At 45.2% G+C, this 72,089-nt stretch overlaps 2 protein-coding genes and 1 long non-coding RNA gene across 4 annotated transcripts; all 3 read right to left on the bottom strand.

Annotated features, from left to right (window-relative positions):
• Window positions 1-18,352: 18,352 nt before the first annotated feature.
• Window positions 18,353-21,896, bottom strand: LOC127327819 (probable GABA transporter 2). The gene is made up of 4 exons (XM_051354618.2): window positions 21,206-21,896; window positions 19,840-19,937; window positions 19,385-19,571; window positions 18,353-19,207 (listed from the first exon to the last, which is right to left on the bottom strand). The coding sequence occupies exons 1-4, from the start codon at window positions 21,645-21,647 to the stop codon at window positions 18,450-18,452; spliced, it is 1,485 nt and encodes a 494-aa protein (XP_051210578.1). The 5' UTR covers window positions 21,648-21,896; the 3' UTR covers window positions 18,353-18,449.
• Window positions 21,897-23,196: 1,300 nt separating this feature from the next.
• Window positions 23,197-28,186, bottom strand: LOC127327817 (uncharacterized). 2 transcript variants are annotated; one of them, XM_051354616.2, is made up of 5 exons: window positions 28,007-28,186; window positions 25,864-27,925; window positions 24,857-24,917; window positions 24,555-24,778; window positions 23,197-23,938 (listed from the first exon to the last, which is right to left on the bottom strand). In XM_051354616.2, exons 2-5 carry the CDS (start codon window positions 27,852-27,854, stop codon window positions 23,884-23,886), a joined length of 2,331 nt encoding a protein of 776 aa, XP_051210576.1. In that variant the 5' UTR covers window positions 27,855-27,925; window positions 28,007-28,186; the 3' UTR covers window positions 23,197-23,883. The 2 variants fall into 2 exon arrangements, with proteins under 2 accessions (XP_051210576.1, XP_051210577.1); XM_051354617.2 differs by having other exon boundaries at window positions 25,864-27,889.
• A 10,108-nt stretch (window positions 28,187-38,294) lies between these two features.
• LOC127327852 (uncharacterized) lies at window positions 38,295-40,398 on the bottom strand. The gene is made up of 3 exons (XR_007868762.1): window positions 40,334-40,398; window positions 38,805-38,862; window positions 38,295-38,330 (listed from the first exon to the last, which is right to left on the bottom strand). It is a non-coding gene; the product is annotated as an uncharacterized lncRNA (long non-coding RNA).
• Between the last annotated feature and the right edge of the window lie 31,691 nt (window positions 40,399-72,089).

Genomic DNA, 72,089 nt, shown 5'->3' with positions numbered 1-72,089 from the left:
TCCCGTGAGCAATACATGATAAAGCACCGGAAGGCCAAGGTGTTATATCTTTACAAATGTAAACTAGATTATTGACTCTAGTGCAAGTGGGAGACTGTTGGAGATATGCCCTAGAGGCAATAATAAAGTGGTTATTATTTATATCTTTATGTCTATGATAAATGTTTATATATAATTGTATTAACCGAAACATTAGTACATGTGTGATATGTAGACAAACAAAGAGTCCCTAGTATGCCTCTTAACTAGCTTGTTGATTAATGGATGATTAGTTTCATAATCATGAACATTGGATGTTATTAATAACAAGGTTATATCATTGTATGAATGATGTAATGGACACACCCAATTAAGCGTAGCATAAGATCTCGTCATTAAGTTATTTGCTATAAGCTTTCGATACATAGTTACCTAGTCCTTATGACCATGAGATCATATAAATCACTTATACCGGAAAGGTACTTTGATTACACCAAACGCCACTGCGTAAATGGGTGGCTATAAAGGTGGGATTAAGTATCCGGAAAGTATGAGTTGAGGCATATGGATCAACAGTGGGATTTGTCCATCCCGATGACGGATAGATATACTCTGGGCCCTCTCGGTGGAATGTCGTCTAATGTCTTGCAAGCATATGAATGAGTTCATAAGAGACCACATACCACGGTACGAGTAAAGTGTACTTGTCAGGAGACGAGGTTGAACAAGGTATAGAGTGATACCGAAGATCAAACCTCGGACAAGTAAAATATCGCGAGACAAAGGGAATTGGTAATGTATGTGAATGGTTCATTCGATCACTAAAGTCATCGTTGAATATGTGGGAGCCATTATGGATCTCCAGATCCCGCTATTGGTTATTGGTCGGAGTGAGTACTCAACCATGTCCGCATAGTTCACGAACCGTAGGGTGACACACTTAAAGTTGGATGTTGAAATGGTAGTACTTGAATATGGAATGAAGTTCGAATATTTGTTCGGAGTCCCGGATGAGATCCCGGACATCACGAGGAGTTCCGGAATGGTCCGGAGAATAAGATTCATATATAGGATGTCATTTTATGTGAAATAAAATGTCGCGGAAGGTTCTATGGAAGGTTCTAGAAGGTTCTAGAAAAGTCCGGAAGAAACCACCAAGGAAGGTGGAGTCCACATGGGACTCCACCTCCATGGCCGGCCAGCCCTAGATGGGGTGGAGTCCCAAGTGGACTCCACCATAGGGGGCCGGCCACCCCCCCACATGGGAGGTGGAAATCCCACCCTTTGGTGGGAGTCCTAGTTGGGCTAGGTTTCCCCTCTTATGGAAGGTTTTGGTTCGGGTCTTATTCGAAGACTTGGACACCAACACTTGGGGATCCACCTATATAATGAGGGGCCAAGGGAGGGGGCCGGCCACCCCAAGACCATAGCTTGGCCGCCCCCCTTGAGTGGCCGGCCACCCCCTCCCAAACCCTAGCTTTGCTCCTCCACTTCATATTGCCCGCGTAGCTTAGCGAAGCTCCGCCGGACTTCTACACCGCCACCGACACCACGCCGTCGTGCTGTCGGATTCAAGAGGAGCTACTACTTCCGCTGCCCGCTGGAACGGGGAGGTGGACGTCGTCTTCATCAACAACCGAACGTGTGACCGAGTACGGAGGTGCTGCCCGTTCGTGGCGCCGGAACCGATCGTGATCAAGATCTTCTACGCGCTTTTGCAAGCGGCAAGTGATCGTCTACCGCAGCAACAAGAGCCTCATCTTGTAGGCTTTGGAATCTCTTCAAGGGTGAGACTCGATACCCCCTCGTTGCTACCGTCTTCTAGATTGCATCTTGGCTTGGATTGCGTGTTCGCCGTAGGAAATTTTTTGTTTTCTATGCAACGTTATCCTACATATCTGCAGTGACCTGATAGATTCGGCTCGGGGGGCACATGATCAGGCAGACAGACGCATAGGCAATGAAATATTAGGAGCCAATGGAAAATCGGCTAGTAAAAAAAAATGTAGCAAGTACAGCCGAAGTAGATGCATCGGTACTTCTCAAGTTCAACGAAACATTTGTCTCTGGGGGCCCTACCGAAGAAACGCGTCGAGGGCGTGAAGGGCGTCAACTCGGATGCGATCTACCTCAGCGATCTCAGCCTCGTCGTCCTCGTCTTTACCCGTCACCAGCTGGCTGCTCAGGGTACGAATTTCAGCCAGATCGGTCTTCAGATCGGCTGTGAGGCCTTTTGCTTCATCTTGAGAACGGGCAATAAGAGCTTCCTTTTCTTGGATGAGCTGCTTGGTCACCCTGACCCTCTCTTCAAGGCTCTCCAGCTCCTTGCGCAGGGCCTCGAGTTCGGCACGATTGGCAGAAGTGTCCGTCTTGGCGTCCAGAGCAGCCTTCTTCTCGTTGAGTCGTCGACAGTTTTCGGCAATATCGGCTCTCAGTGGAAGCTGGGTGTGGCGAAGAGTAATCCTTTGTCGAGCCGATTGCACCCTTGACTTAAAAACCGACAGGGTAACAGCGGGCCAGAGCTTCACTTGCAGTGTCATAGGGACATGGGGCTGGATATCCTCGAGGATGCCTTTGACTTCCTCGGAATTTTCAATCAGGGTCTCAGTTGAGGAAGAAAGCAAGTCTTTGAGAAGCTGGAGTGGACCATGGACCGTACTAGGACTCGGCTCTCCACTTGCCTTGGAAGAAGTTGGTTCGATGGATTCTGGATCGAACGTCAGCAAGCTCGAGAGATCACAACCCTGATAGGGCAAACAAAGTGAGTTTAGCATGCAATGAAGAAATTGATGAAGCCAAGGAGGAGGGGCATACCTCTCCCAGGGTAGGAGGAACAGCCGATGTAGTTACGATCGGCTTTTCTGTGGACTTGGATGGGTCGGCCACTTGGGCAGCCGCGATCGTCGAGGTGGCTAGGTCCAGGGTGGCGGACGGCATCGGTACCTCCTCAACATCTCCGCTAGAAGTTTCTTCGGTCTGCAGGAGGAAGTGATTAGCCGATCCAAATGACAACTGGTTAGCATGAAGTGTGACTAGGGAGATAATTACATTTGAGACCTCCTGGCTTGATGAAGAGGCTCGTGGGTTCTTACGAGCCCTTTTGACGCAGCGGCGCTTCGTGCGTGACCCCGATCTGGTCGGGGCTTGGGGAGCAGGAGGTTTAGGGATCGACCTTTTCTTAGAAGCCGGCGCTAGTGAAGCCGTCTGGCTTTGGGTGGTAGACCTCTCGGAATTGCCCGAGCTCGAGTCCCCCTGACTGGATTCTTCGGCCCCGCTGGAGGTTTCTTCGATGGAAGGCTGTAGGAAAGAATACGAGCGTATTGTAAAGGATTTGGAAAGTGAATAAACGTGGACAGGGCCTGAACCAACTTACACGCAAGCTTTCTTGTGCAGGAGCTTTACGTTTCAGGGTTTTCCTGGCAGCCACCTTCCTCACTGCCGTCCTCGCCTGAGTCGAGGCTCGGGGGGCAACTGGCCCCGGAGATGCTTTACTTTTGGGAGCCGATTTCGGTGAAATCGGCTGACTCTGCATTATGACTTTCTTCAGGGGTGGCGAGCTCTGGCAGAAGAGAACCACTGGTGCCGGAGGAAGGAATTCGAAAGGGGAACCGTCGGCTTGTGTGGGAGCCGGACCATCTTGTTGCTGACAAGAGATGGAGTCAGGTCACAAACAATCACCATAATGCTGTTACAAGAAATGTTTAAGTGATGGTACCTGGTCTGCAGGGATGTCATACTCGGCATCAAGTTCTCTCAGCAACGGTCCTAGAGCCCTCCTGAAAACGTGGGTCTTCCACATGGACCACCAAGTTTCGAAACCGTCGGTAGTGAAGGAGAAACGGAGGTCGCGGGGAATTGGAATGGCCAAAGCGTCAAAGAAGGTATAACACCTTTGAGCAGTAAGGATGTCAGGCAGTTCAGCTCTACTTGCTGTCAGGTGATGCAAGAAGAAGTGTGGAGGCACCTGTCCGAGACCAAGCTGTCGGGCTGCTACTACCGGTTGATAACACTAATAACCGGGCTTGATGATCCGGTTCGAGGTACTCATGCCAACAGGGAGGAAGCAAGGACGAATCATGATGGAGTGCAAATGCTGGGTGCTGGCGTCATCGGCAAAGTCATCCAATCGGAAAGAGACTGGGTTTTCAAAATTTGCCGATTCAGTATAAGGGTGGAACAGGGGGTTGTCCAAACCTTGGAAGAAAATCTTAAACCACCCTGCTGCTTCCTTAGGGATCAGCCTGCTGCCTGGGAGACCATACAGGGCTTGTCCATAGCTGGTGCATCGAATTTCCTTTCCATTAACATCTGGAAAGGTGCAGGTGGTCAGCGGTGGGAAGTCTGGGATTTGGTTTTGGAAGTATAGTTGGGCCCACAACTGAATAAACCACCAGGGGCCGCCAGTTTTGACTGTCTTTTGAGAGAACAGTTTGACAGACATCAGTTGAAGGGATCGATAGACCTCTCCAAGAAACAGTTTGCCTAGGCCGAGTTGGGTGCCTTTAGCAAGTTCATAGGCCAGGGAGAGGTAATTCTTGGTAGGGGCAAGTGATGGGCCACAGAATATGAAGTGCTCCAGCCAGAAGTTCAGGAAGGCTGTGTGTTCCCTCTCTGTCACGGGGCCTTTGTTTTTCATATAACGATTGAGATAGGCGCCCCAGCTGGTACACTCTTTTTTAGAGGAAAGAGTGAAAGGGACTTTTGGCAGTTTGAATGCAGAAGGGCTGGGGGATGCAATGTCTAGGCCTGTGATCATGGCCACATCCAGCAGAGTCGGTGTCATAGGGCCATGACCAAACATGAAGCAGTTCAGTGCATCAGACCAGAAGTAGCCGATGGTTTTCAGGATGTTCTCATTCTTCTCAAGAGGAGACAGTGATAATGACAAGGCATCGGCTATCCCTATGGTTTCCCAAGTGGCATAATGGGTTTTGGATACTCTATTGTACCATGCCACCCAACCCTCAGGAGGATTAGGCCAGGCTCGCAAGCAGTCGGCCCAGGAAGTCAGATCTAGTTCTGACTCACGAAGGGGATTCTGTTAGCTTCGCACGAAATTAACAGGGCGGGGCTCTCGGAAGAACGAGGACCGAGGCACATCGAATTTGCGAGAGAAGGATGTGGCAGAAGAATGTCTGAAATCTAAATTAATAGCGGAATGGAACATTAATCCAGGTGTTTGCCATTAATCCCATGTCAAGTCGAATGACGAGAGGAGGTTGAGGATTACCTTCAGACCAGAAGCCGTGGCGTCGGTGTTGGATGATTCCGCCATGGGATGCATTGAAGGAGTTGGGGGCGGCGCGGTTGAGATCTGTGATGTAGTCGGTCTTGAGTTGGAACTGCTCAGGCGGCGATTTGGGGATCTGAGTTTGCTTTCTCAGATGGAGGTTGCAAGTTACCGTTTGGAGGGGCGGCTAGGTCGACCTTACTCGTGTTTTTATGATAGAGACCGGTGCGATGCCATCGGCTCTTTTCGGAGATTATTTGACTTTGACGATCGGCGAAAAAGTTGACTGGAAATACTTCTTCATTAATAAAGGAGAGTTTTTACAATGAAGAGCCGATTGCTCAAGGAAAGAGGAACAAAAGAAGAGCCGATTGCTCGCATACTACGGATCCTATGTCACTAATCCTCGCCGCCCTCATCGTCGGCGTCGTAGCTGCCGCCGACGCTACTTCCGGAGAACTCCTCGTCGCCGCTGCCCCAACCTTCGACCGGAGCTTCTTCCTTCTCATCGTCATCATCGTCTTCACTGACTGCCCAAGCACGGAGGCGCTTCGCCGGCGGGTACCCAGCGGAGGAAGAGGAATTGTCTTCTGCTTCTTCTTCTTTTACCTCCTCGTCCTCCTCTTCCTCCCCATTATCAGAGGAAGTGGAGTTCCTCCATGAGTGGAGGTCATCCTCGCTTTCGCTCTTCAGTTCCCCTTCCCTGAGAAACTGGAGGTTGCCATCCTCGTCAGTCAGGGGCATGTCGCCATCTGACAGGAAGTCAAAATCCCACTCGGACTCCGACATCGGCTCGCTCAAGGAAGAAGATTGGAAAGAGAGGCCAGAGGAGATGGATGAAGAAGAAGGCATTGCTACAGGGGAAGAGGGTTTTTTGGTGCTGATAGCAAGACCCAAGGAGGGGAATGAAAAGCGAGTCAGTCGGCACAGTTAAATAAAGAGGAGCCTGATAGGGATTTAATGCCTTTGCAGTTTCCAAGGAAGTAGTGCTGAAGCTATCAAATTTTTCAGAAAGTTGAGAGGATAGGGCATTATGATTGAAGAATGCTGCGACGGTTCTGCTCTGCCATGGCATGACCCGACGAAGAAAAAACAGAGTGATTTTGGAATTATCAATTCCAAAACCAGGGGGGCATGTGTTATCACCGGAATTTGACCAAGTCAGAGGTGGGCCGCGATCAAGATGGGTTTTAAGATTATATACTGAAGAAATACGTGAATCGGCCTTATATGCGAAGTTGGGCTAGATTGCCCATGTATCTGTAATATAGTAGATCGCGTCTTAGATAGAGTTTCACCCGTGCACGGTTAGGTGCACGCCTAAATTAGAAAGTCCCCTGGACTATAAATATGTATCTAGGGTTTATGAAATAAACAACAACCAACGTTCAACCAACAAATCAATCTCGGCGCATCACCAACTCCTTCGTCTCGAGGGTTTCTACCGGTAAGCAACATGCTGCCTAGATCGCATCTTGCGATCTAGGCAGCACAAGCTTCATGTTGTTCATGCGTTGCTCGTACTGAAGCCTTTTTGATGGCGAGCAACGTAGTTATCATAGATGTGTTAGGGTTAGCATAGTTCTTCGTATAACATGCTATCGTAGTGCAACCCTTGCATATCTAGCCGCCCTTACACCTATCTTAGGTGTAGGGGCGGCACCCCGCTTGATCATTATTTAGTAGATCCGATCCGTTACGGTTGCTCCTTGTTCATCAAGGATTAGTTTAATATCTGCAATAGTTAGGCCTTACAAAGGGTTGGAGGATCCAGCGGCACGTAGGGTGTCGTCTGCTAGTCCTAGGCAGGATGTTCCGGGGATCAACCTCGTGTTGGTTTTTAGGCCCTATCTAGGATCGGCTTACGATCACCGTGCGTGGCCGCGAGGCCCAATCGTGAGTAGGATGATCCGATTATGCGGTGAAAACCCTAAATCGTCGTAGATCGCTTTAGCTTTATCTTGATCAAGCAGGACCACCATATATTCGTGCACCTTGTACGAATCATGGGTGGATCGGCTCCCCGAGCCGATTCACAGGATAACCTGAGAGCCGATCGAGGCTCGTATTTAATGTTTACGTGTATGCCATGCAGGAAACTAAGCGAGGCATCTCCATCACCTTCCTGACCAGGTATAGGTCAGGTGGCACGCCCTTGCATCAGCATCGGACGTGTGTACCAGAGGCTTTGCGGGCCGTCGCTCGGAGGGACCTCGGCCAGCCGCAGCCCTAGGTTGTTCCCGGCTCTACGGTGTTGCCCGTCGCTGCCCGCCGGTGGGTTTTGACAGCAACAAGTTCACACAAATGTTTGCTTCTTGAGGTGGAGAAAGATAGGTGAACTGACTCAACATAAAAGTAAAAGAATGGTCCTTCAAAGAGGAAAGCATCGATTGCTATATTTGTGCTAGAGCTTTTATTTTGAAAACATGAAACAATTTTGTCAACGGTAGTAATAAAGCATATGTATCATGTAAATTATATCTTACAAGTTGCAAGCCTCATGCATAGTATACTAATAGTGCCCGCACCTTGTCCTAATTAGCTTGGACTACCGGATCATCACAATGCACATGTTTTAACCAAGTGTCACAAAGGGGTACCTCTATGCCGCCTGTACAAAGGTCTAAGGAGAAAGCTCGCATTGGATTTCTCGCTATTGATTATTCTCAACTTAGACATCCATACCGGGACAACATAGACAACAGATAATGGACTCCTCTTTTATGCATAAGCATGTAACAACAATTAATAATTTTTCTCATATGAGATTGAGGATATTTGTCCAAAACTGAAACTTCCACCATGGATCATGGCTTTAGTTAGCGGCCCAATGTTCTTCTCTAACAATATGCATGCTTAATCATAAGGTGGTAGATCTCTCTTACTTCAGACAAGACGGACATGCATAGCAACTCACATGAAATTCAACAATGAATAGTTGATGGCGTCCCCAGTGAACATGATTATCGCACAACAAGCAACTTAATAAGAGATAAAGTGCATAATTACATATTCAATACCACAATAGTTTTTAAGCTATTTGTCCCATGAGCTATATATTGCAAAGGTGAATGATGGAATTTTAAAGGTAGCACTCAAGCAATTTACTTTGGAATGGCGGAAAATACCATGTAGTAGGTAGGTATGGTGGACACAAATGGCATAGTGGTTGGCTCAAGTATTTTGGATGCATGAGAAGTATTCCCTCTCGATACAAGGTTTAGGCTAGCAAGGCTTATTTGAAACAAACACAAGGATGAACCGGTGCAGCAAAACTCACATAAAAGACATATTGTAAATATTATAAGACTCGTTACCGTCTTCCTTGTTGTTCAAACTCAATACTAGAAATTATCTAGACCTTAGAGAAACCAAATATGCAAACCAAATTTTAGCATGCTCTATGTATTTCTTCATTAATGGGTGCAAAGCATATGATGCAAGAGCTTAAACATGAGCACAACAATTGCCAAGTATCACATTACCCAAGACATTAATAGCAATTACTACATGTATCATTTTCCAATTCCAACCATATAACAATTTAACGAAGAAGAAACTTCGCCATGAATACTATGAGTAGAAACCAAGGACATACTTGTCCATATGCTACAGCGGAGCGTGTCACTCTCCCACACAAGCATGATGTAATCCAATTTATTTAAACACAAACAAAAATAAGAAACATACAGACGCTCCAAGAAAAGCACATAAGATGTGACCGAATAAAAATATAGTTTCAAGAGAAGGAACCTGATAATTTGTCGATGAAGAAGGGGATGCCTTGGGCATCCCCAAGCTTAGACGCTTGAGTCTTCTTGATATATGCAGGGGTGAACCACCGGGGCATCCCCAAGCTTAGAGCTTTCACTCTTCTTGATCATAGTATATCATCCTCCTCTCTTGACCCTTGAAAACTTCCTTCACACCAAACTTCTCATAAACTTCATTAGAGGGGTTAGTACATAATCAAAAACTCACATGTTCAGAGGTGACACAATCATTCTTAACACTTCTGGACATTGCTCAAAGCTACTGGAAGGTAATGGAACAAAGAAATCCACCCAACACAGCGAAAGAAGCAATGCGAAATAAAATGCAGAATCTATCAAAACAGAACAGTCCGTAAAGACAAATTTCTAATAAATACTTCCGTTGCTCAAATAAGAAAACTCAAAACTAATGAAAGTTGCGTACATATCTGAGGAACACGCACGTAAATTGGCATATTTTTCTGATTTTTCTACAGTGAAAACAGCCCAGATTCGTGACAGATAGAAATCTGTTTCTGCGCAGAAATCCAAATCTAGTATCAACCTTCGATTAGAGGCTTCACTTGGCACAACAAAACACAAAACTAAGATAAGGAGAGGTTGCTACAGTAGTAAACAACTTCCAAGACACAAATATAAAACAAAATACTGCAGCAAAATAACTCATGGGTTATCTCCCAAGAAGTTCTTTCTTTATAGCCATTAAGATGGGCTCAGCAGTTTTAATGATGCACTCGCAAGAAATAGTATTTGAAGCAAAAGAGAGCATCAAGAGGCAAATTCAAAACACATTTAAGTCTAACATGCTTCCTATGCATAGGAATCTTGTAAATAAACAAGTTCATGAGGAGCAAAGTAACAAGCATAGGAATATAAAACAAGTGTAGCTTCAAAAATTTCAGCACATAGAGAGGTATTTTAGTAACATGAAAATTTCTACAACCATATTTTCCTCTCTCATAATAATTTTCAGTAGCATCATGAGCAAACTCAACAATATAACTATCGCATAAAGCATTCTTATCATGAGTCTCATGCATAAAATTATTACTACTCCCAACATAAGCATAATCAATTTTATTAGTTGTAGTGGGAGCAAATTCAACAAAGTAGCTATCATTATTATTCTAATCATCAAATATAGGAGGCATAGTATAATCACAATAACATTCACTCTCCATATTAGGTGGCACCAAAAGGCCACTATCATTATAATCATCATAAATAGGAGGCAAAGTATCATCAAAGTAAATTTGCTCCTCAATGCTTGGGGGACTAAAAAGATCATGAAAACCAGCTTCCCCAAGCTTAGAACTTTCTATATCATTATCAACAATGGTGTTCAAAGCGTTCATACTAATATTACTACCAGCATGCAAATAAGATTCCATAGGTTTTTTAATTTTCGCATCAAACAATCCATGTTTTAAATCAGGAAATAGCATAAGAAGCTCATTCTTGTCCATTATGCCAATCTAGTGTAAACAAGAAACAAAAAGTTGCAATTGCAGGATCTAAAGGAAATAGCTTCGAGGGCGGAAAATAGCTTGGTAGCCGAGGTCCGGAGTGTGAGTACCTTTTACCTTTCCTCCCCGGCAACGGCGCCAGAAAATAGCTTGATGTCTACTTCCCCCTCCTTTTCCTGTAGACAGTGTTGGGCCTCCAAGAGCAGAGGTTTGTAGAACAGCAGCAAGTTTTCCCTTAAGTGGATCACCCAAGGTTTATCGAACTCAGGGAGGAAGAGGTCAAAGATATCCCTCTCATGCAACCCTGCAACCACAAAGCAAGAAGTCTCTTGTGTCCCCAACACACCAAATAGGTGCACTAGTTCGGCGAAGAGATAGTGAAATACAGGTGGTATGAATAAGTATGAGCAGTAGCAACGGTGCCAGAAAATAGCTTGCTGGCGTGTAGTTGATGGTGGTAGTATTGCAGCAGTAGTAACACAGTGAAACAGTAAACAAGCAGTAGTAACACAGCAGTATTTAGGAACAAGGCCTAGGGATTACACTTTCACTAGTGGACACTCTCAACATTGATCACATAACAGAATAGATAAATGCATACTCTACACTCTTGTTGGATGATGAACGCATTGCGTAGGATTACACGAACCCTCAATGCCGGAGTTAACAAGCTCCACAATTTGTTCATATTTAAGTAACCTTATAGTGTAAGATAGATCAATACAACTAAACCAAGTACTAACATAGCATGCACACTGTCACCTTCATGCATATGTAGGAGGAATAGATCACATCAATATTATCATAGCAATAGTTAACTTCATAATCTACAGGAGATCATGATCATAGCATAAACCAAGTACTAACACGGTGCACACACTGTCACCTTTACACACGTGCAGGAGGAATAGAACTACTTTAATAACATTGCTAGAGTAGCACATAGATAAATTGTGATACAAACTCATATGAATCTCAATCATGTAAAGCAGCTCATGAGATTATTGTATTGAGGTACATGGGAGAGAGATGAACCACATAGCTACAGCGGAGCCCTCAGCCTCGGGGGTGGATTACTCCCTCCTCATCATGGAGGCAGCGATGGCGGTGAAGATGGCGGTGGAGACGGCGATGGAGATGGCTCCGGGGGCAATTCCCCGTCCCGGCAGGGTGCCGAAACAGAGTTCTGTCCCCCGAATTGGAGTTTCACGATGGCGGCGGCGCCCCTGGAGTCTTTCTGGAGTTTCGTCAATTGGTGTCGAAGTTTTAGGTCACGACGGCTTAAATAGGCGAAGAATCGGAGTCGGAGGGGCCACGGGCTGCCCAAACCATAGGGGGGCGCGGCCCCCCCCCCTGGCCGCGCCGGGGTGTGGTTTGGTGGCCCTGTCCCCCTTCTCTGGTGGTTCTCGTGTGTCCTGGATGCTTCCGGTGAAAATAGGAACTTGGGCGTTGATTTCGTCTGATTCCGAGAATATTTCGTTACTAGGATTTCTGAAACCAAAAACAGCAGAAAACAGCAACTGGCCTCTCAGCATCTCATCAATAGGTTAGTTCCGGAAAACGCATAAAAATGATATAAAGTGTGAACAAAACATGTTGGTATTGTCATAAAACAAGCATGGAACATCGGAAATTATAGATACGTTGGAGACGTATCAGTTGTATCTTCTCCAATGTGAAGATACTCGTCAGTGTAGTCCGCAGGTATGCCATAGGCGAGCACCCGCATTGCCGCCGATATCTTTTGGTACCCACTAAACCCCATGATACCGGCGGCGGATCTACGACGATTGAAATAATCTGAGGCGACTGCACAATCATTGACAATCTTCACGAACAAACTACGGCACATTCGGTACCTTCTCCGGAAGAGGCGTGGTGGGTATGTCGGTACCTCCGCGAAGTAGTCGTGCATCAATTGCTCGTGGCCGAGAGCGCGGTTCCGGTAGATGGTGACTCGCCCCATCTTCGACCCTTTCCTCTGATCCATCAGCTTCTTGCGGTCTTCAAACTCTTGCACGTCGATGAGGAGGCTCACCATCTCGACATCGTCGTCTTGAAGCAACTCCTCAATATCCGAATCATCCGACGATGACCAACCGGAATCATCGGACAATGACGCCGTATCATCGGTGTCCATCTACATAATACAACACAAACTAATATATGAGTTTCCAACAATGAAGCTAAAAGAAAAATTAGCAAAAATTAAACAACAAGGGGCATACCGGGGCGGCCGGGGCGACTCGGGCGGCGGGGAGGCGGGCGCGACCGGGCGGCGGGGGGCGCGGCGGCTCGGGCGGCGGGGAGGCGGAGGCGACCGGGCGGCGGGGAGGCGGAGGCGACCGGGCGGGCTCGGGGCAGCCGCGGCGGCTCGGGCGGCGGGGAGGCGGGCGCGCGGCCGGGCGGGCCACGGGAGGGGGGGGGGGCAACGATGGGCGTGCGGGCGGGTGACGGCAGCGGCGAGGCGGCGGGCGGCTCGCGGCGGGCGGCACGGATCCGCGGCGGCGGGCGGCGGGGAGGCACGGATCCGCGGGCGGGGAGCTCGCGGTGGCCGGCGCGCGTCGAGGGGAGGCGAGGGGGGCCGGAATGGCGGCCGGCGGCGGGCGGGCGCGCGAACGCGGGAGGTTGGGCCGGTGAAATTTCCGTACCGCGCGAGTTGGAAGAGGAGTGCGGGTTGGGGAAGTTTGGCCTCCCCAACCCTCACTTCTACAGGTTGGAATGGGGAGTAGGGGTTGGACCTCTAAATTTCTTTAGGCGTTTAGGGGTTTAGGGGTTCTAGTCTACGCTTTTTTCTCGCTGAAAACTGTAAAAAAGCGGTTATTTTGACAGATTTGAGGGTTTATGCGTACTCCTAGTGATGCTCTAAGGGATTCAAATATGAGATTTAAAAAATAAAAAATGCGTGTTTTGTACGATGAAACCCATCTTGGCCTACCTCAAACTATTTTCAATACAAATATACATGAGTGTGAAAATTATGGCCTCATTCAGACAAAGTATGTTTTGGGGAAAGCTGTTTTGGGTAGGGCTTATTATGGAAAACCATGCACCTACATAGCTACTAGGTGATTTGAGAAGTGGCAATTTGTGGTAGAACTTGATTTATCTATAATCTATCTATGATTTGAGAAGTGGCAATTTGTGGTAAAGACTCCATGAGTAAGTGTCACTCTTTTTCGAAATTTTTTGCACATTAAATAACTCATTTAACTGGTTAATCTCATTTGTTGACTCTCTGTTGACCAGCCACTTGAGGGTAAAACTGAGTATATTGCACTAGCCAGTATTAGCACTCAAGGGGAAAACTGAGCACACAAAAAATGCTAGTATATGACTCGAGGGTATACCTGAGTATATCTAAATTTCCAGGGTTAGACTCGAGGACGTGTGTTGCGGTGCAGAAGTGGAAGACGTGCCATTGTTGACGCGTGTCGTGGTGCAAACGTGCACTAGTGGACGTGTAGGACGCGGGTCGCATTTAGGACACGTAAGCCCCTCTATCCCTCCCTCTGCACACAGTACGTCTCATTCTCGCTCACGCACGAAACCACGCCTCTCACGTCCCATCAACTTATCCAAATCGAAGGAAAAACCCCAACCGCCGTACGAGCCCTGCCGGCGATGGAGAAGAAGAATGCGCCGGCGGCCATCGCCCCCGAGCCCATCGCCTCCGAGGCCGTCGCCTCCGAGCCCGTCGCATCCGAGCCCGTCGCCGCCGAGCCCGTCGCCTTCGAGCCCGTCGCCTCCGAGCCCGTCGCCTCCGAGCCCGTCGCCGCTGAGCCCGTCGTTGCCGAGCCCGTCGCCTCCGAGCCCTTCGCCGCCGAGCCCGTCGCCTCCGAGGGCGGCGCATCCAAGCACGACGCCTCCGTGAGCTGGGCCTCTCTCATGGGTGACGGACCACTTCACAAGATCGGTGAATGCTTACTAGCGAATGAGGAGTACGTGGACACCTACTCTGCTATGAGGAAAGTCTGTAGAAATTGGCGCTCAGGTTTACCTGAGCCCGACGTGCACCTGCACGAATGGATCATGGTAGACCACGCCCTTCCACGCGCCGCTGAGTTCACCTTCCTCCAACTCGGAACATCCCGCTACGTCACCATAGATCTATCGGAAGTTCGTGCAAGGTTCAAATTCCTCCAAATTGCTCCATATCTATAGGGTTAATCTATTCTTATTTTCAATCTTAGTGCTGAATGTTATCTTCATCAATATATTTTAGATACTGCTTCGTCGACTTTTACCATGGCGTCATCGTGCTTGCCCAGAAGAACCCGCCGCACAAGATACGGCTTCTGAACCCACTCACAAAGGCATCGAACACTATGTTTGAGGCGCAGATGCCATCTGTTTTTCTGAATTCAGTCGCTGTAATCAAATCCCCGACTATGGTCTTCGTTGCCGCACATTACCCGCCGGAAATTGGTTGGGTCGATGAGAGCACTCCAACTAAGGATATATATGAAGATTGGGGAGAAGAAAGATTTTCGGTCGAGAACCATTATCTGCGTTGCATTACCCCGTTCAATGGTGAACTGTATGCAATAGCTGCGGATAATTTTAAGTCCGGAAGAATAGTGTGCACCAATGTACAGTTGCGGCAGCGCGAGCACTGTCAAGATGAAGACACTAATTTCATTTCCACAACTTGGAAATGACAAGTTCTAACCTGTGAAGTCGGATGGTGATCTGCTGCTTGTGTTGTTGGTCAACCTAGCTTTGGCGGGCAAACCATTGGTGTACCGTGTGGACACTCAGAGCCGCTCTCTCCATCCGGTCAGTAACATTAGCAGTAATGCCTTCTTCGTGAATTATATCCGGTGTATCTCCGTCGACACCAGAGTGCACCCGACACTTTGATCTGGCTGCATCTACTACACGGATTTAGGTTATATCAGAGATTACTCTCATGACACAAAGGCCTGGGATGAGTGGCCACTACGTGTGGATAGAATAGGAAACTACAGTATGACAAATGAACACAGGCCATACCGTTTGGAGGATGTATTGGCCGCACACTGCAGACGGAAGGAGTTCAATGAATATTTCCTTGGGGTAATGCACAAATGGAGTGACGAAGAAATATATGAGGAATGAGGAATCTTCTTATTGGCCATACATTGCGTGCGTCTTGTATTTTTTTCCAGCTTAGTTTGTCGTGAACATTAACAACGTTATTGACTGCTTTTGGCTGCTGTATGCAGTTTATGTATTATACTTAGTTTTCTGATTATGCTGCTGTGAATTTATCATATACTAGCTTCTAGATTTGCTGCCATATTGGGTAAAAAACGAGGGCTAAAAGGTAGATAGAAGCTTCTCTAGATTTGATACTAATTTGGTGAAAAAGACAGAGAGAGAAAGAGGGAAAAATGTGCTCTTAAAAATACCAATTTGGGCCGAGAGAGACAAAACCCAGCTCTTGCTCACGTGCAACCAAACGCTATCTCGTCCTGTCCCACGCGGTCCTTTTCTACCAGCCCCACGCGACGCGGGCCCACACTACGCGGCCCCACACGTCAGCACGGAACGGTCAACTAAACGGGAGTCCTACCGTCTGAGCTGCTTTTGTGGGTTTCAAACAAGGACTTGGGGAAAACTGAGGAAAAACTAAGGAGCTGGAAAATACTGAGCACAACTAAGGAACCGAGGGCACGAAAATAGAAATCCCTTTTATATAATAGGTCCATATGCACCTATGTGCCAAAACACCACCTCCTCTATTTTGCTACTATTTTTTTGTACGATAGGTGTTCTTACTCGTGTGTGCATCCTCAATAATACACAAAGATTGGGTATAATTGTTTTATATTATCCTGATGTAAGATTTTGATTTAACAAAATGTCTCCTATAAAAAAAAGGACATTGGCTGCGAAAAGTGCCTTTGGCACATAAGTACCAGTGCTCATGGTTCTTTAAAATCATAGTTTTTTGGATTTCAAAACAATTAAATTAAATACCCAGATATATATAAACATTCCGAAGTTACGGTAGTAATTTTGGATAAAAATATGTTATATTTTGAGCTATACAAAAAGACAAATTTTTGACAAATATATGCTCCTATATGTAGCCACAATTTTTTTTCATGTAGCTTAAAATACAATGTAATTTCTACCGAAATTTCGCACGAGTATTCAGAACATGTATATGTATTCATGGAATAAATGTGATGATTGTTTGAAACGCAGATATAATTTTTTAAAATATTTTAAAAACTGGGAGCGCTGGTGCTCATTTAAATGTGCACCAAATCCGCTTCCCATTGGCTAGCTCCTCATTGTGCTAGTACAATCTTACTAGTAAAAAATTGTATTAACGACTATTAAAAATGTCCTACATGATAAAAACCTACAACGAACGCTTCTTGTCTCCTGCAGTTGATCCAAGAGTGGACCGAGTCGGGTGTTAAGGACAATGAAGGGTTTGTATAAACTGTGGAGTGCTTGGATTCATCATTTCTTCAGGGGAGGTAGTGCGGCAATTAAAGTTAATAATAATGTTGATCATTACTTGCAAACGAAAAAGAATTAAAGAAAGACGACCTACTATCACCCATGTTCATTAAAATTGTGGCAGAATGTTAGCATTACGATTGAACGCGTAAAAATAAATGGCCAAATTGAGGGGTAGTGCTACACCTAGTGAATGGTTGACATCTATCTTTTAATATGCTAATGGTACCTTTTTATGATCACGTCCTCAAAAAGGACGAGAGCTTGAAGTTGATACTATCAACGTTTCACTAACACTCTTGTATTAAAATTGCTTTACATCAGAGTGAATGTTTCTAAGCCCAAGATGCGGCCATCCAGTACGTTGAATTATTTGGATGTGATCAGAGCCAGTTTCAACTATCGGAGACTAACAAAAGAACACGTTGAGGAAGGCGTTGAGAAAAAGTTAAGTGCATAGAAGGGAAATCTACTATTGATTATCATTAATTCAGCACTAAACAACATGGTTATGATATGATACTTTCAGCTGTTAAAAGGAGTCACTCATAGATTGGATTACTTTCGATCACCGTTCTATTAACAAGGCTATAGCAATACATACAAGAAATGTCGATGGTCTAAATGGAATGTGGTTTCCGTCCGAAAGATCAGATGCTCTTGGTATCCACGACCTTTAAGTAAAAAAACGCAGCCCCTTCTTGGTAATGCCTTGTAAGCTTCTTATATTGTATTTTTTCATCACGGCGAGATCAACAACCATTTATTATTCTTCCAATACAAGTTTACGTGTTTTATATGGTCAGTTATCCAAGCGACTTTTAACTTGTACCGCCAAGTAGTGTACATGTGTTGCAAATACCTATTTTTTCTGTCACTTTTATTTTTTCTTCTACTTTTCCATTTTTATTTTCAGAATAGAAAGGTTGAGATAGAATTCGGGTACTCTGGACAATATCGAAATCAGGCCGAGCGTGATAACTAGTTATGTGAAATTGATTACAATTATATAACTCTTATTTGGGTGCCGTGATATGGCCGCTATGACTATGTAGAAATAACTTGATTGTAATGGTAATAGTTGTTGTCAAGGGCGCATGTTCATCCTTCTACAAGGTTGAAGAACTCTGCCAACATGGAGTATATTTCAAATACCACCTATGTTGAGTAAAATCTATTTTTTTGCGAAACATAATACATACGCGGACGCTCACAAATACGTGCATACACTCACCATATGAACGAACACCCTATCCCTATGAATCTCTCCAAGAGATTGGGACTGAGAGATGGATCCAACTGATCTTGAGATTGTCAAAGTCAAAACAATCGCCTCTCTATCGACAAGAACATCGCCTCCCAATGAAAAATATCCACTTTTATGAGACATCAAAGTGCTAAAGCTAAGATTTGATCTCTGATGTTAGCAATCTAACCACGAGTTGCTTAACTTGGAGCTGACTACTAGAAGAAATATTGGATGAATATTTCTAACAGAAAGATGTAATATATGGGCTGGTGTGGTAGAAGCAAGAAATGGATTCAATTGAAGGCATGGTCGCTGAAGAGCTTGAACCGCCCAGCGTTGAGCACAAGTTTCCGAATGGAGGCGACGGCGCCAATGACCCCGACGCCCGTGAACACAACCATGATCATCAAATTGGTTATGTACACCAGCGACCTCCTAGGTGGAGACACGACCATGTTGTACATGACGACTGGAATCACAAAGTCAAGCGGGATGAACCCCACAGACCCAATCACGCCCACAATGGCACCGAAGAACGGCAGTGCCGCCGCAACAAACGCGCAGAACGCCACATAGATGGTCCTCAGCGCCAACCGCGGCATGAGGTTCCGCCGTGAGAACCTCCCTTGCGTCGGGTCCGCCAACATCTTCTCCATCACCTCATACGCCACTTGTGCGTACAACAACGCAATGGCAAGGAGCTGGAGGAGGACGAGCACAATGGCGAGGCCGAGAAGCCATGTCGGTGCTAGCGAGGGCCCCGTCTCAGGCATAAGGCTTTGCATGGCGTTGGACCGCACCGTCTTGCCAAAGGCCCAGTAGCCGGTGATGGCCGGTAGGTAGAAGGTGAAGGACGCTACCGAGTAGCAGATTACCAGCGCCTTCGCCATCTTCCCAGCCGCTGGTGGCGCTAGCGTGGCTTGGATCTCCGGCAGGATGCCATTGCCATACGCGGCGGCTAGGATGGCGACAGAGAGGAAGGCGCCAAATGTCTTCTCTGACTTGGAAGCACTCAGCGAGTAATCCTTCGCCGGAGCATTGCTCGAGAGACCTATCAGGTATAGATTTACTTGAGCTTTTCATATCTAATTATGTTCAGAAACACCAAATACTACCTCAGTTCTAAAATATAAGCCTTTTCAGAAAGATAATTTTTTAAAAGTTTTGCATTTCATAATGGATGTAGTGAAACATGGATATGCATTCATGATTTGTGTGTGTGCAATACCTGCCCGAATGCAGGCGGCAGATAGGAGGATGGTGTAGCCCAAGCTAAGGAGCAGAGAGCCGAGGTTGATGTACCGCAGCGAGTGAAATGACGGCATTTGGGATAGTATAGCCAACACGACGGCGATGAGGAGGATGAAATGGTATAGTTTCAAAGGACCATCAATCGTCAAGCTAGAATATAGAATCTGCACGCATTATACATGTCAGATGAATGTTTTGACGTTATTAAGTAGAAGAGCCTAAGCGGGTAAATAATTATGAAAAAAAATGGTAAGCAATGCAATAAAGACCAAATTTTAGTCCATGAAAAAAATACCAGTGGGAGCCCAATTTAGCAGTAAGAAAACATAAATCCTGGTAGTAACCTAAAATTGCATACTCAATGCAGATTTACGTGCATATATCATACTACTAATCAATCACCTTTCCTATAAAAAAAGACTAATCAATCACCTCTACACAGTTTGCGGCGAGCAAGATACTGCCGATGGTTGTCCCGGTGTTGATGGCAGTCTGCACGGCCACCACCAGGTAGAACGCCCATCCAGATCCTACCGAAAAAATACGCCGTTCATCGGTTAGTTATTTCATGCACTTACCATTTCGGTACACAAACACTCCTTATATTTCAAACTTGACCTTGATCATCAATTTGAGTGCAAAATGTGAGTCATATGCATGCTACAAAATGTTTAAAAGTGTGGACTACTATTTAAAAGAAGTTTCCGACGCTATATTTGCGTTGGTAAAATCTAATTGCAGGATATTGGCATATCACCGGAACATGTGAAAATATGTTCATGCGGTATAAATTAATTGTTTCTATAGTACAAAATAATTCTTCATGAGATTGAAAAAAAATATTTAATAGAAAAATTGCTCGTGCAGTCCAAAATAGGAAAATGTTGTGTCTAAGCGGTAGAGATGTAAACGGATGAGATAATTTCCGCACTGAATTCACTTCCGAATCCGTCTTCAGGTATTCACATCCGATTTTAGAGGATTCGATGGAGAAGGATATCCGATTCCGAACTAGCGGTCTGGATACGGTGTATGATACGGTAAAGAAAATAACATGTGGATATGGATTACCCGAAGTTTAACTAGGATTATCGGAATGTTTCAAACCGGATAATCCAATTTTTTAGTCAAATGTTAAGTCCACTAGTGTTACAAAATTCATTTGGTGAGCATGTCTACCTCTGAGTGTAAACACCGGCGTGCTGATGGTTTATATATTCAATTTAAACTAATGCCATCTTGCAAATTCTTATGTTTAAGCCTATAAGGTGTCTCGATTTTCTTAATAAACCATTTCCTAAGCTTAAATCCCTCTCAGTTTTGCTAGAAATATAATTATTTGCCTATGAGAATATTATTCCGAATATTTTTTTCCGGTCTGAGTTCGTCCTATTTTTTTGTTCAAATCCGCGGTTCGATATATTCGCATTTGTATCCGCAACTGATCCTTATCCGCTCCACTCCGAATCCGAGAAAAATATATGGTAAATGATGGTATGAGCAAAATACAATCTGTTTACACCACACCTCCTCACTATTTGGAGTTTCACTTTTTTTTCTCACACAAACTATACTATAAACTTTACAATTTCGATATGTAAGATACTTTTACATAAGAAAAGTAATTTAATATATGTGAATGTTGTATAAAAATATCCGAACTATATTTTCTACACATTTTGGTTATCTCCAAAGCTCCAAGTTCTTATTTATTTTTTATTTAAGAGAGACAAAAAAAGAGAAGTTGCTACAAAGATGCTACGACGATGAAGCTAGTACATAATATGTGCTGTCTTACCAAAGATGTCGGCGGCGAGGTCTCGGAATCGGATGTGGCGGCGGCCGGCGGCCTCGCAGTGGTCGAGCACCCTGGACATGATGTAGTAGGTGTAGAAGGAGATGGCTCCGAGGGCGGTGAGCACCCCGAGCCCCAGCCCCCAGCCGATGCCCCGGAACGCGTACGGCAGCGACAGCACCGCCGGCCCAACCATGGCCGTCGTGAGGTGGAACCCCGCGTGCCACCACGTGCCCTTCGACTCCAGCACGAACGCCGCCCCCGCGTCCGCCTCCGCTCCTGTCGCCTTGCCGTCACCGGCGCCGGGCGCGCGGTGGTGAGTCCCAGCTTCATCGGCGACGGCGCCGGACGCCGAGGAGGAAAAGGAGAAGGAGGAGGACCGCGTGGCGCGGTGGCCCGTCGACGGCGAGATAAGGAAGGGGTTGCCTCCGCTGTTGTCAGCCATGGATCCTTCCTTCCTTAGCTGCTTGTGCAACCACGCCGGCTCGACGTTGCGGGTTGATGTTGGTCCGTCACGGCCGCGCCACCATGCTCAATGCCGCGAGACGGTGGATGGTTTGCTCACTGGTCGCTGCTACTACTTAAAGCTTGCTCTCCTACGTGTCACATGGATCGAGGCAAGACTAGATCACACCACATGGAGAGACAGCTTCAGGCGGCTAACAACAACAGACTTACTGGAAGTCAAACACCATAGAGATGACGGCTTGCAGCATCTTCTTGTTTGCATAGCTAAGCTTCCTTTGTAGTTGCCTCTACAGCGTGCGGATCACCAAGATATCTTACAGTGTATATACAGTTGGATGATACGGGAAGAGATATTTTTTCAACATGGATGACAGCGTGATCGATTGGCCCTCTTTTGCTATAGCAGCGTTTTATTTCATTTGTTGAACACTTTCCTAAAAGTATCATATTTATTTAGTTTGCAATAACTGGATTTTTACGGTTGTATGCATCCTAAGTTTGCAGATGGTGTAAGGCTCGTTTCTCCTGACCCGAAAAAAGCAGCTTCTTGTTTGCATTGCACGCAGATGCAGCAGTGAGAAAGAAGTCAAAGCTGACCTGTTCTGTTCTACACCCCCAAATATATATAAACTTTTTGACAAAATGACATACTGTTGTGTCAAAATCAAAGGGCATATGTCAATTTTCTATTAAAAAATTGCACGGGTGCGTCAAAGTGCAATCAAAGGGTATGTGTCATGTTTAAAAAAAAACTCAAGTAGATATACACTGATGACTACTGCGTGCCACACAAAACTGACCACCGTAGTCAGCCTAGTACGGACGAATTGCCGATCAAACGGATAGGCGCGGTACAGAGACAGGCGTGAACGTATCATCATATTTCTTTCTGAATGATCTCACAAAGAAACAGACAACAAGTTTTGTTTTTTTGGATTGATATTCTAGGCTGTTAACGCTAGTATGTATCATCATAAGGCACTTCCCATACTGAATCCTAACACCAACGGCATCATGACTCTCGATGGAGTACTATAAATATATTTCCAAAATGAATCGTGCACCAGCAACCAGTTTCCAATTGGTCTGAGCACTGCCGTAGGGAGAACAAGCAACCTGGAGAAACATTCAAAGTACAAGGGTCCAACTACAGATCACAGGCCGGCATTTCAGAGACCGAGTCCTGATAACTGAAACAAAATAAAAATGTGTGGAGTGTCAGCACAACACTGCCCACTTCAGAGACTGAATCCCTAACGGCTGAAACAAAAGTCTGTGGAGTGTGGCAACGTGCTTGTACTGCAAACTTGTTATAAATTACTAAACCGTAGATAAATTCCTTTCACCCAGTAGTTATTAATATATGTATGACGTGTCAGCTCGACTCGAATACAAGGATTGGTCTTCAGCTTCAACCATTTCATCATCATATAAAAAAAAATAGTGGCTTGGTCGATTCAATTGTTTCAGCTTCCACCTTGCCCATGTGCCAAAAACATTGACTAGGAAAAACACTAGTGTTGGTCTTCAGGCAGGAAAAATAATACTTTTGATTCAGCAGTATATACAACACTAAAACATCTCAAACAGCCGTGTCCCAAACAGATAAACACTTCTGATTCTTGAGAACCGGGTACAGGCCTATCATACAAAGAAAACCAGGGTTGCATTTCAGATAGCAAAGTGGACACACACATCAGCCACCAATCAGGAGGTGGTTTAGGACTTAGGAGATGATATTTACAGTTCTAGCAGGTAGAAAGATTCTACCAGTACATTAGAAGCCCATACAGACAAACATTCCAGTGCTACCTATGCTGAGGAAAACTGTATCGAGAGCATATGCGGTAGATGAGAAAAACATCATAACAGGAGACACTTGAAGCTGCCCGGATGATTAGCAGATATATCCAACGAACATTGCAAGTAACAGGACTGAAATTTGTGGAAATAGGTTGGACGAGTAATAGTGGTAGCATGTAGTGGCCTCAGTTTCTGGAGTATTGCGGCTGCTGCACACTCACAGATTGTAGTCGGGGCATGATTTAAAAAGCTACTTCATACCAGGGTGGCAGGGTCCAAAGAGTTTACCCCCATAGGCAGCTTATGGGTTTAGTAAGATGGAGGATATCCCATCAAACAAGGAAACAACACCATAGATAAAAAGCTAACTTATCTCTTCAGGAATGTGCATGCCAAAGCACCACAAAGTGCTAACTTGTCTCTTCAGGGGTGTGCATGCCAAAGCCACGTTTCATCTTCTCGATTCTGATATTTGAAAATCGAAATGGTTAGTATTTGAAAAGCACGCATGGAGAGGAAATTGATACAGACAGTCACTGCTCAATAATTTTAAGAGCTTAAATAAATGATACTCCGAGTTGAGACAGGTGCAGCTAAAAGCAATAAAAAAGTTCTAACAGAGAGCTTGCATGTTCCATATGAGACCAAACTGGTGAACTTGCATAGAAGTAATTTCCTTCCATGTATAAAATAAAGAAGAAATGCACAAAATATGTTTAAAATAAACACGGCAAGATCGAAGTGGTCAAAGGAGAAAGTGATGATGGCCTACTGTATAGGAAAAAGGCCATAACCACAATGATTTTGGCCTATTAGGTATAATGCATCCAAAATAATGGATCCCAGGTGGTAATTAACTAATTATACCATTAGATGTTCTGTCAAATACAGATGACTAATGTCAGGGAAATATAACCTAAGACTGGCATTTAGGAACCGAAAACTACTTGGGCACAATGCATCACAAGTCTTAATTCAAAAAGAGTTGAAGAACAATCATTTTTATATGATGAAATAAAAATACTATGTATAGATATAAACCACACTTTCCAGAGGTGATGCAGTATGTAAAGGAACTCACGTAGGAGCAAGCTTTCCAAGGTTGCGTAATTTCTGGTTAGTTGTATCATCGATCACATTTCCTGAGATATCCACGGTATATGACTTTCCAGTGAATCGTTGAAGGCCTCTCTTTACAAGCAAATCAAAATCTTTCTGATGAAGTTCTCTGCCGTTCACAAGAACTCCAGTATTCCCACCGGCACAATCCTTGGGCATCGAATAACTGAATTCTCTTATTAATGGCTGCAAAATGAAAGACCGTAAATGACATGCAGACATAAAGATCAAAGGAACGCATCCCATGAAAAAGACTCATCTTACAGGGATAATGCCGCTGCACTCATGCCCCATGACACCCCAAAATCCAGCACGTTGATCATACCTGAATTGCCAAATACAGAAAAAACTATGTTACCTTGCTTTAAAGAAACTTCCTGTGCATGTGAATTAAATGTTACTGTAAACCACTATCTCCATGCTGAAGACCTAACGGAATTGCTAGAAGATATAAAGTAGCGACATGGTAATATTGCACATACTATTTTCCCAATGATGCTACCTTTAAGTATACACATCAGACTGCTGGTAGCTAGTTTGTGGAGCATGCCATCTAAGCATGTTAAGTAATTTGGATTGCCCCAAGTGTGGGGATCTGAGAACAAATTAAATGGCATGTTGCCTCTTTGCATATAAAACAATAGCTTGTGAGTGTGTAAAAAATCTAATAATTTCATAATAGAAAACTAGTAGAAATAATGTATACATGTAATGATTACGGAGGTGCCAAGAAAAATAATAATGTATACATGTAATGATTGCTAATTTAAAAGTTCGGAGAGCCATGGAAGTTGTATGGTCTGCAATTTTGAGTTAATAGCATTTTAGTGGAGCAAGAAAAAATGTTGGTGAACAAGAATCTTCAATGTCTATCATAGAATGTACAAACTATTCACAGGATCATCTCAACCTGAAGTGGCCCATTTGACTAACAAAAGCAATCTCATCCTTATTTATTTAGTAGATTAATGAAAGGCAAGATTAACATCATTTTCATAGTTAGTTATGCAATGAAACCAGGCATGACCATTTTATCACCGTGGGGCAGTAACACTTCATCATGATTTCCACTGTTAAACCAGATTTCTTCTGAAGGATAAAACAAATCAATTTTGGGGACACCTGATTGTAGCAGGCATCTATTAGATAAGAAAGGTGTATTTCTCTGGGCAAACGGTGCTAAAGTAAACAATGATCACGGCCAACATCATATGCAGCACCTGCTGAAAATACAACAAAAATTGAGAATTGCAATGGAAAAATTGACTTACCAATATGAACCAGGGCCAACAGGACCAGCTTTTTTCTCTGCCCTCCGAAGAGCACGTTCAGAGATTGAATGACCATTGATCGAAACCTTGACATTGTCCATAGACTGGTTGAACAAAGAAAGATCCTTGAAACCTTTCTTCAATAAACCACCAAAAAATGATGAATCCCCACTCTTACCAGCTGGAGATTGAAATTCATCTAGACCAGCTTCAGAAGAAAAACGAGAGCTAGTATCCCTTTGCTCATTAACTGATAACTCATTTTTGGCTACAATCTTGGTATTTTCACAATTTGAGGACAGTGATTTAGCACAATCATCTTTTCCTTTCTCTTCTTCACTTTTCTTAGTTATGCTGTCAACTTCAAGGACATCGTTATAACCATTTTTGTTGCAGTTGCCATATCTCTTACTGACACCTTCAACTTCAAAGGTGTCATCTTGTTTGCTCTTTTCTTCATATTTTTTGCTCATAGCTTCATCTCCGAGGCTGCTAATGTCATCACTATTGGCCTTCTTCATGTTTTTGTTACCCACATGACCGTCATGCCAGTCCGCATTACTTTGCTTAAATTTCTGTCCATATGCCCTGTTAATAGTTTCTTCACCAAATCCATCCTGGTGACTTTCTTTGCTCTTTTGTTCAGATTTGCTCTCACCTCTAACATCATAGTCCCCTTTGCAATTTAAGCCATATCTCTTGCTCTTTATTTGATCCCAGCCGCTGCAAACTTTTAGTTGACTGGAAAACGGATCAACAAGTTTGTCCTCTATAATCAAGGCCTGTGGACTGATTGTACGAACAGCTGGAGCTTCCGCTTGGCTCTCTGCATCTCCTTGACATAATATATCTTTCGGGCTATCCGCAAATCTAGATCTGCGGGTAGACACTGGTTTCAACTGACTGCCCTTGTTCGCCACACGCTCTTTGTCGATGCTACCACAACTCCCAGTAGAAGACCGCGATAAATTGTCCGAAAAATCCCGTTTCTGCCGGTGGCTACCGAAACTAGAAGTGTCATCATCCTGCTCTGGATACCACCCAGAACTCTGGCGATTCCAGCGGTCTGAACTCCTCACGCTTTTCGGTACAGCGAAAGAAGATGGTGGAACCAGAGGGTGAACTTTCACTCCTTTAAGCTTGAACCAAACAACCTCCGAGCACGAACCACACTGAACCTGGTTCTGCCTCCTTGCTGTGCATTTCCCCGGAGGCAGCTGCAGAAGCTGGTTACAAGAGCTGCACACGACGAAAGGCGCGCCGCCCTTGACTGGCCGACAGAAATTCTCGGCCTTCTTCCTGAAATACTCCACCCTTCTCTTCGACATCGAGAGGTGCGAGTACAGCGACGACGCCACGGACCTCCGGTCATACTCTGACGATATCGACGAGGACCTGTCGAACAGGTAGGAGGGCCTCTGCTGCTGCCCGGCCAAGAACCTCGCCATCGGGATGTTCTCCTCCTGCGCCAGCACGGCACGCTGGCCGTGGACGCACTGCGCACACTGGCACGAGCTCTGGTGGCAGCTCCCTTGGCCCTGACCACCGTACCCATAACCCTCCCACTGCCCCTCCGGGCGTGGTTGCCGGAACCTCCCGCTGGGCTGCCTCCCGTACCTCTCGTCGCAGACGGAGCGCTGGTCATAAGAGCTCGGCGGCAGGCCGTGCCCGTACCGACCGGCGTGGCGCGAGCGGCCGTACTCCGGCGGCGGCGGCGGGGGAGGGTCCGCGTGCGAAGGGCGCATGGAGACCGCGCGCCGGGCCACGCGGTGCGGGGGCGGCGGCGGCGGCCCCGCGATCTCGCAGGACCGGGTGATCTGGGCCCGTATCTCGTCGAGCTGCCGGAGCAGCTCCGCCGGGTCCTGCCGCTTCAGCGCGGCCCAGTCCACCGCGCCGCCGCCGGCCCGGTCGCCGCCGCATTGCGCGTAATCCCCCGGCTCCGGTGCCCTGGCCCTCCGCCTGTACTTCATCTCCTTCGCCTCGCTCCCCATGGCGCCGGATTCTCCCCCCGCCCCTTTTTGGCGGACTGTAACAGGTGCGAATCAATGCGTGAATTCGCTGGCTGGATCAAAGTATGATAAGGGTTGAGGATTAGCAGTCAGGCTTCCCGATGCTAGGGAGCGGAGGAGGAGCCGGCAGTTACCTGAACGCGGCGGCGCTCGGCGGCGGACAGAAGCTACGGCAGAGAAAGCGTCGGCGCCTCCGGTTCTCCGTCAGAGCTCTGCGGCGGCGCCACCGGTTCAGTGGCGGCTGGCGCGGTCCGCCATTGGCGAGAGCGGCATGGCAGTGTGGTGGTGGCGGGCGGAGCGGCGAGGAAGACGAGAAGGGGGTCAAGTGGAAGAGTGGGCTATGTAGTACACTCCGTATCACTTTAGAGGGACTAACTTGTGATACCTTCAATTCTGTAGGGGCTTGCACGTGATAATCCGGCAAAGTTCGGCGGAACCGCGGGATTCGGTTGGGCTGGCCACTGACGCGTGGGACCCACGTGTACGGCCTTGTGTCCAGCTGGGATGAACTGGACTGCTTGACTAATGCTACGCGCATTGCATGTTTAGGAGCAGGTTCTTGTCAAAAACAGTAACATGGTAGTAGTTGGGCACAAGGAAATTAAAAGCACAATTGTTATCTGATTATTAATTATTTCATGATTTTGAGCTTGACATTGAACATAGTTATGCGTATTTGTTTTCTTCATATTCACATGTGTCTTTCGAGGTAAAAGCGTATCCTCACCTGGATTCTTTTAGTTTTGATACAAATCCTATGTGAATTCATACAATATGGGCAGGAGTGTGGGAACTCCTTCACTGTGAGTGGAACCCAGCAGGGGCTGGGCAATTCCTGGCTATCGTCCAAGGCTTGTCGGGCCCCCTTCGTAGGATAGCGTGGTTTACCTTTGCAGCCTAGTGTTGGACCCTTTGAAATATTAGAAATAAACTTGCTATTGAGGGAAAGATGATCAACTCTCTGGCTCACGCGCTGTTCCAAATGTCAATGTATATGCAGAGATGGAGGGTTCTGGTCAGACCGACGGACAGAGGGCTGCTTGACGCGGTGTTGGCTGAGACTCGGAGACTCCAGGCGTAGATGAGGAATGACGGGTGAAGACTACACATGCGATCTCTAGACAGAATCATTTTGTTTCTTCTACATGTGTAATGTTTTGAAACCTATACTGCCCTTAGCCTATGTTGGCGTTATGGAATCTTTATTCGTTTGGTGGGTCTAGGACCCGTGGTGTTGTAAGCTAAACCTTGTTGGTGCCATCTCTTTATATATAAAGTTCGGGCCTTTGGCTTTCTGTTTAAAAAAATTAATACAATGTGACAAAATATCACACATTCCAGCCGGACCATGCAAAGAAGCTAGAAAAGCAACATATTAGTCAGGGTGTGATCGTGACATGAAATCGTCGCAATGTTTTGCAATAAACCAATGTAAGCTAGCTAACCACTTTTTTTGTGTTTTTGCAATTGTTAGTGGCATATTAATGTTAGCTCTAGATTCGACGATACTCCTACTAGCTACCACTAAGTACCAATCAGTTGAGTGACTAGCAGTATGAGTATAATGCTTTTTCCTAAAGCAGCAGTAGCAATGGAAGCAATGATTTTTGTCAACGACTGAATAAAGCAGGCGGACTATGCATCTCTGTTTTCTTCATATTCACATGCCTTTCGAGCAAAAACATGGTCCTTGTCTTGGAGCAGTTTTCTGTAAATCCTATGTGAGTTAATCTACCCTCACAATATATATGACCCGAAAAATCCCACGCACCTTTCAATCGGACCATAAGAAAAGAGCTCAAAAGCGAAATATGATGGTCCGATCACGACCCAAAACATCGTTGTGTTCGTCGTGTTTGGTAAGAACAATGTGCTTAGATCTCTTTGCAAAAAGGAAATCTCAAAATAGTTTTTTTATGTTCAGTTATGTTTGAGCTAACCTCATGTTGATTGCTATTGTTGTGGACGTGTATTAGTTAGCTCTAGCTAGCTTCAATGATACTACTAGCTACCACTACGAAGCAATCAGTTGTGCGTGAGTATTATACGCAGACACTGATGGTTTCGCGGCAGAAAAGTAGTCGTGTAATGTAAGCAATCATGTTTGTCAACGACAAAAGAAAGCAGACGAATATATGCGACCTAAACGCGCATGTGGTCCGTCTCTGCTTTGCCTTAGTCTAATACGCCTTGTCAGGCTAATCCTACCTGTATTCGATCGATGTCTCTGCATGGAACAGACTAAACTAGTCACAGGGATGTTCGCTACAGGACATTCTAGTGTTTATCGATATCGGACAACAACCCAAAAAATGTGAAGCGCGTGCATAAACAATACTAGTGGTACCACAAATACCGATATAGGTAATGAAAAATATACTATCTCTATTTATGAAAAGATGTCGTAAATTTATCTAAATTTCGATGTATCTGGATCATTTTGAGCGTATAGATACGTCTGAATCTAGACAAATCTCCGACATCATTTTATGGACGGAGAGAATATATATGAAGAAAAATATGAAGTGACTGAATTATGAAATGGACTGAATACCTGTGTCTGAACCCAGCGAAGCAAGCATGCATGGAGCGCCTAACTCTTACAACCAAATCGGAAGCTGGTGAGCCGATTAATCAAGAGATGAGATAATCTAAGTGGCAGTGCTGCACTGTTACCACCTAACCATGGCCCAACCACAGACAGGACGTACCAGAGATGCCAATTGCCACATGAGATTCTCTTGGCCCGGTAGGCGTGTCACGTCCAACCCCAAAGTCGAACTTTAGCTTTGCTTTCCCAATGGATATTGCACACCAAACGCTGCAGATCTCACATGGATGCTCCAGTCAACACCGCCCGATCGATGTGTGCCGAATTTTTGTGATGGGAGTAGCTGGCACTGCCGTGCATGGTGAGAGATTTGGGACCGAATGTCTGGTCTTGAGTCTTGACACTGAATAGAAACAGCTAACACGGGGCATGATCGTCTGACCAAAATACTCACCGGAGAACAGCTGCTCGTACTGGTTGCTGCAGCCTCCTAGTTAAAAAGAGGAGAATATATTGCTGCTACTCCGCCTTGAAACATTGAAACGATCAAACTGAAGGCGGTTAGGAGGAGTTCTCTCTCCCCTCGGCCGCCGGTATCGCCGCCGCTGGTTCCCCTACCCTCCAGCCATGGTGATCACGAGGTGCGGTCTCTCCCCTAGGCTGTCAGTACCGTTGCTGCTGGTTCCCTGCCCTCGGTCGGCTGGTGTGCATCGACGGGCATGAGCTTGGAGTTGATTCCCAGATATTAGGTCTTGCATGAAAGTGTTGGTCTGCCATGACGATGTGTTGCGTAATCGACGATACTCCGGTGAGGGGTGCCTCGCGGAGGAGAGAGAGATGGTGAGCCATAGGGCGAGGAGTCACCTGAACGGGGTGACACGAGTTACCCAGCTTCGGAAACCTCACAACGGTGGTTGAAAAGGGGAGTAGTATTTTTTTATTGTCGGCGTGCGTCATCCACTGAGTCGGTCATAAGCCTAGCTAGGTTAAGCTAAGTCACAGGAATAAATAAGACCTAAATCGCACATACTAGTGAAACTTGGGGCACTGATTATGGTAAAATTACTCACCTTAACCCAGTCAGGTGTGTCCTTGATCGGGTTTTGTCTCCCCGGAGTGGGAAGCGTTGTTTCCCCTTTGTTCGCTGATTGCCTAGACTATTATAGGATCGGATCATGCGCCTCTGATCCTTGCCTCTGGGGAGGAGGCTAGGAGGCGTAGCCCGCGGTTCTTCTTCGAGAAGAGCTGGCTGGAGAGACAGAGTTCGCGGACTTGGTCTCATCCAAATGGGGTGAACTGCTGGGAAGGGCCGCAGATTCCCTGGACCCGATTGATACTTGGCAATTGATTTCGATAGCCTTCGTCAATTGCTGAAAGGATGGGAAGCCAATCTGGGTAAGGAGTATAGAGACCTCAAGGAGCATATCCTGTTGCAGATCCAGTCCCTGGACCAACGGGCTGATTCTTTTGGTCTTGATGGCGAAGGGTGGGCGTTGCACTACCACCTGGAGGGCCGTCTGACCCACCTTGCTAAGGTGGAGGAGGAGGAGTACTGGAGACAGCGGAGTCGACAGAACTGGCTTCTTAAAGGGGATTCTAACGCGGCATTTTTCCACGCTATGTCGAATGGCCGCAGGTGCAAATGTGCGATTGCGAGACTGTCATTTTGGAGACGAGGGCCTTGCAGGAACACATATATTCCTTCTACCGTAACCTTATGGGAGGATATGGCTTTCTCCCTTTTACATTACCTTTGGGACCAACGGGGGCAGGTCTCAAAGGAGGGCAACGAAGGGCTCATGCTGGCATTCACGGAGGAGGAACTAGGTAAGGTTCTCGCCAGCATGAAGGTAGACACAACCCCGGGCCCAAATGGGCTTTCGGTAATCTTCTTCAAGAAGTTCTAGTCTTTGGTCAAACCTTGTATTATGGCCATTCTGAATGGCTTTGCATTGGGGCACGTGGATATGATGAGGCTGAACATTGGGACCCTTACTTTGATCCCAAGGTTTAGGGCGCAGATGACATCCATCGGTTTCATCCTATTGCTTTGATTAATGTAATCTTTAAATTCATCGCTAAGGCCTATGTTATCCATCTTTCTCCGGTTGCCCATAGGACGATTATCCATACTCAGTCTGCGTTCATTAAGGGTAGATACATCCATGAAGGGATTGTCGCTCTTTAGGAGATCATTCATGAGACAAAGTCAAAGAAACTTAGGGGAGTTTTTCTTAAACTAGACTTTCAAAAGGCTTACGACCACGTGAACTGGAAGTACTTGCGAGAAGTCCTTCTCGGGGGGGGGGGGGGGGGCTTTCACCCGGGTTGGGTCCATCGGACGATGAGTCTAGTCTCGGGGAGGCCAGACTGCCATTGCTATCAACATGGAGGTTGGAAATTACTTCCGGAATGGTCGGGGATTGCGTCAGGGAGACCCTCTCTCACCGCTGCTATTTGACTTTGCTGCTGAGGCCTTCACCGCTATTCTTGAGGCGGCTAGGAGGGTTGGGCATATCTCCGGGGTGATCCCGCATCTGGTGGAGGGGGTCATTTCGCACCTCCAATATGCGGATGACACAATCATCATGATCCAACCGGATGACCTCGGCATTGCAAACCTTAAATTCATGCTCCTATGTTTCGGGAACATGGTAGGCCTTTGCATTAACTTCCACAAGAGCAGGATTGCGAATATGCTTAAGTGCAATCTCGGTTCACTCCCTTTCACTTATTTGGGTATTCCCATTAGTGACCGGGTTGTGGCAGCGGTGGATTGGGGTCCGCTAACCGTCAAGATGGGTAAGAGAGCCAACCCCTGGATGGGGAAACTTATGTTGTCAGCAGCCAGGCTGACACTGATCAACGACTGCCTCTCTAACTTACCTCTCCATGCAATGGGTGCGTACCTGCTGGGCGATGGTATCCACTTAGTGCTAAGGAGGATTAGGACTAGGTTCTTTTGGGAAGCCAATGGTCCTAAGCGCAAATACCACTGGGTTAGGTCGGATGCAATGGGCAAACCTAGATCCTTGGGGGTATTGGGGATTATTGACACGAAGATCATGAACATTTCACTACTAGGAAAACGTCTATTGCCGGCGCACCAAATTTGGCTATTGCCGGTGCACCAGCGCCCGCTGGTGGGAACGGGCCGGTGATAACGGGCTACTGCCGGCGCACCAGCTAGTGTGCCGGCGGTAACACGAGTTATCTCCTGCGCACATATCTAGTGCGCTGGCAGTAAGTTTTCTAGGAAACAAAAAAAAAGCCTCACGGGGGCACTTTTACAAGCAGCCCCCTATGTTCAAGACATGAAAGCAATCAAGTCATAGTTCATTTTTGCACAGATCTAGATCTTGAGGCCTCGTCGGAGCTCGAGGCAGCGTGTTGGCAGCGTGGTTGTTGGCGTGGCTACAGCCTCGTCGGAGCTCGAGGTTGAGGAGGAGCTCCATGCGGCGTGGTCACCGGAGCTCGAGGCAGCGTGTTGGCAGCGTGGTTGTCAGCGTGGCTGCAGCCACATCGGATCTCGAGGTTGAGGAGGAGCTCCATGTGGCGTGGTCGTCGAAGCTCGAGGCCGAGGAGGAGCTCGAGGTGGCGTGACCGTCGGAGCTTGAGGCCAAGAGGGAGGAGGCGGCGTTAGAGGAAGAGGAGATGAGGAGGTGAGGAAGAGGAGAAAAGAGTAGGAACAGGAATGGGAAGATGAAGAGTAGAAAGAGGAAGAGAGGAAGAGGAGGAGAGGAGAAGAGGAGAAGAGGGGGGAAATGAGGAAGAGGAGGACCCCTGTTTCAACTTATATACCTAAGATTACCGCCGCCACACCTAGTATGGTAGTGCGCCAGGGGTAATTTTTGTATTTTTTTCATCAAAATCGAAAACCTGAATAAAGTCCCGTTTCTGTTTTGAATTTGATGAATCCAAATTTTGGTGAATTCGGATAGGAAATTTTGCGTAGATAGATTTTGATATAAAAAAAAATTCATCGGAGGTCGAAGGTCATATGCAACCACAAATCCCGTTTTACCGAAAATGACGCCATTTTGCATAATATTTCAAAATTCATTTTTAATTTTTTTTATTAAAACTAGATAACATAATACATGGCCATTTCAAAGGATTTTATTTTTTTGAATTTTCTATCATTTCTTTTATTTTTTTGAAAACTGAAAAGCCTTGGAACCTGGTTCACCCTTATTCCCGGCGCTCTAAACTTTTTGTGCGCCGGCGGTATTGGGTCATCACCGGTGCACCCGGATTATGGTGCGCCAGTAGTATTTAGCACCGGTGGGCACCTTTTTTGGTGCGCCGACAATAATGTTTGCGGCTATAGGCCTTTTCCTAGTAGTGTTTGTCTTATGGCGAAATGGATCTAGATGCTCTATGCTGGGGAGTAGGGGTTATGGGCTGAGATTATCTAGAACAAATATCTTCGGACCAAGGTTCTGTTGATTGACTCACACCATCCTGGGTCACAATTCTGGAATTCCCTGCAAAAGATTAAATCGATGTTTGCTTTGGGGGCAAAACACCAGGTCCGGAACGGGAGGTCGACTCGTTTCTGGTTGGATTGGTGGCAGGGGTCGGGGAACCTGCAAGACAGGTTCACTATTCTGTTTGATATCGCAGCGGATCCGCATGCCACGATGGCTGAATACATGTCCTCCGCTGAGTGGCTGATCCCGCTGAGAAGGGGAATGGGGTCCCGCGAAAGAAATGAGTTGGCCTCCTTGCTGTCGGTAGTGGCTGAGGTACGTTTATCCGAGAGGCAAGACAAACTCTCCTGAGCTTTGGAACCCTCTGAAAAGTTCTCGGTCAAATCCTTGTATAGGAAAATGTGTTAGGGAACAACTAGGAAACACTTCAGTGAAATCTGGAAGACTGCGGTACCATGAAGCTCAGGATCTTCATGTGGCGGTCGGTTCGGAAACGGCTTCCGTCCCAATGATAACATCCAGCGCCACCACGGCCCATCGAACGGCAGATGTGCGTTGTGCGATGAGTTCGAGGATACCGCGCACATCTTCTTCCGGTGCCCGCTTGCTAAGTTTTTGTGGAGTGCGGTTAGGGAATTGCTCGCCTGTTCTTAGAATCCCTCTTTTTCCGCATACGTCTATAGGTGGCTCGGGGCATCGACCGGGCAACCCAAGCGCATTATTCTCACCATATGTTGCATGGCCTTGCGCTGAGCATTGTGCAACATTAGGCATAAGTCTACAATCGCAGGGGTGTTCCCATCCCAAACGGCTAATGGTTTATATAAATTATTGATGTACCTATAGGTGTGGAAGCCAGTGGCTAGAAGACAAGATTGGGAGGCCCTGGAGGTGGGGATTGGCCATGCCAAGATCAGGGACCGTCCGGAGTGACCTCGTTCCCTCACCTGCATGTATCCTAGCTAGTTGTAGTACCTTATGCATGTGTACCTCTGTCTGTCTGTCTCTGTGTACCGCGTGGTGTTGGCATTGGGGCGCCGCACCTCGGCGTGTTTGTGTGGATTATCTTATGCGTATGTTGATCGGACATCCGGTGTGGTGTTGTGTGAACTCTATTTGTACTTTGCCGGTGTATGGATTCATTAATTTAAAACCGGGATCGTCTCGAGCCTACTGTCTAAAAAAATTACTCACCACAAAGTTGTCGAAGCCTGCGTGGTTCATGACAATGTAGAACTAATCTACCTTCCTCTTTGACCGGTGACAGTTCACCTATTGCTAGTTGCAGGCATGATAGATCTCCATTACTGAAATACAAGAAAAACGTCGAATCAAAAGAATGAGAGCAAAATAAGAACAAACACGAACTGAAAAAACCCTACAAAGAACGAGATGTAGAAGCACATTCTACTTCAACGTATGAAGAATGTACGAATGATTAGAGAAATTCAGAGAAAACCCAGAGGAAGAACTGTCGATGGTTACCGTACCATCGTCACTCAAACTAGAGGGTGTGCCTATTTTCATATTTTCCTCAAAGCGACGGTTCCTAATCACGGTCATGTTAGTAGAGCTACTCTTAGAGGTGGTTGTAATCCATAACCGCCTAAGGGATATCTTTGAGCCCGTTTCCTTTCACGACCTACTCTGGGTCGACAATTTTTAAAGCGGCGGAGGTTCCGCATCGGCTCTAAGAGTCTTAGAGGTTGTCGAATATTCTTAGCCATCTAGGGTCATTAAGAAGAGGTGGTTTTTTTAAAACGTGGGAGAAACCGGCTCGACGGACTAACTCTAAGTAGCGAGTTTGTACTAGTGTGATTAGGCTCAACTACGCTAGAATTAAGCTGGTAAGTAGTATGTTAGATGTTTATGTGATGTGTATTATGCTCTATTGCTTACTGTGATTCTTGTGTATGCGTTGTGTGACGATAATCTCGACGTATTTGAAACGTGGTGAGAAGATACCACATGTATGTCCCTGAAATAGCAACCAAGTACAAGTGCTGTGACTCGCCACAACTAGTTTTTTTGTAGGCAACCAAATAAAGTGAAACTTTGGTAGTAAATGATGCAATTCAACCTACCAAACAACTCGGCAAAGTTGGCCCGTGCCCCATTTACAACAGGCTACCGTCCCTATAGCATGACCCTACTGAAAACTAGTAGGGAAAAGGCTACAAGGACTCGACTAATGGCATCGCGCAGCTGCTAGCGCACATGGCTGTTCTTTGTAGAAGCGTGCGAAAAACTAACACGCGACTAGTAGCGCATTATTGCTAGCGTGTGTCAAGTCACAACACACGACTAGTAAGAGGGTCCCACCTGCGCCTTGGTACATAACTTATCCGCAGTGCGTCTGTAATATCCCAGGTTTAGAGGCTACAAAAAGAGATAATAGAAATGTGTGCATTGCATTCATGCATAGAAAATCCGGGGAATTTTCGCGCTTTCAAATAAAACTTATCACGGTAACTGAAGTTTCACTTGACTTGGTGGAATTGAGGTAGATCATCAAGTTAAGCGCTATAAACTTCACTGTGATCTTCGCTAAAACCTTGTTTTGGGTAGAGATGATTCGATCTATGGATTAGATCAAATAGGATTGGCTTTACAATCACAACACCTTAAGTGAGGATTAAATACCAAATCTTATAAAAGATCTCAATATGGTATTCCTTACAACAACACATGAATGTCTATTCAACTACAAACCATAGAATATAAAGAATTGAGAAACTATTCTACACTTATCTTTTCCATTTCCTTTTCACTCAATCAATATTTCTACCATGATCCAAATGGTACATTTTCAACTATAACATTAAATTCATGTCAAGGACATTCACATTAGTTTTTTTTATCAAACCTTGACTATTCCAATTTTGTTTATCCTAACCTATTTGTATTAAACCTCAGAGAAGGGAGAGGATAGTCCATATATTTACACTAGGTGGATAGGGGAGCTTCGCCTCGCTGCCTGCATTATGTTGTGACACCACATGGTAGATGTGGTGGCCCTGTAGATGATAACACGTTTAGTTTTATTTTTCGTTTTTATAAAGTGCCACCTTGAAATTCAAATTGGTGGATAGGTGCTGGCTCATTTTCGTCACACGTACATTAGAGAGAACCAAACCGTGGTAGTTCTTCAAGCTTTTTCCTAATAAAAAAACATTGTTTTTATCAGCTATCTTCCACAGAGAATCACAGAAATCCAGTGCCTGAACAGACTTGCACATGTTTTGTCAGCAAACGTCCACAAAGAATCACTACTTAATAGTCCAAACTAATCACAATACCTGGTTAACTCCTAAGACTATACTAACTTTCGGCACAGTTTTAGTTGCACCAAAAAACTGATTCCTTGAAGCAGAGCCATCATATGGACCTGCTCTTTCATTGAGAAGAGCTTCAGGCCTTCAGCTATGTTGCACATTCAATCCGCAGTACATAACTCCATATGGTGACCTCAGCCTGCATGGAACAAATTGTAGTTATTATAAAAAAGTAACAAAAGGTTTCAAGTCTTACTGATTCTGAGACATGGTATAATAGCATCTATAACTTGTGTGCTATACATTTCATATTTCTCTGAAAAAACAAAGACAGAGGTAATATAGTTCAAAATTGCATTTTTTAGATCATCTGCTGCGATTATATTAATAACCGGCACATTCAGATGGCAATAGGTTCACAGTATACCGGGGGACACTGAGCACCTCAGCATCCGCTTGATGTCCTCGACCAAGCAAAAAAAAAAAAGTATAAACTCAGCATCCGATTGCATTTTTTATTACTTGTACAAAAACATGGAACTCGTGTACCAAGAGCACACTCAAAGACGCTGTGAAATTCCATCCGGTGTACTTACAACACCATGACCAAACAGTTGAACAATTCAATGGAATCAGATGACACCTATTTGCGAACCTGGCCGTGTATGCATACCTGACTCCAATCCTTGAAATTAGTTCCCGTGTTGACTTTTCCTTCCCGCATGAAGAACCTGAAATTACCAACTTTGATGTTACATTACATAAACATGTATCATGGGGACCTGCAACAATTATAATGGTCTGATGAAATTTGGTATAATAATCATTGTACAATATATACTATATTCCTGAGATCTTTTCTTACAGTTTAACAACATTTCTCAGGAATTACCATATCACAGGCATATAAAGTACTCCTTGGGTCCCATAAGGTACTATTTAGTGTCTATATACATCTAAATTTTGACAAATCTAATACATCTTTACGGGTACACTATCAACAGCTAATCAGTTCATCACTGTCAAGTTTATGCCAATGTTTGATCCCCACAACTCTCATGCAATAGGGATGTCATAAAAAACTGAAGAACAAAATTGCAGATAGGGTATACCTCTCTGGATGAAAAACCTGTAACAGTTCATGTATTACCATAGCTGAACTTTAAACTGGACCTTACAATTTAGATCATGAAAGATGGACAGCTAGTATCTATTGGTCTTATTAACATGGGATTAAATTTCGAGGGAGTGTTCAATATTCATAGCAATGTATAGATTTTGGTCCAAACGTAATTCTTTTGGGTATGTTACAAAATCAGAAATATAATTTTTCAACGTGGCTACAGAGTTTCAGATTAGTAAGATCCCGATAATGCTAATTTATTCCAACACCATCAGAGCTAAGACTAAATTAAGGCAGTCAAATTTTGTAATGAAACATGGCTGGCTATATGTTTTATATTTTGTCGTCAATGCAATGCTACATTAAACCTTTGGTTCAACTGAAACATATACCAAAGTCAGGAGAATTTCCTATAAGAATACTCCAGTTATCCAAGCATAGCAAGAAAATAATCAAGTATAAAAAAGCATATATAACATCATGTGGTCGAACAGAACCATGGATTTCTACATTGATTTGCCTGAAGCAGTTATGAAATTTTGAAGCAACATTGACAAAGTTAGAAACATATAGAGAGGCAAATCAATGTATACCAACAGAAGTCAAGACTAAAGTGGAACCTGAAATAGCAGAAGAGAGAGATTTAGACAAAGACTATAAATCCTGTGTAATAACTTTGCTCACGGAATTGTTTTGGAGCTCCTAACATAGTGTATCGTCTAACGAAGTAGATTTAACTGGCATGCATATATACACGAAATATTCTAATGCGCCCAATGAAACACGTCATAATCAATGTGCACAACTCAATGTTATAAACATGAAGACTCCAGGGTTCTACTGAACCTGATGTGGACCAACCATGCTGCTTCTCCTCTGCTACCTGGAACAGATAATCTATTTAAGACTACTGCTGAAAACATGTATAAAAAAGCTTTTTTTTTCTTAATCGATGCAATAGATTAAGCAGATTTATTGGATGATTTGTGATGAACTAAACAGGATAGAGAACAAAGGAGCAACTTATTGTACAGGGTTACTTGCCTAAGAATGAGTTGCTGGATTTACGTGAGACTAACCTAATAGGACATTGGTTCGTCCAATCTGAATCTTTAATGAGGAGGTGGCTTCAATCTACCCAGAACTGGCCGAGGTAGGCGTGTTTCCAATCGTTTCGTCGGGATCCATCGGAGAAACCGTGTCGCTCCGCGTCGCCCCCGCGGCGACAGGGGCGACCCCTCCTCCTCCCCGCCTCAGCGCTCCTCCCCCGCCCCTCCCCGCTGCCGCCGCCGGCACGAGCCGCCGGGCAAAGCCCGCGCGGTGCCGGCGGCGGTGGCTCCTCGCGGCGCGAGCTGCTGCGGGCCTCGCGGGGTGGTCTTCAGCGGCGTCGACGCCCCCCCCCCTCCGGCCGGCGCGGGCGCTCCGGATCCCGGTTTGGTGGCGGCGCGGCACGGCGGCCCAGCCACCGGTGCTGGTGCGACCTTGACGCCGGGGCGGTCGTGGCCAGGGGTGGCGGCGGCGGGCCCAGATCTGGGCCGGCGGGCCTAGGTCTGGGCCCCATCTGGGCCTTCGCGGGTTGGAGAGCCAGATGCGGCTGGAGCTGCTGGGTGCGGCTCCTCCCTGGCTAGTTGTGCTGGTGGCCGGCGCTAGGGCTGCTTCGGCGACCGGCGCGTCCCGAAGCCCTGTACTAGCTGCAGATGCCCATTGGCTGGGGGGCAGGGACATCTTGCACGGTTCTCTCGGGTTACTCCGCTTGACAGAATCTGGGTTCGTTGGCTGTGTGGGTGGCGCTTCATCGGAGTGGCGGCGATTCTCGTCGCCACAAGTTGCTTGGTTCCCCGGCCAGTTCGTGACGCTCGTGGGGACAACGCGTTTTGGAGTTGCGCCTGTTGGACTGGTTGGTCCGCGAGGTTTGTCCTGCTGGGACGCTAGTGTGCACGACGGTGTGTCCGCGAAAGCACCGCAAGGCTACGGCCATTGCCGGCCACGGCGACGTCTTTGGATGTCGCTCACCTTGTTGGAGGGTGGCCATGACACACGTCCTGCCACTGGTTGCCTCCCCTGGGGGTCTGTCTACAGCCTTACTGACTTGCGTTCTCTCCGAGGTCCTCCTCGGAATTCCTCTAGGCGATGCCTTGCGTCTTGCTGTGACTGGCTTCATATAGATGGTGTTCTTTCGGTTTGCGTGGCCTCTCTCGTGCCTAGGGTGGCTGTCGGAGAGTGTGCCGTGGCACCGGGGGACAACGGTGGTTCTAAACAGCCGGTGGCTGTCCTGATGGCAGGTGCAAAGCCTTTGGCTTTCCCTAGGGTGGGGTCAAGACTTCCGCGAAAGCATGGCACGGATCCCCTGTGCCGACAACGGCGACGCTCGTGAGCGCCGTTCCCCTTCCTGGAGGCGTTGTCGTGAAGTTCTTCCCCCTTTGAACTCTGGAGGATCGCATGCTCACTTGCGCCGTTAGCCAGCTCCCTTGGTGATGGTGGTCCTCTGCAAGGCGTCCTTGTACCAATTCAGTTTGGTGCGGCTCCATGGAGTGGCGGCTCGTTGCTTGAAGTTCCAGCCGAGCTGACGATGTTTAGCTGTAGTCTCGGGCGCCCTTGTATCTTGGTTTAGACTATAGCTTTGCTTCGCTTGTGCTTGTAGCGTTAGCTGGTAACCCCAGTTTTGTGTTTCTTTCTTTCCTTCGGATGTTTCGTTGTATCGTTGTACTTCACCTGTGTGGCTTTATATATAAAGCTGGGCCGGAGGGCCTTCTATTTAAAAAAAAAAAATCTACCCAGAACTAACTACGTCATGGCCGCTGGACTCAGTACTTGCCTGCTCAAGCTCTACCTCGTTGCATCCCATCTCCATGCAATTCTCAACCTGTAAATTTATAATAAGGAACAGTTTACTGCTTTATGATGTCATGTAAAAAAAAAGATTTATGATACTGAAGAATATCTAAATCAGCTGGACGTTTAAGAACGACTAATGCACAAAATATGTTTTTCGGAGAGGAAGAAATTAGCACACACCTGCTAAGCGAGGTCGACGTACTTGATGGTGAAAACCCAGGCTAGACGGAGGCGGGAGGAATAGGTTGGGACAGCAGCCGCTGGGGACCAGGGCAAGAGCCTGTCATGGTCGGCTCCGAACATGTAGAGGAGATCCTGGAGGCACCGAGGCAGTTCTGCTGGATAAGGAGAAGAGGAAGGGCGCTGCGTTTCCGTTGCTTCACGGCCGCCGTGCACCTGCGTCGTTGCGGCGGCGCTCGTCACGGGTGACACAACCACCACATACCTCCCCTCCACTCGGGTGGCAGTGGAGGCGCAGCAAGGGCGGGAGTCATCCTGGAGTAGCTGGTATCCGGCGTGGCCGGCGCCAGAAGAGAGAAGGAGAGGCAACGGCCCTTTGCCGACCTTCTACTGTTTGGATAGCCCCTTGCAGCCTCTTCCCGTCCCTGGACCCCCGGGAAACCGCCGTCTCGTCGAAGGAGATAGACTAATATTCAGATACACGGAATCGTATACCTTCCACCTGAAAATTCGTTGCAGAAGTCGTTGATGCAGCTCCCCGCGCGCGATGTTGATACAGCGGCCATCATGGTCATGGGTGGCGTAGTCAGTCTTCCAGTTACTGAAGCTCGACGAGCTCTCGAGGCTGCCACGCGGCATATTCTTCTTTTTGGACGGCCCAACGGCAGTGGCGGCGCCAGGTTTTTGTGACCGGGTATTCATTGCAGAAAAAAAAAATCTCAAAGCAGTACTATGAAAACAAAAGCAACCGCTGTATGTGCTACTGTGCTAGACTAGGTTAGATTTTTATAGGTAAATTGGTCAATTACACACAATTAGGCTTGATGAATAGTACAACTTACAAACTTGCAAACAGCTAATATGGTACTGTATTACTGCTAAGTGCTAATCTCATGCGGCCATGCGAATTGCAAAATCTGAGGAGAATAGGGGATCAGGGGAATAAGTGGTGACGAGCAGAAGACCACCTGCCATCCTGGCAGGGGCGGAGCCGGGGGGGCGAGCAGGGGCTAGACCCCCCCCCCCCCCCCCCAATCGATCGCCCCCCTCAACATCTTACAGCAGCTACAGGTGCTATAGAAAGAAGTCTACATAACCCCCTAACTATGGGGTTTGGGACAGAGAACCCCCTTAACTTTAAAATGGGACACTTAACCCCCCTAACTATGCAATACTAGGCAATTGATCAGCACAAGAAAAGTGGTTTGGCACGGTGGTATTGCTAACGTGGGCTGGTTTTAGCCACGTAGTTGCTTGATTCGAACCTTTTTTGGTCAAAGTCTTTCACAGGAATTTTATACAGAACACAACCACCGCCGGCGAGACTACATTCAGCGCGCGAGCTCTTCGCTACAGCAGCGGCCAGCTCCTCGCTACGCGGGCGAGTTCGAGGGCCAGTCTCCTCCGGTCCTCCCCCGCGCCGCTGCTACCGGTATCGATTCGGCTGTCGGCGAGGCCCCTCCTAGTCCACGGGAGGTAGACCGGAGATGTCACGGGGGCGCAGATCGAGATTTCGCTGGAGGACGACGACCACCTCGTCACCTCTGGCCTCCCCCGCTGACGGCGTTTGTGAAGGAGGGGCTCCTGGACACTGCGGCTGTGACAGAGTTTCTCACCAGCGCGCGCTACGGGGAGCTGCTCCACATCGACCACGTCTTTTCTATCGAGGATGATGACACGCTCGGCGCCGGCGGACCGTGCCAGCGGCTGTCCGCGCGGAGGAGCAGGATGTGACGGATGCTGGACGGGGATCTTGCGAGAATTTACACAGCGATGGGGCGGAGACCCGCCGTTCCCGATATGCCGTGCTCCGAGGAGGGTCGCCGCCCCCGATTTTCCCAACTCCGGTGGAGCCTCGCCATCCCCCGATTTGCCCTGCCCGTCTCTCGCTGTCTTCCTAAGCTCCGGCGGAGCCCCGTATTCCCCTCCGTTCTACCGCATGTGACGTCATCAAATACCGCTTAGAAAACCACTCTCCTAATGCTGAGGGGGTCAATTGCCTGGTATTGTGTAGTTAGGGGGGTTATGTGTCCCATTTTAAAGTTAGGGGGGTCTCTGTCCCAAACCCTATAGTTAGGGGGTTATATGGACTTCTTTCGGTGCTATATGCATGTATAGATGCGTTTGTTCTGTGTGAATGTACGTATACATGCGTTAATCCCTGGAGAAAAGCACATGATTAAGCAGCCCACGTTTAGATTATTCAGATGTAGTGCAACGAACGAAGCCCACTAGCCCATGTCCTTATCGTGGCCTTATTTTCCTGGATCAAAGCCGCTATGCAATCCTCTCGCTCCATGGGTAGTTGATCGATCTGAAGTGTACGTCTCGTTGTTAGTACCTGCTAGGGCGCTGCGCGCCGCCCCCGCCCCCGCGGGCGGCTCACCGCCTCCACACACGGCAACGCCAGGAGGAGATTAGACCGAGCAGGACACGGCCCGGCGCTAGCTGATTCGGCGCTGCAGCACAACCCATATGCAATCTGTGATTCTGTATGTACCTAAGGTATGCAGTGGATTAATTAATGTTACAATTCAATTTATACATGCTACTAGTAGTATCTTTATGGTTAGATTGAATAGTATTTATATACCAATGTTTACACTACTGAAAGGCAAAAGCAAGTGAAAAAATAGAAGTACAATTTAGTTTTTCGGAAAAAATTGCTTCAGAAATGAAGAAAAAGACACCCTGAAAACGATTTGTCACATTGTCAATTTTTACTGCTGCTATATCAAAATATATATCCCCTGTCGGAATTTTTTTCTCCCTATCATTCCATGGTCGTGATCCTCTCGCCCCCCCTATAATCAAATCCTGGCTCCGCCCGTCTTGGCCATTGATGACGCGCCGTCGTAGTACCCTGCAGGATGTAGAATTCTTCGCTGCCGATGGCCGCTGCTCAGCCGCTTCCTGCCTGCTCTACTTCGCGTCGGATCGCCTAGGGTTAACGCCAACCGCTTGTGCGTCTGTTCATGTTCGTGCGATGCTGCGAGACTGCGAGAGCGAGCAGAAAATGTATTCATGGCTTCGTGGGAGGGGAGGTGCTGTCCGCCGACCTGGTTGGTGCGGACGGACCACCGCACACCCAGACCAGGTATGTTGGGCTGGCCCAGTTTGTTTTTCTTTTTCCTTTCTTATTTTTTCTTTCCATTTTTTCTCTGTTTTGAATCTGAACAGTTTCAAATTTGAACGAATTTCGAATTGAACGAATTTTCAAATTTGAATATTTTCAGTTTTGAACAAATTTCCAAATTGAACGATTTTTCGAATTTGAACAAATTTTAAAATTGAACGATTTTTGTATTTGAACAAATTTCAAAATTGAACGATTTTCGAATTTAAATTTTTTTCGAATTTGCACACTTTACGACTTTGAACATTTTTCTAATTTGAAGAATTTTCAGATTTGAACAATTTTCATATTTGAACAAAAAGAAGAGAAAGAAAAATAAAATAAAAAAGAAATAGGAAACAAAAAGGAAACAAAAAAAAACAAAAAAAAAACAGAAAACAGAAAAGAGACAGCGAACTGGGTCGACCAGGCCAGCCCATACCGCGCGCGGGGTGTGTGCGGCGCGCGGTAATGGCCGACCTGGTCGGTGTATAGGAATTGCCTCGTGGGAGAGCGACTAGAATTGGGTTGGATGGGCTGTTGTATGGGCTATGGGGCTATGGGCCATACGAGTAGTAGTAAAAAGAAGTTTGCTCAAAATCTTTGGTATTCACGTGAATACAGGGGAATACCCAGCGCCGCCAATGCCCGACGGCGACCTCAAGATGCGGAGCAGGCAACCCTGGGGTTCGACGGCTAGCTGCGGATTAGAAAAGGAGGGGATGCTTGGGGGGCATCACCACTTGCTCGTTGTTCTGCGCCGCCAAGGCTTGCCAGTTCTCCATTGACAAAGAGAGGGAAATCATAGCGAGGTGGCGGCCGGAGGCTAGAAACCCTAATCACAGAGGACCTAGATGGGAAGAGAAGAAAGAGAGGATAGAACGGGAAAGGTGGGGGACTGGGGAGCGGCCGCGTGTTTTTAATCGGACGACAAAGTCCAGGATACTGTTCACCCTAGCGCGGTAGAGGCATGAGAATGCACCGATTGCAACAAGATTATATGTTATAAATATATAGGAGAAGTTACCGCCGGCGCACCAAATATGGCGGTGCGCGGGCAATATTTTTTCCTTTTTTTCATCGAAATCTAAAACCTGAAAAAGTCCCGTTTCTCAAATTTACCGAATCCAATTTTTATCGAAACTGAAAAGGCGGTCCACGGGGGGTGGGGGGGGGGGGGGTAAACATGATGGTGCGCCGGCGGTAAGGGTGCCCTGATTTTCAGATTTGCCCCGAGCTGGCTCATCCTTATCCCCGGCGCACCCTGTGGCCTAGTGCGCCGACAGTACGACTTCTTCGCTGGCGCGGAGGGATAAGGGCACGCCGGCGGTAGTTTCCACCGGCGCATGGAAAATCTAGTGCGCCGGCAACATGTTTTCCATCTATAGGCGTTTTTCTAGTAGCGTGAGGACGCATTCTAGTAAAAAAGAGAGAGCGGATTATAATTACTTCAGTCCCGAACCCTCTATCTCTCCCACCTACTTCACCTCTTTTACACTAATGACTGCCATGAACGGCTCACCTCCTCCTTCCACCGGCAGCCACCTGGCGGTAACGGCCACCGACGCAGATGAACATCACCGATATTTCCTGAACTCAGCCGATTTGGTCCACCGTATCCTCCAGCAGCTTGATGGACGTCCAGTCTCTTCTATCCAGATCGTGACTAGAGAAGGATCTACGAGTACATCCGTTTCTTACACTTTGGTAGCGTCGGTTCCATCTCTCGCGGTACTTTCTTCTCCGCTGGAAGCACCATCTTGCTCGGCACAGATTTCCCTGGCGGCGGCACTGATACGTTGCAAATGTATCTATAATTTTTGATGCTCTGTGCTTGTTTTGCACCAATTCCAACATGTTTTATAGGCACTTTGTATCATATTATGTTATTATTTCAACTAACCTATTAACAAGTGCCACAGTGCAAGTTTCTGTTTATTATGTCTGTTTATTGCAGAAATAGTCCAAAAATGAAAGTGCTCGGAAAAATCTGGAAAATTCACCAAAATTCTTATTCACCAGAAGACTCCGGGAGCCATAAGGGGAGTTCCGGGAGAGCCACAGGGTGGCTATACATGGGCCAGGCGCGGCCTGGGCCCTCGCCGCCCCTGCCCCATGTATTCCCCCCTCGAGCACCGCCTCGCGTCGCGCCTCTTCGCCTATAAGAAGCTCCTGACCCTAAAAGTTACGAGGCGTAACTTTTCCGTGGAAGAAGAGCTCCGTAGCCGCCGCCAACACCGAAACCAAGTTTCGGGGGACAGAAGTCTCTGTTCCGGCACCCTGCAGGGACGGGGAAGTGCCCCCGGAGCCATCGACATCGACTCCACCGCCATCTTCATCGCCATCGCTGCCTCCTATGATGAGGAGGGAGTAGTTCACCCTCGGGGCTGAGGGGCCATACCGGTAGCTATGTGGTTTCTCTCTCGTGATATGATCTTTTATGTGATCGTGGGCTTTGTAATCTAGATGTTGTTGTGCTACTCTAGTGTTTTATCATATGAACTTTGGGGTCCGCGTGATCGCGGTATGTACCGTGTGTGGCTCCCTTATGAATTGTGTAATGTTAGTTCGTCCTATGAATACTCAAAGTGACAGCGTGGGGTGATGTCTACGCACGCTTCTATTCTTGTAGACAGTGTTGGGCCTCCAAGAGCAGAGGTTTGTAGAACAGCAGCAAGTTTCCCTTAAGTGGATCACCCAAGGTTTATCGAACTCAGGGAGGCAGAGGTCAAGGATATCCCTCTCAAGCAACCCTGCATTTAAGATACAAGAAGTCTCTTGTGTCCCCAACACACCTAATGCACTTGTCAGATGTATAGGTGCACTAGTTCGGCGAAGAGATAGTGAAATACAAGTAATATGGATGATTGCAGGTAGTAATTGCAATCTGAAATAAAAATGGCAGCAAGCGAACATGTAGCAGAACTTGTTGAAAATGGTGTTTCAATGCTTAGAAACAAGGCCTAGGGATCATACTTTCACTAGTGGACACTCTCAACAATGATCACATAACTGAATAAATAAATGCTACTCTCAAACACTCTCTTGTTGGATAACAAACACCATTCATTGTGTAGGGCTACAAGAGCACCCTCAAGTCATAAAGGAATCACACACGATGCGCAACATGTCACCGTCACACCGTGGAGAGTGAATCCGGAGTTCATATTAAAGTAACCTCTAGAGTGCATAATAGACCGTTGCAATTTAGACCGAGTACTAACATAGCATACACACTGTCAACAATAGCTATGAAAGGGGGAATAGATCACATCAATACTATCATAGTAATAGTTAACTTCATAATCTACAAGAGATTACAATCATAACCTACGCCAAGTACTACATGATGCACACACTATCAACTTTACATCATGGAGGAGGAATAGACTACTTTAATAACATCACTAGAGTAGCACATAGATTAATAGTGATACAAAGCTCATGATCACATAAAGATCACACCATGGGAGAGAGAGATGAACCACATAGCTATCGGTAGAGCCCTTAGCCTCGGGGGAGAACTACTCCCTCCTCATCATGGGAGACAGCAACGGCGATGAAGATGGCGGTGGTGTCGATGGAGATGACTCCGGGGGCAATTCCCCGTCCCGGCGGCGTGCCGGAACAGAGACTTCTGTCCCCCGAAACTTGTCTTCGCGATGGTGGCGGCTACGGAACTCTTCGTGGAATATCACTTGATGTTTTAGGGTTTTCGCGACGGAGAGAATATATAGGCGAAGGGGCGATGTCGGTGGAGTCCCGAGGGGCCCACACCATAGCTGGGCGCCCTCCTCTTGGCCGCGCCGCCAGGTGGGGTGGCCACCTCGTGGCCCCTCTCCGTCGCTGCTTCGGTGTTCTGGAACAATCCGTGGAAAATAAGGCCTTGGGCTTTTGTTTCGTCCAATTCCGAGAATATTTCCTATGTAGAATTTCTGGAACCAAAAACAGCAGAAAACAGGAACTGGCGCTTCGGCATCTTGTTAATAGGTTAGTCCCGGAAAATGCATAAAAACATTATAAAGTATGACTAAAACATGTTGGTATTGTCATAAAACTAGCATGGAACATAAGAAATTATAGATACGTTGGAGACGTATCAAGCATCCCCAAGCTTAGTTCCTACTCGCCCTCGAGTAGGTAAACGATAAAAAGGATAATTTCTGAAGTGACATGCTACCAACATAATCTTGATCAACACTATTGTAAAGCATATGAGATGAATGAAGTGACTCAAAGCAATGGTCTATAGTTTGCTAACAAAAAAGATAATGACTAAACAACTGAATCATATAGCAAAAACTTTTCATGAATAGTTCTTTCAAGACAAGCATCAATAAGTCTTCCGTAAGAGTTAACTCATAAAGCAATAGATTCTTAATAGAAGGTTTTGAAGCAACACAAAGGATGATTAAGTTTCAGCAATTTCTTTCAACTTGTAACATGTATATCTCATGGATAGTTGTCAACATAAAGCAATATAACAAGTGCAATAAGTAAACATGTAAGAATCAATGCACACAGTTGACACAAGTGTTTGCTCCTAAGATAGAAAGAAGTAGGTAAACTGACTCAACATAAAGTAAAAGAAAGGCCCTTCGCAGAGGGAAGCAGTGATTACTCATGTGCTAGAGCTTTTTATTTTGAAAACATGGAAACAATTTTGTCAACGGTAGTAATAATTCATATGTGTTATGCATAAAACCTCCTATAAGTTGCAAGCCTCATGCATCGAATACCAATAGTGACCGCACCTTGTCCTAATTAGCTCGGACTTCCATGGATTAGCATTGCATTACATATGTTTCAACCAAGTGTCACAAAGGGGTACCTCTATGCCACCTGTACAAAGATCCAAGGAGATAGATCGCATTTGATTTCTCAATTTTGATAGATCTCAACTTGAGGACATCCATATCGGGACAACATAGAAAATAGATAATGGACTCCTCTTTTATGCTTTAAGCATTCAACAACAGATAATATTCTCATAAGAGATGTGAGGATTAATGTCCAAGCTGAAACTTCCACCATGATACATGGCTTTGTTTGGCGGCCCAATGTTCTTCTCTAACAATATGCATACTCAAACCATTTAATCATGAGAAATCTCCCTTACTTCAGACAAGACGAACATGCATAGCAACTCACATGATATTCAACAAAGTCAGAATAAAGTTGATGGCGTCCCCAGAAACATGGTTACCGCTCAACAAGCAACTTATAAGAACTAAGATACATAAGCGACATATTCATTACCACAATAGTTTTTAGGCTACTTTCCCATGAGCTATGTATTGCAAAGACAAGGAATGAAATTTTAAAGGTAGCACGCAAGCAATTTACATTGGAATGGCAGAAAAATACCACATAGTAGGTAGTTATGGTGGACACAAATGGCATAGGTTTTGGCTCAAGGTTTTGGATGCACGAGAAGCATTCCCTCTCAGTACAAGGCTTTGGCTAGCAAGGTTGTTTGAAGCAAACATTATAAACCGGTACAGCAAAACTTACATAAGAACATATTGCAAGCATTATAAGACTCTACACTGTCTTCCTTGTTGTTCAAACACTTTTACCAGAAAATATCTAGACCTTAGAGAGACCAATCATGCAAACCAAATTTCAACAAGCTCTACGTTAGTTCTCCACTAATAGATTTAAACTACATGATGCAAGAGCTTAAACATGATCTACTTGAGAGCTGAAAACAATTGCCAAGTATCATATTATTCAAGACAATATACCAACTACCACATGAAGCATTTTCTGTTTCCAACAAAATAACAATAAGTGCTGCGGCTTTCAGCTTCCGCCATGAACATGAATTAAGAACACAAGTGTTCATATGAAAAAGCGGAGCATGTCTCTCTCCCAAACAAACATGGTATGATGGTGCCCACTTTATTGAAAATAAAATACACAACAGAAAATAAAGACGCTCCAAGAATAACACATAGTATATGAAGCAATAAAAATATAGTGAACAGAAACAGGACCTGATATTTTTATTGATGAAGAAGGGGATGCCTTGGGCATCCCCAAGCTTTGACGCTTGTACTTCTTGAATATATCTTGGGGTGACATGGGCATCCCCAAGCTTGAGCTTTTGTCCATTCTTCATCTCATCTCATCATTCTTCTTTCCTACACTTGAAAACTTCCTTCATACAAAACTCATCACAAATCTCATTAGCAGCGTTAGTGCAATGATAATATTAATCAAATCTACAAGTTCAGTATGACATATGAAAAGCATTTTAATAAGGATTGGCTACTGTAGCACAACTTCAATAAGGTTATTTGATCAAGAGAACTCAAAAAGGTGGGCAAAAAGATGCAAATGCAAAAAAGTGCAAGAATCTGTCAAAACAGAACAGTTCGTAAAAATTGATTTTTGAAAACTAGTTACGCTGCGTAACTCGAAAAACTCTGAACTAATGAAAGTTAGATAAATACCTGGGGAAGATGCTCATAAATTGGCATCTCAAACTTATGTTCCGGTGATTTTTGGCGATTTTTCTCATGACGACCCAGAAACAGTAATCAACATTGCAAATCTCCCAAATACCACTTTCTTACCATTAGAGGCAATTCTTGGCACAAAAACAAAACAAACATGATAATGAGAGGTTGCTACAGTAGTAACAACTTCCAAGACACAACAAAACAGTAGCAAAATAAACACATGGGTTATCTCTCAAGAAGTGCTTTCTTTATAGCCATTAAGATGGACTTAGTAATTTTAATGATGCTCGCGCAAGAAATAAGAGTTGAAGCAAAAGAGAGCATCAAAAGCAAATAAGAAACACTTTTAAGTCTAACCCACTTCCTATGAAAAGGAATCTTGTAAATAAGCAAGTCATGTAAGCATAATGCAACAAGCATAGAAAGGCAACACAAGCGCAACTTCAAGATTCTCAACATAAAGAGGGGAAACTTAATATTATTAAGATGCATATAACCATGTTTCCCTCTCTCATAATAACTTTCAGTAGCATCATGAACAAACTCAACAATATAACTATCACATGAAACATTCTTATCATGAGCTACATGCATAAAATTATTACTCTCCACATAAGCATAGTCATTACTATTAATTGTAGTGGGAGCTAATTCAATAAGGTACCTATCATTATTATTCTCATCACCATAATCATCATATATAGGAGGCATATTGTAATCATAATTAATTTCCTCCTCAATAGTAGGTGGACTGAAAATATGATAGTCATCATTATAATCATCATATATAGGAGGTAAAGTATCATCAAAGTAAATTTTCTCCTCCATGCTTGGGGGACTAAAAATATCATGCTCCTCAAAACCAGCTTCCCCAAGCTTAGAATTTTCCATAGCATTAGCAACAATGGTGTTCAAAGTATTCATACTAATAACATTGCCATTAGCATGCATATAAAGTTCCATAGGTTTTTTTAACTTTCTCTTCAAACACATCATGTCCTAATTCAAGATAAAGTTCATAAAGATCTCTATTTTTTTTGTTGTTTTCCATTAAGCCTAACTAGTGAATATAAAAACAAGAGACAAAAAGATAAAATTGCAGAATCTAAAGGAGATACCTTCGAGCACTCACACATCGGCAACAGTGCTAGGAAATAGCTTAGTAGTCGGAGGATGTGAATACCTTTTACCTTACCTCCCCGGCAACGGCGCCAGAAAATAGCTTGATGTGTACGCACGCTTCTATTCCTGTAGACAGTGTTGGGCCTCCAAGAGCAGAGGTTTGTAGAACAGCAGCAAGTTTCCCTTAAGTGGATCACCCAAGGTTTATCGAATTCAGGGAGGTAGAGGTCAAGGATATCCCTCTCAAGCAACCCTGCAATTAAGATACAAGAAGTCTCTTGTTTCCCCAACACACCTAATACACTTGTCAGATGTATAGGTGCACTAGTTCGGCGAAGAGATAGTGAAATACAAGTAATATGGATGATTGCAGGTAGTAATTGCAATCTGAAATAAAAATGGCAGCAAGCGAACATGTAGCAGAACTTGTTTGAAATGGTGTTTCAATGCTTAGAAACAAGGCCTAGGGATCATACTTTCACTAGTGGACACTCTCAACAATGATCACATAACTGAATCAATAAATGCTACTCTCAAACACTCTCTTGTTGGATAACAAACACCATTCATTGTGTAGGGCTACAAGAGCACCCTCAAGCCGGAGTAAACAAGCTCCACAACGTCATAAAGGAATCACACACAATGCGCAAAATGTCACCGTCACACCATGGAGAGTGAATCCGGAGTTCATATTAAAGTAACCTCTAGAGTGCATAATAGACCGTTGTAATTTAGACCGAGTACTAACATAGCATACACACTGTCAACAATAGCTATGAAAGGGGGAATAGATCACATCAATACTATCATAGTAATAGTTAACTTCATAATCTACAAGAGATTACAATCATAACCTACGCCAAGTACTACATGATGCACACACTGTCAACTTTACATCATGGAGGAGGAATAGACTACTTTAATAACATCACTAGAGTAGCACATAGATTAATAGTGATACAAAGCTCATGATCACATAAAGGTCACACCATGGGAGAGAGAGATGAACCACATAGCTACCGGTAGAGCCCTTAGCCTCGGGGGAGAACTACTCCCTCATCATCATGGGAGACAGCAACGGCGATGAAGATGGCGGTGGTGTCGATGGAGATGACTCCGGGGGCAATGCCCCGTCCCGACGGCGTGCCGGAACATAGACTTCTGTCCCCCGAAACTTGTCTTCGCGATGGCGGCGGCTACGGAACTCTTTGTGGAATATCACTTGACGTTTTAGTGTTTTCGCGACGGAGAGAATATATAGGCGAAGGGGCGATGTCGGTGGAGTCCCGAGGGGCCCACACCATAGCTGGGCGCGCCCCCCCTCTTGGCCACGCCGCCAGGTGGGCTGGCCACCTCGTGGCCCCTCTCCGTCTCTGCTTCGGTGTTCTGGAACAATCCGTGGAAAATAAGGCCTTGGGCTTTTGTTTCGTCCAATTCCGAGAATATTTCCTGTGTAGAATTTCTAGAACCAAAAACAGCAGAAAACAGGAACTGGCGCTTCGGCATCTTGTTAATAGGTTAGTCCCAGAAAATGCATAAAAACATTATAAAGTATGACTAAAACATGTTGGTATTGTCATAAAACTAGCGTGGAACATAAAAAATTATAGATACGTTGGAGACGTATCATGGGGTCAGGGCCGGGCCGGCGAAATCCAGGGCCCTGTGCGGAATTTTAAAATGGGCCCTATTTCCTTAGATAAATAAATATAATGAAGATGTACATTCAAACTGAAGAACTGCCCTCAACACCCCTATATTCTGAAGATCGGACCAACGGTCTAACCAAAAAGATCTACATCTAATGATTTTGATGCACTTAAACTGTTTGGGTTTTAAAAACTAAGAAAATACTTTTCTAATCTCAATAGCTTATAGCACGTAAAGCTAAACCTATTATGAGAACTACCCCATGAGAGAAATGCAATATCACTATATCAGATTACAAACTTACTGATATGTTTAATACTTTACAACAACAACAACCAAGCCTTTCAGTCCCAAACATGTTGGGGTAGGCTAGAGTTGAAACCCATAAGATCTCGAAACCAAGTCATGGTTCCGGAACGTGGATAGCTAACTTCCACGCACCCCTATCCATGGCTAAATCTTTGTCGATATTCCAAACCTTCAGGTCTCTCTTAACGGACTCCTCCCATGTCAAGTTTGGTCTACCACGACCCCTCTTAACATTCTCATCACGCTTTATCCGTCCGCTATGCACTGGCGCTTCCGGAGGCCTCCGTTGGATATGTCCAAACCATCTGAGATGATGTTGGACCAGCTTCTCTTCAATCGGTGCTACCCCAACTCTCTCCCGTATATCGTCGTTCCGTACCCGATCCTTTCTTGTGTGGCCACATATCCATCTCAACATGCGCATCTCTGCTACACTTAACTGTTGGATATGTCATCTCTTCGTTGGCCAACACTCAGAGCCATACAACATCGCAGGTCGGATAGCTGTCCTATAAAACCTGCCTTTTAGCTTTTGTGGCACTCTCTTGTCACAGAGTACGCCCGAAGCTTGGCGCCACTTCATCCAACCAGCCTTGATTCGGTGGCCCACATCTTCATCGATATCGCCATCCTTCTGCAACATGGACCCCAAATATCGAAAAGTGTCTCTCTCCGGTACCACCTGCCCATCAAGGCTAACCTCTCCCTCCTCGTGCCTAGTAGAACTGAAACTGCACCTCATGTATTCAGTTTTAGTTCTACTAAGCCTAAAACCTTTCAATTCGAGAGTTCGCCTCCACAACTCTAACTTTCTATTAACCCCCGTTCGGCTATCATCGACTAGCACCACATCATCCGCAAAGAGCATACACCATGGGATGTCTCCTTGTATATCCCTTGTGACCTCATCCATCACCAAATCAAAAAGATAAGGGCTCAAAGCTGACCCTTGGTGTAGCCCTATTCTACTTGGAAAGTCATCAGTGTCGCCATCGCTTGTTCGAACACTTGTCACAATATTATCATACATATCCTTGATGAGGGTAATGTACTTTATTGGGACTTTGTGTTTCTCCAAGGCCCACCACATGACATTCCGAGGTATCTTATCATAGGCCTTCTCCAAATCAATGAACACCATATGAAGGTCCTTCTTTTGCTCCCTGTATCTCTCCATCAGCTGTCGTACCAAGAAGATGGCTTCCATGGTAGACCTCCCAGGCATGAAACCAAATTGGTTTTTGGTCACGCTTGTCAACCTTCTTGAGCGGTGCTCAATGACTCTCTCCCATAGCTTCATAGTATGGCTCATCAGCTTGATTCCACGGTAATTAGTACAACTTTGAACATCCCCCTTGTTCTTGAAGATTGGTACTAAAATACTCCGCCTCCATTCTTCGGGCATCTTGTTTGACCGAAAAATGAGGTTGAAAAGCTTAGTTAGCCATACTATCGCTACGTCCCCAAGGCCTCTCCACGCCTACTTTAATTAGAAAAAATTGTTCCAAAAATTGACATAGTGTGGTTTATACATCCACCGTGTAAGTTTTATTCAGTACTAATAAAATGGATAATTAAGTATTTGTATCATAGGCATAAATCAGAAAATAAAAAGGTTGGATAAAAGGACAAAAAATCAGCAGCATTAATCAGAATAGACAAAAATCGAAGAAAAGAATCGAATAAGCGCGCTGTTGACAGCGTTCGAACTTCCAACCTGCTACTTAACAATTTGCCTGGTCATACCAGAACGAATTGAGCTGGGAAACTTTCACGACTTATATCTGACGTACATGAATATAATATATATATAAAAGGCTAACTTGGAGATCTTGGGCCCCCAAAAATTTGGGGCCCTGTGCGGCCGCACGGGCCGCACTCCCGTGGGCCCGGGCCTGCGTGGGGTGTTCATGGTACTTGGGGCTGCATCTTTAGGTGTGCTTTTATAGCCCATGCACGATGAGTTTGTGTTCTTTATCCAACAAGAGTAGTAGCATGATGAAGTGTTTATATTTATATCTAATTATGATTGCATTGTTGAGAGTGCCACTGGTGAAAGCATGATCCCTGGGTCTTGTTTCCAAATATTACATCACACTCCTTAGTGCCAACGAAGCTCTTTTCTGACACCGTTCGTTTACTGTTTTACTGCATGTTTACTTGTTGAAAGAACATCTCTCACAATATGTTTTGTGTGTTTGATGTCAATATATGTGATACACTAATGTTTGATGAAATGGTGCAGGATTTATATAGATACTTGTATATGAGTGACTTGTGTGGAAAAACGAGTCAAAAGAAAGCTGAAACAGATTCACCAGGCCGGAAAATCCGGGCCAGATATTTGCAAAATATCCGGCCCCCAATTTTTGGCTAAGGACTCGAGGCAATGTGGCTCAGTACAAGGGCCGGATTATTGGCCGGACTTTTGGCCGGAAATTCCCCTAGGCCGGATAATCCGGGCCGGATATTTTCGAAATATCCCCCCCCCCCCCAAATGGCTAAGGACAGAGGCGACGCGGCTCAGTAAGGCCCTGGACATGGGCCGAACTTTTGGCTGGACATTTGCCCGGATTTTTCACTGGGCCGGATTTTTGGTGGGGGGCGGATTATCCGACCCCAACTTAGGCCGAATTATCCGGCCCCTCGAAGACTCCAACGGCTGGATTTTTGGAGGGGGTATTTATACCCTCCTTCTTCTACCTTCCTCCTTGCTCAATCATTGACCAAAATTCTGCCAAGCCTCACCACCATTAGAGCCACCTCAGGAACACAAGATTTGCAAGATCTCCTCCCTCACCCAACCAAAGCTCTTGATCTTTGGAGATTCGAAGGAGAAGACACCGATCTACATCCTCACCGAAGCGATTTATATTTCCCCCTCATATGCTTGAGGGCCCCTTTGCTAGTGTTCCTCTTTGGATCCCTAGTTGTTTGTTGTTGATGTATTGTTGTGTTGTTAGAAATTTGGGAGCCTCCAATTTGGTTGTGGATGTGTGCCCCAAGAACTTTGTAAAGGCCCGATTTCCGCCTCGAGGAAATCCCTTAGTGGAAGTGGGCTAGGCCTTCGTGGCGTTGCTCACAGGAGACCTGAGTGAAGTCTTCGTGACTGTTGGTCTGGCTTTCGTAGCGACCACACTCCTCCAAACGTAGACGTACCTTCTTGCAAAGGAAGGGAACTACGGGAATCAACTCCGTGTCTCGGTGTGCTCCACTGTCGGTTACCTCTATCATTTATCTCCTCTATATTGCATTGCTATATCTTGCTTAGTCGTTGACCTTGTCATATAGGTAAATTCACATAGTTGCATATCTAGAGAATTTACCTTTGTGTCAAGCCTAAATTGAAAAAGAACTAAAAATTGGTTAGCACCTATTCACCCCCCTCTAGGTGCGGCATACGATCCTTTCAATTGGTATCAGAGCCTCGGCTCTTATTTTGGGCTTAACCGCCTAAGAGTATGCCGGACGATGAGCCTGCGGAAGGGGCCGCTAAGATGGTTGATACGTCCCCGACGTATCGATAATTTCTTATGTTCCATGCCACATTATTGATGATATCTACATGTTTTATGCATACTTTATGTTGTATTTATGCATTTTCCAGCACTAACCTATTAACGAGATGCCGAAGAGCCAGTTATTGTTTTCTGCTGTTTTTGGTTTCAGAAATCCTACAAAGGAAATATTCTCGGAATTGGACGAAATCAACGCCCAGGGTCCTATTTTGCCACGAAGCTTCCAGAAGACCGAAGAGGAGACGAAGTGGGGCCACGAGGTGGCGCCACACTAGGGCGGCGCGGCCCAAGCCTTGGCCGCGCCGGCCTGTTGTGTGGGGCCCTCGTGTGGCCCCCTGACCTGCCCTTCCGCCTACTTAAAGCCTCCGTCGTGAAACCCCCAGTACCGAGAGCCACGATACGGAAAACCTTACTGAGACGCCGCCGCTGCCAATCCCATCTCGGGGGATTCAGGAGATCGCCTCCGGCACTCCGCCGGAGAGGGGAATCATCTCCCGGAGGACTCTTCACCGCCATGGTCGCCTCCGGAGTGATGAGTGAGTAGTTCACCCCTGGACTATGGGTCCATAGCAGTAGCTAGATGGTCGTCTACTCCTTATGTGCTTCATTGTTGGATCTTGTGAGCTGCGTAACATGATCAAGATCATCTATCTGTAATGCTATATGTTGTGTTTGTCGGGATCCGATGGATAGAGAATACTATGTTATGTTGATTATCAATCTATTACCTATGTGTTGTTTATGATCTTGCATGCTCTCCGTTATTAGTAGAGGCTCTGGCCTAGTTTTTGCTCTTAACTCCAAGAGGGAGTATTTATGCTCGATAGTGGGTTCATGCCTCCATTAAATGGGACGATGTGAGAGAAAGTTCTAAGGTTGTGGATGTGCTGTTGCCACTAGGGATAAAACATTGATGCTATGTCCGAGGATGTAGTTATTGATTACATTACGCACCATACTTAATGCAATTGTCTGTTGTTTGCAACTTAATACTGGAAGGGGTTCGGATGATAACCTGAAGGTGGACTTTTTAGGCATAGATGCATGCTGGATAGCGGTCTATGTACTTTGTCGTAATGCCCAATTAAATCTCACTATACTTATCATATCATGTATGTGCATTGTCATGCCCTCTCTATTTGTCAATTGCCCGACTGTAATTTGTTCACCCAACATGCTATTTATCTTATGGGAGAGACACCTCTAGTGAACTGTGGACCCCGGTCCTATTCTTTACATCGAATACAATCTACTGCAATATTTGTTCTTTACTATTTTCTGCAAACAATCATCATCCACACTATACATCTAATCCTTTGTTACAGCAAGCCGGTGAGATTGACAACCTCACTGTTTCGTTGGGGCAAAGTACTTTGGTTGTGTTGTGCAGGTTCCACGTTGGCGCCGGAATCCCTGGTGTTGCGCCGCACTATACTTCGCCGCCATCAACCTTCAACGTGCTTCTTGGCTCCTCCTGGTTCGATAAACCTTGGTTTCTTTCTGAGGGAAAACTTGCTACTGTCTTCATCACACCTTCCTCTTGGGGTTCCCAACGGACGTGTGTTAATTGCACGCATCAATGGTCTCCATGGATGATTTCAATTCGTTGAGGTCCTCCATGGAAGCTCAAATGGAAAGCATGAGAAAAATGATTTCCGAGCTTTTGACTCCGGTCCCTCCCATGGCTCCCGCCGTAGAGGTAAAGGACAAGGGTGCGTTAGAAGGGGGAGATGCTTCGACATCACCTCTCTCTACCAAGCCCTTGAATGGTGATAACTTAAACACTATTATACCCCCCGGTACCTCTCCTACGGGAACTAGTGAAGGTGTGAGCTACAATCGAGTGGCTCCACCTTTCCTATCTCCTGATATCCCGGTTCCCCATCCTCATATAAACATTAGGGGCGACCCACCTAAGTTTAATGTTAAAGATTACGATACTTGGCAATTTGAGTTTCGTTCTCATGTTCGCAGTGCCTCCAATGAACTTTGGAGAATCATCGTGGAAGGCTTCAAGCCATACAACCCCAACAAGTTGACTAGAAGAGAAACGGTTGGTAGTCAACTCAATGACACCGCCTTGCACATGATTCAAACTAGTGTGGGGACAAAAGAATTATCTCGTGTTCGGAATTTCACCACCGCCAAGAAAGCTTGGGATGGTTTGGCCGCTAGTTGCATTGGAAGTGATAGCATGAGAAGGAACAAGTACAATTATCTTCGGAATCAAGCCGAAGGATTCATGAGGCTACCGGATGAAAATCATGAAGCCATGTATGGAAGGCTTCTCACCGTTGTCGATGCTTTCCGAAATGTGGGTGCCACCCACATCAATGACTCTTGGATCAAGGATAACTACATCGATTGCATGATGCCGTTTGAACCCATTGATGTCAAGACTCTTGTTGGGAGAGAATGCTATTCTTCTCTCACTTCTCAACAAGCTGTGCACGAGATGCAAGCCCTCAAGGTGCTCAAGCAAAACTCCCGTGATTCTCGCAATCGTGCCATTGGTATGTCAAAAGGGAACAATCTTGCCTTGATGGTCAATTCCGTAGAAGAAGTGAACCCTCAAGAACAATATAGGGCATCTTGGAGTATGTCCTATCCGGAAGACTTGGAACTCCACTACAATGATCACATGTCCTTCCATGCAAAATCTTTTTGGGTTGATCCTTCCAAGGCCAAGGAAGACAACATCAAGAGAAACAACAAAAGTGGGTTCACTAGCTTGGGTCCAAGAACAAGATCATGCTACAACTGTGATGACAAGTGCCATTTCATCGCCGAATGCCCCTATGAGCATAGGGATGCTCATGGTGGAAGGCTCATACCCAAGGACAAGAGCAAAGACTCAAAGGGCAAATATTCAAAAGCCCCCAACAAGAAATTATACAACAACAAGAGCAAGAAGGGCAAGAGGCCCCCAAGGATGGTGCTAGTAACTAGGGAAGAATATTCTTCCGATGAATTTGAAAGTTCTAGTGATGAAGAAGAAGAAGAAAGTTCAAAGGAAGTGGCCGCCATTGTCACTACCAACATTCCCTCTTCATCTCTCTTTGAATCCCCCAATGAGAATTCTCCTATCAAGAATGCATATTGCTTCATGGCAAGGTCCACCTTGGACACATCTATTGTGCTATCAACTCAAGAAGAATATTTCTCCGGGGATGATGATGTTGATGATGAAGAAGATGATGCTTCAAACGGATTGGTTGCTCTTGCCTCCCTCTCCACCAACTCTTCATCACCAAATGAATCCCTCAATGAAGTCATTCATGTGGAGGAAGAAAATTGCCTCATGGCTAAATCCTCTGAGGTATCATCTCCTAACCCCTCTATGCCTAACATATCAAATGATCTAGGGGTTAACCATGCTAGTTTAAAAGTGAAACAAGAAATGATTGATTTTGATGAGTTCATTCTTAACTTACAAGGTAACACTAAAAAGCATGTTTCAAATCTCATGGTTCGTATAGCTCAACTAAATGATACTCTTGAGAAAAATGTGAAATAGAGAGAGAAGACTCCCTTGAAATTCATGCTCTTAAAAATGCTCTTGAGGAAAGTCAAGAAACTATAGCTTCTCTTGAAGAGAGGCTAGAAACTATTGAAGAGCCTCAAGATAAAATTAACAAACTCATCAAAGCTAGAGATCTTGCTAGGGCTAAGACTAAAGTGCTTAAATAGGAAAAGGCCCAATTTGGTGTTGATCATGAGAAACTTGTGAAGGATCTAGATGAACTAGACAAAGCTCACAAAGCTTTGAAGAGTGAATACACTCTCCTATCCAAGTCTTATGAGCAACTTCAAATTAGGCTTGCTTCATATGATGTTCCTAGTTCCTCTACCCCCTCATGTGATCATGCAAATATTATTGAGGAAAATGCTAGGTTGAAGGATGAACTTGCTAAGGCCTCCTCTCCCCAAAGTAAACTTTCTTTGGATGATCTTTTGAGTAAGCAAAGATCAAACAATGGGAAGGAGGGCCTTGGTTATAATGCCAAGGCAAAGAAGGCAAACAAGCAAAAGGCCAAGCCCGCACAAGAGAAGAAGAAAGACATCGCTAATGGGGAAGCTCCTAAGGGCAAAACCATTAATGATGATGATGCGGGAAATGCTAACCCTCACTATGTTCTATTTAAAGATTATTATGGTGATGTTTATGCTAAATATGTTGGCCCATATGATGGTTATGTTGCTTGGTCTATTTGGGTCCCAAAGACCCTCGTTGCTAACAAAAGAGTACCCATTGACAAATGGGTACCTAAATCCAAGAATTGATCTCATGTAGGACTATGCCGCCGGAGGTTCAAAATGTGTACTTGATAGTGGATGTACAAGTCATATGACCAGCGGCAAGAACCTCGTCAAGGAGTTGAGGCCCAATATAAATAATATCACCGTCTCCTTTGGCGATAATTCTACATCCGAGGTATTGGGTTTTGGCAAGGTTGTGGTTGCACACAACATTACTCTTGTGGATGTCATGCTTGTCAAAACCTTTGGTTACAATTTGCTTTCCATTTCCGCCCTTGGCAAGATGGGTTTCGCCGTCTTTATTGATAATGATATTGTGGTCCTCTTGTGGAGCAAGACTCTAAAAGTCGCTTTCGTTGGGTATCACGAACACAACTTGTATGTGGTGGACTTTTCGGGGAACACCACGACAACTATTCGGAAAGGCGGATGTGGGTTGGTTGTGGCATCGCCGCTTGCCCATGTCAACATGAGAACTTTGCAAAGTCTTCACAAGGGGAACCATATTGTGGGACTAATGGAAAATGTGTCTTTTGCCAAAGATCGTGTTTGTAGGGCTTGTGTTGAAGGCAAAATGTATGACTCTCCGCATCCAAGCAAGACCATCATCTCTTCCAAGAGGATCTTGGAGCTCCTTCATGTGGATCTCTTTGGTCCCGTTTCTCATGCAAGTCTTGGTGCGAAGAAACATTGCTTGGTGATTGTTGATGACTACTCAAGATACACTTGGGTCTACTTTCTCAAGACGAAAGATGAGACTCAACAAATATTCATTGACTTTGCTACCGAGGTGCAACGCCAACACAACCTCCTCATTATGGCAATAAGAAGTGACAACGGCTTCGAGTTCAAGAACTATACACTCAATGATTTTCTTAGTGATGAGGGGATTCGACATCAATATTCCGCTGCTTACACCCCTCAACAAAATGGTGTTGCGGAGAGGAAGAACCGGACTCTTATGGATATGGCAAGATCTATGATGGCGGAGTATAAATCCCGCTATAACTTTTGGGCCAAAGCTATCTCCACCGCTTGTCATTCTTCTAACCGGCTCTATCTGCGCAAGGGCTTGAACAAGACTCCATATGAAATACTCACCGGGAACAAGCCTAATATCTCATACTTCAAGGTGTTCGGGTGTAAGTGTTTCTACAAAATCAAAGGAGTTCGTTTATCTAAATTTGCTCCTAAATCTTTGGAGGGTATATTTGTTGGTTACAGTGCCGAATCTCACACTTATAGAGTCTTTGATGTATCCTCCGGGATTATCATCGAATCTTGTAGTGTGAGGTTCGAAGAAAATGATGGCTCCCAAGTGGGGAAAGTTGATGTATGTACAGGTGATGAAATACCTCAAGATGCCATAGTAAGAATGGGTGTGGGATTTTTCCGCCCCATTGAGGGACACGGTGTGGCATCTCGGGAAGGACTATGCTCTACCACGGTGGAGCCCTCATCTTCTCAACATCAACAAACCCCATCTAGTGAAGCAAATGATGCACCAACCCAAGAACAAGAACAAGACCCTCCCTCTTGTGTGCAAGATCAAGGACAAGATCAACCAAGAATTCATGATGGCTCCAATGAGGATCCATCCAATTTGTGTCATTCACCTAATAATGTCCAAGATCAAGCACATGATGTTGAGCACCCTCAAGAAATTGAGGAAGCTCAAGTTGAAGGTCAAGACGGGGACCCAAATGATCAAGTTGATCAAGTGATACCTCCAAGGCCAAGAAGAACCAAGGAGGAGATCGAGGCCCGTCGTCTAGCAAGAAGAGAAAGGAACCTTGAAATTCGTGAACACACACATGACAAGGTCCTTGGTGATGTAAGGTCAAGTGTTTCCACAAGAAGGCAATTGGCTAACTTTAGCAATCATCATGCTTATATCTCCTTAGTGGAACCCAAGAAAGTATTTGAAGCCCTTGAAGATTCGGATTGGTTGGAAGCTATGCACGAGGAACTCAACAACTTGAAGCGCAATAAAGTGTGGACCTTAGTAGAGAAGCCAAAGGAGTGCCGCAATGTTATAGGCACTAAATGGATATTCAAGAACAAGCAAGATGAGTTTGGAAATGTGGTGAGGAACAAGGCAAGATTGGTGGCTCAAGGTTTATCTCAAGTTGAAGGAATTGACTTTGGAGAAACTTATGCTCCCATGGCTCGCCTTGAGTCCATCCGTATCCTTCTTGCTTATGCATCGCATCATAACTTTAAGTTACAACAAATGGATGTGAAAAGTGCATTTCTTAATGGTCCTTTGCATGAAGAGGTTTATGTTAAGCAACCCCCGGGGTTCGAGGATCTCAACTTTCCTAACCATGTCTACAAGCTTGATAAAGCACTTTACGGTCTCAAACAAGCTCCTAGAGCTTGGTACGAGCACCTTAAAGAATTGTTGGTAGACCGTGGGTTTGATGTTGGGCTAATCGATCCCACTCTTTTTACTAAGAGGGTCAATGGGGAGCTTTTCGTTTGTCAATTATATGTTGATGATATTATCTTTGGCTCTACTAACAAAGCTTTCAATGATGAATTTTCAAAGCTTATGACCGATAGGTTTGAGATGTCTATGATGGGAGAGATGAAGTTCTTCCTTGGTTTTGAAATCAAGCAATTGAGAGAAGGGACCTGATGGCGCGTGAAGCACACGTCTGTTGGGAACCCCAAGAGGAAGGTGTGATGCGTACAGCAGCAAGTTTTCCCTCAGTAAGAAACCAAGGTTATCGAACCAGTAGGAGATGAAGGCCACGTGAAGGGTGTTGGTGGAGGAGTGTAGTGCGGCGCAACACCAGGGAATCCGGCGCCAACGTGGAACCTGCACAACACAATCACAATACTTTGCCCCAACTTAACAATGAGGTTGTCAATCTCACCGGCTTGCTGAAAATAATGGATTAAACGTATGGTGTGGAGAATGATGTTTACTTGTAGAAAACAACAGAGAACAGAGATTGCAGTAGATTGTATTTCAGATGTAAAAGAATGGACCGGGGTCCACAGTTCACTAGTGGAGTCTCTCCAATAAGATAACTAGCATGTTGGGTGAACAAATTACAGTTGGGCAATTGAAAAATAGAGATGCACATACATATATCATGATGACTACTATGAGATTTAATTAGGGCATTACGACAAATAACATAGACCGCTATCCAGCATGCATCTATGCCTAAAAAGTCCACCTTCGGGTTAGCATCCGCACCCCTTCCAGTATTAAGTTGCAAACAACAGACAATTGCATTAAGTACTGCGCGTAATGTAATCAACACAAATATCCTTAGACAAAGCATCAATGTTTTATCCCTAGTGGCAACAACACATCCACAACCTTAGAACTTTCTGTCACTGTCCCAGATTCAATGGAGGCATGAACCCACTATCGAGCATAAATACTCCCTCTTGGAGTCACAAGTATCAACTTGGTCAGAGCCTCTACTAGCAACGGAGAGCATGCAAGAACATAAACAACACATATATGATAGATTGATAATCAACATGACATAGTATTCAATATTCATCGGATCCCAACAAACGCAATATGTAGCATTACAAATAGATGATCTTGATCATGATAGGCAGCTCACAAGATCTAAACATGATAGCACAAGAGGAGAATACAACCATCTAGCTACTGCTATGGACCCATAGTCCAAGGATGAACTACTCACGCATCAGTCCGGAGGCGAGCATGGTGATGTAGAGCCCTCCGGTGATGATTCCCCTCTCCGGCAGGGTGCCGGAGGCGATCTCCTGAATCCCCCGAGATGGGATTGGCGGCGGCTGATACGTCTCCGACGTATCGATAATTTCTTATGTTCCATGCCACATTATTGATGTTATCTACATGTTTTATGCACACTTTATGTCATATTCGTGCATTTTCTGGAACTAACCTATTAACAAGATGCCGAAGTGCCGATTCTTTGTTTTCTGCTGTTTTTGGTTTCAGAAATCCTAGTAACGAAATATTCTCGGAATTGGACGAAATCAACGCCCAGGGTCCTATTTTGCCATGAAGCTTCCAGAAGACCGAAGAGTCAACGAAGTGGGGCCACAGGGAGCCCAAACCCTAGGGCGGCGCGGCCCCCCCCTTGGCCGCGCCGCCCTGTCATCTGGGGCCCCTGTGCCCCCTCTTGACTTGCCCTTCCGCCTACTTAAAGCCTCCGTGACGAAACCCCCAGTACCGAGAGCCACGATACGGAAAACCTTACTGAGACGCCGCCACCGCCGATCCCATCTCGGGGGATCCAGGAGATCGCCTTCGGCACCCTGCCGGAGAGGGGATTCATCTCCCGGAGGACTCTACACCGCCATGGTCGCCTCCGGAGTGATGTGTGAGTAGTCTTCCCCTGGACTATGGGTCCATAGCTGTAGCTAGATGGTTGTCTTCTCCCCATTGTGCTATCATTGTCAGATCTTGTGAGCTGCCTAACATGATCAAGATCATCTATCTGTAATTCTATATGTTGCGTTTGTTGGGATCCGATGAATAGAGAATACTTGTTATGTTGATTATCAAAGCTATGTCTATGTGTTGTTTATGATCTTGCATGCTCTCCGTTATTAGTAGATGCTCTGGCCAAGTTGATGCTAGTAACTCCAAGAGGGAGTATTTATGCTCGATAGTGGGTTCATGCCTCCGTGAATCTGGAGGAGTGACAAGAACCACTAAGGTTATGGATGTGCTGTTGCCACTAGGGATAAAACATTGATGCTATGTCTAAGGATGTAGTTATTGATTACATTACGCGCAATACTTAATGCAATTGTCTGTTGTTAGCAACTTAATACTGGAGGGGGTTCGGATGATAACCTGAAGGTGGACTTTTTAGGCATAGATGCAGTTGGATGGCAGTCTATGTACTTTGTCGTAATGCCCAATTAAATCTCACTATACTCATCATGATATGTATGTGCATGGTCATGCTCTCTTTATTTGTCAATTGCCCAACTGTAATTTGTTCACCCAACATGCTGTTTGTCTTATGGGAGAGACACCTCTAGTGAACTGTGGACCCCGGTCCAATTCTCTTTACTGAAATACAATCTCTTGCACATCTTTTTCTACTGTTTTCTGCAAACAATCATCTTCCACACAATACGGTTAATCCTTTGTTACAGCAAGCCGGTGAGATTGACAACCTCACTGTTTCGTTGGGGCAAAGTACTTTGGTTGTGTTGTGCAGGTTCCACATTGGCGCCGGAATCCCTGGTGTTGCGCCGCACTACATCCCGCCGCCATCAACCTTCAACGTGCTTCTTGGCTCCTCCTGGTTCGATAAACCTTGGTTTCTTTCTGAGGGAAAAATTGCTGCTGTGCGCATCATACCTTCCTCTTGGGGTTCCCAACGAACGTGTGAATTACACGCCATCAAGCATATTTTCTGGCGCCGTTGCCGGGGAGATCAAGACACGCTGCAAGGGGAGTCTCCACTTCTCAATCTCTTTACTTTGTTTTTGTCTTGCTTAGTTTTATTTACTACTTTGTTTGCTGCACTAAATCAAAATACAAAAAAATTAGTTGCTAGTTTTACTTTATTTACTACTTTGTTTGCTATATCAAAAACACAAAAAAATTAGTTACTTGCATTTACTTTACTTCATGTTTCCTTTTAATTTTACAACAAAAGACATACCGGTAGGACGTGGGTCTATAGTTGGGAGAAATAATATAGAAGAATTTTTCAATCATGTTAGTACCATTGATGACTTTGAAGATAGACACTTGGTAGACCTAGCGCCTACTTATGAAATTGCTGCTGCTTCTTTAGTTCACATGTTGGAAACTAAATTTGTTAATCTTAATCCTATAATCCAACACATGTTTCTCACACTTGGTGATATGGAAGAAGGGGAAAAGAAAGATTTTGTTTTAGAAACCCTTCTTAGAGAATTTGGTGGTCTAGCAAGAGAAGCTAGAAAAGTCTTTGCTAAATTTAATATGCTTGGTTCTCATACTAATTTTGTTAGTCTCCTTGAAAAGATGGACATGGATAGAATAAGATACACTAATAATATTGATGATGGTGGGGAGATCAAAGCACCAATACCATGTAAACTCTTAGCTATGAATGATGCACTAGAAAATAACTATGCTTGGCTTGTTCCTGAAAATTTGTTTGATGAGAGTAGCACGCCTAAGACTAATGAAAAGGGAGATGGTAAAACTTATGTATCTAATATATTATGCCTGGTTGAGAAAACCCCACACCCCGCTGAGAATGCATCACCCTTCGATAATACTTGATATACACTTTCTGCGCCTAGCTGAAAGGCGTTAAAGAAAAGCGCTTATGGGAGACAACCCATGTTTTTACCTACAGTACTTTGTTTTTATTTTGTGTCTTGGAAGTTGTTTACTACTGTAGCAACCTCTCCTTATCTTAGTTTTGTGTTTTGTTGTGCCAAGCTAAGCCGTTGATAGAAAAGTAAGTACTAGATTTGGATTACTGCGCAGTTCCAGATTTCTTTGCTGTCACGAATCTGGGTCTACCTCCCTGTTAGGTAGCTCAGAAAATTAATCCAATTTACGTGCATGATCCTCAGATATGTACGCAACTTTCATTCAATTTGAGCATTTTCATTTGAGCAAGTCTGGTGCCATTTTAAAATTCGTCAATACGAACTGTTCTGTTTTGATAGATTCTGCCTTTTATTTCACATTGCCTCTTTTGCTATGTTGGATGAATTTCTTTGATCCACTAATGTCCAATAGCATTATGCAATGTCCAGAAGTGTTAAGAATGATTGTGTCACCTCTGAATATGTCAATTTATATTGTGCACTAACCCTCTAATGAGTTGTTTCGAGTTTGGTGTGGAGGAAGTTTTCAAGGATCAAGAGAGGAGTATGATGCAACATGATCAAGGAGAGTGAAAGCTCTAAGCTTGGGGATGCCCCGGTGGTTCACCCCTGCATATATTAAGAAGACTCAAGCGTCTAAGCTTGGGGATGCCCAAGGCATCCCCTTCTTCATCGACAACATTATCAGGTTCCTCCCCTGAAACTATATTTTTATTCCATCACATCTTATGTGCTTTTTCTTGGAGCGTCGGTTTGTTTTTGTTTTTTGTTTTGTTTGAATAAAATGGATCCTAGCATTCACTTTATGGGAGAGAGACACGCTCCGCTGTAGCATATGGACAAGTATGTCCTTGGTTTCTACTCATAGTATTCATGGCGAAGTTTCTCCTTCGTTAAATTGTTATATGGTTGGAATTGGAAAATGATACATGTAGTAATTGCTATAAATGTCTTGGGTAATGTGATACTTGGCAATTGGTGTGCTCATGATTAAGCTCTTGCATCATATGCTTTGCACCCATTAATGAAGAAATACATAGAGCGTGCTAAAATTTGGTTTGCATATTTGGTTTCTCTAAGGTCTAGATAATTTCTAGTATTGAGTTTGAACAACGAGGAAGACGGTGTAGAGTCTTATAATGTTTTCAATATGTCTTTTATGTGAGTTTTGCTGCACCGGTTCATCCTTGTGTTTGTTTCAAATAACCTTGCTAGCCTAAACCTTGTATCGAGAGGGAATACTTCTCATGCATCCAAAATACTTGAGCCAACCACTATGCCATTTGTGTCCACCATACCTACCTACTACATGGTATTTTCCGCCATTCCAAAGTAAATTGCTTGAGTGCTACCTTTAAAATTCCATCATTCACCTTTGCAATATATAGCTCATGGGACAAATAGCTTAAAAACTATTGTGGTATTGAATATGTAATTATGCACTTTATCTCTTATTAAGTTGCTTGTTGTGCGATAACCATGTTCACTGGGGACGCCATCAACTATTCATTGTTGAATTTCATGTGAGTTGCTATGCATGTCCGTCTTGTTTGAAGTAAGAGCGATGTACCACCTTATGGTTAAGCATGCATATTGTTAGAGAAGAACATTGGGCCGCTAACTAAAGCCATGATCCATGGTGGAAGTTTCAGTTTTGGACAAATATCCTCAATCTCAAATGAGAAAATTATTAATTGTTGTTACATGCTTATGCATAAAAGAGGAGTCCATTATCTGTTGTCTATGTTGTCCCGGTATGGATGTCTAAGTTGAAGAATAATCAATAGCGAGAAATCCAATGCGAGCTTTCTCCTTAGACCTTTGTACAAAGTGACATAGAGGTACCCCTTTGTGACACTTGGTTAAAACAAAGGTGCATTGTGATGATCCGGTAGTCCAAGCTAATTAGGACAAGGTGCGGGCACTATTAGTACACTATGCATGAGGCTTGCAACTTATAAGATATAATTTACATGATGCATATGCTTTATTACTACCGTTGACAAAATTGTTTCATGTTTTCAAAATCAAAGCTCTAGCACAAATATAGCAATCGATGCTTTTCCTCTATGAAGTACCATTCTTTTACTTTCAATGTTGAGTCAGTTCACCTATCTCTCTCCACCTCAAGAAGCAAACACTTGTGTGAACTGTGCATTGATTCCTACATACTTGCTTATTGCATTTATTATATTACTCTATGTTGACAATATCCATGAGATATACATGTTACAAGTTGAAAGCAACCGCTGAAACTTAATCTTCTTTTGTGTTGCTTCAATGCTTTTACTTTGAATTATTGCTTTATGAGTTAACTCTTATGCAAGACTTATTGATGCTTGTCTTGAAGTGCTATTCATGAAAAGTATTTGCTATATGATTCACTTGTTTACTCATGTCATATACATTGTTTTGATCGCTGCATTCACTACATATGCTTTACAAATAGTATGATCAAGATTATGATGGCATGTCACTCCAGAAATTATCTGTGTTATCGTTTTACCTGCTCGGGACGAGCAGAACTAAGCTTGGGGATGCTGATACGTCTCCGACGTATCGATAATTTCTTATGTTCCATGCCACATTATTGATGTTATCTACATGTTTTATGCACACTTTATGTCATATTCGTGCATTTTCTGGAACTAACCTATTAACAAGATGCCGAAGTGCCAGTTGCTGTTTTCTGTTGTTTTTGGTTTCAGAAATCCTAGTAACGAAATATTCTCGGAATTGGACGAAATCAACGCCCAGGGTCCTATTTTGCCACGAAGCTTCCAGAAGACCGAAGAGTCAACGAAGTGGGGCCACAGGGAGCCCAAACCCTAGGGCGGCGCGGCCCCCCCTTGGCCGCGCCGCCCTGTCATCTGGGGCCCCTGTGCCCCCTCTTGACTTGCCCTTCCGCCTACTTAAAGCCTCCGTGACGAAACCCCCAGTACCGAGAGCCACGATACGGAAAACCTTCGAGACGCCGCCACCGCCGATCCCATCTCGGGGATCCAGAGATCGCCTCCGGCACCCTGCCGGAGAGGGGATTCATCTCCCGGAGGACTCTACACCGCCA

This window comes from Lolium perenne, chromosome 1 (assembly GCF_019359855.2).
Source record: "Lolium perenne isolate Kyuss_39 chromosome 1, Kyuss_2.0, whole genome shotgun sequence".
Taxonomy (NCBI): Eukaryota; Viridiplantae; Streptophyta; class Magnoliopsida; order Poales; family Poaceae; genus Lolium; species Lolium perenne.
Note: the sequence above shows the minus strand (reverse complement) of the source record. Positions and strands in the feature narration are given on the sequence as shown.

Excerpts from the sequence above, each read along its gene's own strand:
- LOC127327819 (XM_051354618.2), bottom strand. The coding sequence starts at position 21,647 with ATGGCTGACAACAGCGGAGGCAACCCCTTCCTTATCTCGCCGTCGACG. Across the intron at positions 19,938-21,205 it reads CCTCGCCGCCGACATCTTTG|GATCTGGATGGGCGTTCTAC; the intron begins GTAAGACAGCAC and ends TTTTTTCGGTAG. Across the intron at positions 19,572-19,839 it reads TCGCCGCAAACTGTGTAGAG|ATTCTATATTCTAGCTTGAC; the intron begins GTGATTGATTAG and ends TAATGCGTGCAG.
- LOC127327817 (XM_051354616.2), bottom strand. The coding sequence starts at position 27,854 with ATGGGGAGCGAGGCGAAGGAGATGAAGTACAGGCGGAGGGCCAGGGCA. Across the intron at positions 24,779-24,856 it reads AGTGCAGCGGCATTATCCCT|CCATTAATAAGAGAATTCAG; the intron begins GTAAGATGAGTC and ends TTCATTTTGCAG. Across the intron at positions 23,939-24,554 it reads CTTGGAAAGCTTGCTCCTAC|AATCGAGAAGATGAAACGTG; the intron begins GTGAGTTCCTTT and ends TTCAAATATCAG.